This window comes from Micromys minutus (assembly GCF_963924665.1).
Source record: "Micromys minutus genome assembly, chromosome: 2".
Taxonomy (NCBI): domain Eukaryota; kingdom Metazoa; phylum Chordata; class Mammalia; order Rodentia; family Muridae; genus Micromys; species Micromys minutus.
In genome coordinates, this window is record NC_137971.1 from 34,150,374 (window position 1) to 34,222,462 (window position 72,089).

Below are 72,089 nucleotides of genomic sequence, written 5' to 3' on the forward strand. Positions count from 1 at the left end.
ACCCTAAGCTTAATTTTGTCATGAAGATGTGATAGAAAAACCTAGTTTCACACTCTGTGTTCTTCACCCCAAGACACCGTCTGAACAACTCCTAAGACAATGATCACATGCTTCTCTCAGTTTGTGTTACCATGTGTTTTTTTTTTAATTGGGTATTTTATTTATTTACATTTCAAATGTTATTCCCTTTCCCGGTTCCCCTCCACAAACTCCCTATCTCATCCCTCCTCCCACTAGTTCTATGAGGGTGCTCCTCCACTCACCCTCCCACTCCCACCTCACTGCCCTGGTATTCCCCAGCACTGGGGTATCAAGCCTTCACAGGACCAAGGGCCTCTCCTCCCGTTGATGCCAGATAAGGCTACTTATGCAGCGGAAGCCATGCAAACCTCTTCAGCTTCTTGAGTCCTTTCCCTAACTCCTCCTTTGGGATCCCTGTGCTCCGTCCAATGGTTGGCTGCCAGTATCTGCATCTGTATTTGTCGGGCTCTGGCAGAGCCTCTTGGGAGACAGCTACATCAGGCTCCTGTCAGCAAGCACTTCTAGGCAGCAGCAATATTGTCTGGGTTTGGTGACTATAGGACGGATCCCCAGGTGGGACAGTTTCTGGATGGCCTCAGTCTCTGCTCTACCCTTTGTCCCTATATTTCCTTTAGACAGGAGCAATTCTGGGTTAAAGATTTGGAGATGAGTGGGTGGCTCTGTCCTCCAACTGGGGCCTTGTCTAACCTCTGAATATGGTCTCTACAGGTTCTCCCTTCCTTTTGCTGGGCATTTCAGTTAACCTCATCCCCATTGGGTCCTGGGAACCTCTTGCTTTCCTGGCAGCTGGGACTTTCTGGTGGCTACTCCCAGATTGCCATCCCCCACTGCTACACACCTCTGTTCAATTTTCTGACCCTCTGTATATTATCCCATATCCTTCCATACCTGATCCCAACCCCTCTTCCTCTTCCCTCCTCTCTTCCTCCCAAGTCCCTCCTGTGAATATGTTTCCCCTTCTAAAAAGGACTGATGCATTTACACTTTGATCTTCCTACTTTTTGAGCCTCATATGGTCTGTGAGCTGTATCATGGGTATTCCAAGGTTTTTGCCTAAAACCCATGTATCAGTGAGTGCATATACCATGTGCGATATTTTGTGACTAGGTTACCACACTCAGGATATTTTCTAGTTCCATCCATACCACAATGGTTTCCAAGTGGCTACCTTTCCAATCTTCCATTTACATTCAGGCACGGCTCACCCAGGCTGGGTTTCCCTGATGACAATAGGCATGTGTGGCCGACTCTTGTATCAGACCTCCACGAGGAAAGCTCTGCCAGAGCCAGGTGGTCTCATGGGTGGACCAGATGTGCTGTCTCCACCCTTCGCCACCAGTATCTAAATAGGTCAAGAGAAGTCTGTCTGTCTTGTCTGACTGACTGACTCTCTTCAAGACAGGGTTTCTCTGTGTAGCCTTGGGTGTCCTGGAACTCACTCTATAGACCAGGTTGGCCTTGAACTCAGAGATTTACCTGTCTCTGCCTCCTGAGTGCTGGGATTGAAGATGTGCACCACCTCTGCCTGGCCAGAAGTATGTCTCTTGAGCTACCTGGCCAGGTAACAGTAGAGGATGGTCTTCTTATGATAGGTTAGTTTCATTTTATGCCTATTGATTGTTTTTTTAATTCTTCTCTTTAGCTGTAAACACTCTGGCGTATGACCGCCAGTTCCTCTCACTACAGGGTTTGTTTTTTATTCTCCAAGGATCTGGGCTGGTCCTCTGACTCACTTGGGCCAATACAATGTCACGGAAGTGATGAGGTGCCAGATCAAACCCAAGTCTCCAGAATTTTGTTCCCTTATTTCTTGCATGTTTGGATGGCCATGAAAACACGCATAGGCTGGACACCGGCTCAGGCCTGACCTGAGCGGCCAATGGTAATAAAAAGATGCGAGACTGGCTAAGGTCAGGAGTGCCCCATCACCGACCTCCCAGACACGTGAGCAGAGAATGCTTACTGTGATGTGCTCTCCAGGCTTAGGGACTGTTCACCGGGTATGTAGTACTAACACGGGCAAGGGTAATGGACCAGCTCATCAAAGAGTTATTAGGAACAACTTTCTCTGCTAAAGCAGGCTCCTGTACACTGCCCATCTCTTGCTCTGAGCTGAGTATCTTCCATGGGTCAACTCTACAGAGATGCCTGATATCTTTGTAGAAACAGAATCGGTGGGTGCACATGAGGAGAAAAGGAACCAAGCAGACGGGAGCTAAAGCCCACAAATGTGACTTCTTGTGTTTCCAAAGATTTGGATAACACTCTTGCTATGCAGATGGCTCGGTTCATTGCCTAGACCACCGTTCATCATGCTGGCGTGGGACGAAGTTCTCCAGGTGGTGGTGAATGCACAGTTAGTTGAAAGCGTTGCCAATGGGCAAGGACAGTGTTTTGATTTCCTAACATTAATAAGTGCTAGAAACAAAGATGAAACGGTGACAGAACACATCCTGGAATCCAAGACCCTGTGCTCTGACAACCGTGGGACAATTGTTCTCTTTAGTTGAAGTCCAGAAACTACTGATACATGAAGATAAAGCTATTTTCTACCTTTAAAACCATTTTTCAGACTGGACTCAGTCACTCCCACCTGTAGTCCTACCCTCTGACCCGCTGAAGCAGGCAGTATCCCGATTAACATGAGTCTGAAGCTAGCCTGCAATGCATGGGAAATACCAGCTGGTCATCCAGGCTACACAGTAAGCCTGTTTCTGAACAAACCCCACAGCCAGCCAACCAACCAAAACCCCAAACCAAGCCTAAACAGACAAAGCCAGCGAAATGGAAACAAACAAGCAAAACCCATAAGGACCAGGATCAAGAGTTTGTAAGACAGACCCTGAGCGTTTGGGTATTTGATTATGTGTCTGGCCTTATATCTTGACAGTGATTGAATGACACACACTTTATTGATGTTCCTTTGGTCATCAAGGCCGTCAATCAGTCTTGGTGATTGTCCTTCCTAGAGTTGAGGCTTAGAGATTAATTTATTGACAGGAAGGATATAACCACGTTGGCTCCAGTTTCCCAGCGGATCACTGATTTCTTCTGACTCTTTCTCCTCTTAACTCAGTCTTTGACTCTGGAGCTGTGACATGCACTTGTATACCTTCCGGACAATGGCTACCTTCAGTTGGCTCCTAGTCTCAAAGGCTCCTGTGACTGCCTCACAGATGTGTCTGTCTCAGCTGCTGGCATGCATGTCCAGAGTGGCCTCTCTCTTGGCTGTAGAAGGACTGTTGTGTGCTTCTGGCCATCGACAGAATGGGAACAGAGGAGGTTTTAGAGGCAGCTGCTGAGAGCAGCTGTGTGGTGCACTGGGTCCTCATCACTGTGACTCCAAGGCTCCAAAGGGGCTTCATCAGGAAGGGGGGCCAAAGCACAGACGGGCTCTGGGAAGAGCAGCTGGGCGGGGGTCTAAGTGTCTGAGTGAATGTAGTCATTGTCTTTCTTTGTACAATGGTTATGATTTAAGTCCTTTAAGAACTTGCACTGGCAAGTTCAGAGAGCCAATTCTAGAGGAATGAAGAGTTTATAAACACGGGCTATGTTGGCCGAGCCATAGACAAAGAAGGCTTCTCATAGATAAAGGCATCTTTTCAGAATTATCTTTCAATTGGGAAGCACAAATTCTACAAGGAACGTTGTGACTACTAAGACTCGGGCTTTGAGACATCCCCCAGGTGACAAAATATGGACCCCAATCCTTACAGACAGACCCTTTCAGCTGAGGGAAGGGAAAGGTGACTTATAAATGACGTTTATTCTCACCGTGTGGCCTCTGGACCAGCAGCGGCAGTTGCAAACTATGTGGAAATGCTGGTTCCTGGGCGTTTGCTAGACCTTGTAAATGGAAAACTCTGGGACTGGCTTATGAACACTCAGGGAATTCTCCGGCCACTAGAGCTGTGAAAGTCTAAAATGTGATCTGCCTTCCAGGCAGCACAGAAGTGGCCCAGGAATATGTTACATGGAGTAGGGACCTTCTTTCCATGCAGCTCAGATATACTGGTGTGTGTCTTTCCTGGCATTTAGAAAACAGCCATTTAAACTTTGGTGTTCTGTCTGGCAGGGAGTCCCCCACTGGTAGTTTCTTTGTTGCCCACACCAACTAAGTGTCTTGGTCACAACAGCATCTCATTCCAGGGACCAGCTTCAAGATGACTCTGGAAAATTTAAATTGTGCTATAGTTACCGAAGCTCTCCAGGGTTCAACCTAATAGATACTGCCTTTACTGCCTGCTTATTTACATACAGCCAGTATTTCCGAATAAGCCAGAAGTCTGCTGTTTAACACAGGAGGAGCAAGTGGCCCCCTCAGAAGGGACTTGGACTCCTGTGGTATTAAAAGCCTCTGACAACAGAGCAGGCTCCTGTCCATCCACCTCAGGCCTTTCCTCTGTTTAGCACCCAGCCTCACCCTTCCAAGCGACTCAAGGACCCACAAACTGGTTCCTTCTGGGATGCCGAGTGGAAAGCACCTGCTGGCTTGTTTTAACTTAGACATTGGCTGGGAATACCTCTTATGCAGGTCCCATGATTTGAAAATGAGGGGCAAACTTCACATCCTCTATCAAATCACCAAAGGATTTACAGGAGAGGCAGAGCGTATCTATTTCCCCAAACTCCCCAAATGCCCTCGACACCAGACATTCTATCCAAGTGTACAAAACCAACACGTGGCCTTCTAGTTTCTGCCAAATTCAGAATGGGTAGCTCAGGATACCATGGCTCCATCATTAACTCTCAGCCCCAAGGGTACAGCTAGGAACGGCAGTGAGAGTGAGCAGCAGCCTGGGTAGCTCTGGGGCACTGTGGTCCAGGGCTACCCACATCCTTTTGTGGTAACATCTGCAACAAAATGCACTTCGGGTATATTTTTATAACCCGCTGGCTTCTAAATTACAGCCATGCTGAATAAGAGTACAGTAAACATGCGATTAGTTATTTCCTTCTGTGTAAAAGTGTAAAAATGAACTTGTTTCCCGGGCCAGGGCTTTGGAACCCTGTGTTTCTGGTTAAAAAAAGAAAAATGGGAAAGCATCATTATTTCAAAGCCAAAGCAAAGGTTCATGGCCTTCCCAAGTAACCCCAATCTAGCTCCATGAGGGAGTGGGAAGGAAAGATTAACATACCAAGAACAGCCTGCTTGCCTGCTCAGCCTGTCACATGCCTCACGTCAACTACGTATGGAAAAATAGTATGGTGGTAGTCATGGCCTATCCCAGGAGGACCCGAAATGCCCTTGCACATGGACAAGCAACATAGAAACTAAGCACAGATGGGCTCCTGGCACAGCTGAGGTACACAGAGTTCTTGGTTACGCCCTAGCTCCACCCACCTTCCCTGCCCTCCTTGCAGAAACATCTGTGTAGAGCGGTAATTGGTAAGGAATGCTCAGGGTGGACCTAACTTGCACTGACAAAGTACCTGGGATGCTTGCAGACCTAAGGCATCAGATTCCCAGGGGAGAGCCAGAATGTTTATTTTCTATAGGCTCCCCCAGGAAATCCTCCCCTGCTCTGTGAATGGGAAGCTTTAACACAAAAATCTTTCTACATGTAGCAAGCAGGTCCCCTAGAAAAGAGCCACCAGGACTTAAGGGTTGTGGATAGCTGCTCAGTCTTTCCTTTAAGGGAAAAGCAGCAGCTTTCTCCCCATCTCCCACACCCACAATGGTAGTTTCAGTATCATGAAGCCAGGGATAAAACTTCTCTCAGAGCACTGACATCTGACAGGAAAGGGCTCAACACACTTTTTTTTTTCTTTTTTTGTAGCCGTTGTGTTCCAGATAGATTTCTCCAGAAGCAAACCACCTCGCTATGGTGAGAGGTTTACCATGTGTCCTGACAGGGGTTGGACATGTCAGTGACACCTGCTTGATATCAGAGTCTCAAAGTTCCCACTTTGCTTGCTCTGTTATCTTAGGGTCAATTCCAGCCTTCAGCCATTCCTGTTCCATTTCTAGGGCATAGGTTTCTAGGAAATTAACATCCCCTAAAGGTTTGGCTTCCTCTCACTAGATCAGAAGACAGAGCCAGTTGTCTCCTTCCTTGGGTTGCCCTTGCTTAAGGGACCTTTAGGAGTTCCTTTGCAAAGTTCTGCCTCCGTAAATGGCACAAAGCTTTTCCAATGGGACTAATCAGTCTTAAGTATACAACGTGTGGAGATTCCAAGAAAAAAACATTCGAGGTGCCTGGAATTATGAGAGCAAACATGGCCTGGACCAGCGCGCGCTACTCAGAGGTTAGATACAGTGTGTAACTTTACTCAAAGATAAAACAAGCACTTGTTTTTATCAGAGCCCAAGGGCTCGTTTTGTTTTTCCCATTCATTTACAATATTTTTTTAAGCTTTTTTTTTTTTTGGTTAGTGTTGGGGATTTAACTCAGGGCTGTGTGTGTTCGGTAAACATTAGAAGACCCCATCTAGGCCCACATTCACAGTATTAATGTTTTTTTTCTTCTTAGTAAAACAAAATCCCCAGGATCATAAAGCTCTCGAGAAACAGCTCTTTGCTGAAAAGGCATTTGGGGCCATTAAGGGAGAAACAAAGCCCAAAACCACTTCCCTTCACAGACGTCCTCTCCCACCCCTCAATTAATTTATTGTACCCATTTCTGTTCCATGGGACTTTGGTTTTAATAACTTACTGAGCTGAAATTTAGTCTGAACCCCAGAGCTTACAGATCTGTTTGGGGAGAGAGAGCAGTTTGGTGTCCCAGTTCCTGGAACCTCATTTTTATAGTTCACAGATGAGGACAGATTTCTGTCTAAGAAGCCTCAGGTCTACTACAGAGAGTGTTCAGCTGGCCCAGGCCCACCCGAGTCCATCCCCATTTCTCTTACGACTCCTCCCACAGTTTCTCTAGAAGGCACAAAACTTCCAAAAGTCTGTCTGGCTTCCTTCCCCCTTTTAGCCAACCACAGGTAGTTGCACCCCCAAATTAGTTCAGGACTAGCTAACATTTCATGCATCTGGGAAGAATCAACTCCGGGAGGCTTCCTGGAGGTGACCTGCCTGGCAGTGGTATGTAAGGTTTTAAATTTCAGTGTTGTGACATGCAGCCTGGGGGTGTGGAACCTGTGTCCCAGTATCAAGCACCCTCAGAAGACGGCGCCCCATCGGAGCCTGAGACCAACAGACCATACTCTTATCTTCAAAGCCCATCCATCAGAGTTTGTGGCTCTAAGTCATCTGAGCCGGGCAGGCAGCTGTCAGTGATGAAGCAGGGCCAAGCAACAGAGTTTAATGAAATTTTATTTTGAAAATATGGCAAGAGTCTAAGGCACTTCAAACATTTAAATACATAGACAGGACCAAAGTAAACGCAGCATGACAGAAATACACAGAGAGCTACACTCTGCCTCCGTAGACGCAAATCTGGAGCCCAGTCCTTTATCCCAAATCAAACTTGATCACCAGCTATAGACACGGTTGGGCAGTTTCTTAAAAACCTTACATTACATGAATCTCTTTATGACTGTACTGTGGAATATAAAAGTTGAAAATACTGCTGTCAATTTCATATAGAAGTATTTTATATAAAATGCCACCTAGACAAACCAACTGAAAACATTTCTTGTAAGTTTTATATGGTTTGAGAGTCCCGCCTTCTATATTTAAGTGGGAAATTATCAGCCTGGAAATTATCAACCAAAGCTGCTGCTGCTCAAAGTCCTTTTCCTCAAGGTTCTCATTTTAAAAGACAGAAGAGAAGGGAACAGAAGCACCTGGAAGGAAATACTGGAAGGGCTTCCCCAATGGCTCCACAAAGTATTAAGTCTTTGTGGAAAATTTCAAAACTACAACATCAGAGAGAATCTGACATATGCTTACATGGTAGAAACAGCCTGGTCAGGCCAGACTACCGTTTCCCACCGCTGCAAATAACGGAGCCAGTTGAGCAGCCACGGAGCTGGGTCCAAGCCCTACCAGAGCAGAGGGCTAGAGAGATGGCCTGCACCTAGACTGGCCATTTCCCAACAAAAGTATCAGCCTTCGGCTTGTTCCTTTACTCTTCTGCTTGCCGGTCAGCCTGGCATGGTCCATATACATTCAGTATCTGTCACCCCAACAGGAATAACTAGCAGCTTCATGGTGGTACACACAAGGACGATGTTTACATAATCAGTCAAAGGAACCTCGGTGGGTGGGACCAGGAGACATCTTTCTTCCAAGCCTCGGGGTGCCCTAGAGACCAGGAAAGGGGGAAAAGTGGAGGTTAATGGGTAACTTCGGGCAGATGTGTTCCCCCACACATTGGTTCATCACAGCTGACAACCATCTGTGTGTCGGAGCTAGGCGACCTCTTCCTGAGAATGTGGGGCAGATGTCTACCCTCTGCGGGCATGGCTCTAAAGCCAGCCAGGCTAAGCAGGGATTGTCCAGCTGCCCTAGGAAGTCAGCCTCCCACTCGGAGTCAGTTCTGAGACAACAAGCCATCTGCAGACAGCTTTAGAAACAGTGTCAGGAACATGGGGACATGTAGCCATGAGCTCAACTTGTGCTGTTTGAATCATTATGCTTAGAATAAGCTCCTTGTGAGAGCTTCTGTCCCCCAAGGATGACTGAGACCCGGCCTTTCCTGGAATGAGGTAGAAATGATGAAGACTTAAGCTCTGGACTTAAAAATCCCATATTCAGAATCAACACCCCTGTGGCCCGTTTGTTCCCCTGAGAAGGGGCCTGCCAGCCTGTGGATTCCATCCTATTTATAAATGCCAAATGCCTGCTACTCACCGGAGACTGGGCTTTCGAGAAGTTGAGGTGGGCATACAGAAGAACAGCAATGTCCTTGTGTCCCGCTTCCAGGGCTATGGAGAGAGCGGTGCTGCCGTCCTAACGTGGAAATGAAAGCAGCAGGCCAGGATGAGCCTCTCAAATCTCAGTCAGCCAGAAGGCAACAAGCTGATAAAGTCCCTCAAATCTAGCCATCTGTTCCGTATTTCAGACAGCCTTTCTGGATCTTACCCGTTGGGTCGTGAGTGTGGAGGTGAGCGAGACTAGTCTCTGTTCATAAGAAGCCAAGGAGAATCAGGCATTCTCTTTGGCTGCCTATCAGCACTGGCACGGGGATGGGCACACCAAGGTCCTTAAAAGCTGAAGGCTGTCCACACAGAACCCCTATCTAATTGTCCCACCCGCCAGAGGGGGGCAGTAAGAACAAGAGGGGCAGAAACTGTAGCCTTTTTTCTTGTAATCACAAACAGCCAGGCAAGAACTAGGCGGTGTGTGGACTGGTCAAGCCAGTTTGCAAACACCTCTGGACGAGGGAGCTGTGGTCTTGCAGCCTGCAGCACTCTGCTGAACGCTGGAGGTCACATGGAGGTCACATCCACACGTAAGCACTGTAAACACTGTAAACCTGGAGGTTTGCCTGTAGACACGAAGCTTCGGGAAATACTAGGGGGACACATTGCATATGGGAAAGAAGCATGTTTTGGGAGAGCAACTGTTTGACTTTTATTAAGTTTTGGAGTCTGAAACAGAGATGAAGCAATTAAGGCAAAGGACAGCTTATTTCCTGTCTGGTTTTGAAGTAAAGACTCCTTTGGTCACAGCAACAGGAAAACGATTCCCATGTGGGTTGGATATTAGCATCCTGCCCTCCCACACTGTGACTCCATGGAGCAGCTTTTCTTCCGGAGGTCAGGTCCTACTTGTGTATGAGAAAGTGGGCAATTAGCTGGGTAGCCAGGATTTCTGCACGTCCCTGTCACATTGACTTAAACCTTAAAACACACAAATAGAGACTGCAGTGGGGGGGGGGGGGAGAATAAGCCATGAACCCACGCTCTCTGAATTACGTTGTCCCTGAAGGTGGGAAGGTGTTGCTCTTCTAGCCCGTGGTGACCTCCCTTGCTTTGCTGGTTGGTGTGAGCCCAGTGGGATCTGAAATTTATGGTGAAGGAGGATATTTCCCCTAGCTTTATGGTGTTTTGAAATGAAGGATGCTTGAACCAGTGTGGCCTGACCCAGCATCGCTTCCTCAGCTCAAGCACCAGTCCCGTGCCTTCAGCTTGCAAGCACAGTCTCCGGCCTGTGTACTCATGCCCCAGAAGGCTCTCACACAAGGTTTATCTTGGGATGGGACAGACTGGGAGGGAACTCAGTGAGGTTAGTTTGGTGACGATGGAAACAGACCAAGCGGAAGTAGGAAACTGCTCAGAATGGCCAAAGAACTCGTGAACTTTCCTGGCTTACGTGTCACAGATGATTCACACCGATGAACCATTCATTGAGGATCACATGTAACACTGCATTCGAATGGTTATGTGTTCCTTTCCAGGGGAAAAGCGGAGCTCCTATAGAGAGACTGTTCATACGCTGCCTCCGTGAGTTTGATTTTTTAGGGCCAATCTGTTCGCTCCCATTAGGAGCGCTGGGTCTCACCTTCCTCTCACGAACTCGAGGGTGAGGCCCATTTATATATTTTTGCTTTTGGCGAATGCAGTATCAGACTACGTACGGTAAGTGGTGCTGAGCCAGGCTACGAAGGGAAGAGGCCTGGATGCCAATACCAGTCCACAAGGAACAGGAAAGAGGCCCAACGGTACTCACATTGTCCTCCAAGTGGCCATTGCAGCCTGGCTGGGCCAGCAGCAGCTTCACAATCTCCACATGCCCATGCTCACTGGCACACATCAGGGCAGTGGAGCCCTCGTCATCCTGGATATTGACGTCAGCCCCACAGGCCAGTAGGCCCTTCACCATGTCTATCCGCCCATGACTGACGGCCAGCATGAGGGCTGTCTGTCCTGCCTATGGGAGAAATGATGGTTAGAGTCAGAAATGCAGACTGGGCAGGAGAAGGCTGCGAGGGGGGTAGGTGATGCACAGAGGCACTAGAGCTTAGCTGAGCACACAGGGAAGGAATCAGGTTTTCATCTGAACTCTTTGAACATCTCAGCAAAGCAAGGTAGACAGTTCCAACTGGGTCTAAGGTAAGATTGTGAACACATTTGGGCTTAGAGCTCTGGCATGAAGCCATGACAGCGAGATCGCTGAGTGTATGGTGAGGATCCTGTATAGGTAGGGACCCTTGTATGCGACCGTGTTGTAGTTTCCTTGCAAACTTCCCAAGAGGCCAGGCACAGTAGGGAAAGATCTGCAACACGGGAGTAAGCCCATGTGTCACCCATATGCTGTTCAAGGCACGGACTACAGCTGCCAGTGTGCCACCAGCAAAATGTCCCGTCCACCTGGTCAGATGAAACATTGGCCAGGGTAGTGGTGGTGAGCGCAGTAAGCAAGCCACTGACCTGACTGGCCTTGGCGTTCACGTCTCCACAGCTGAAGAGTTCTTCTACAACCTGCATGTCCTTCTCTGCCTCCACGGCCGCAAGGGCCGCCAGCATGATTGGCGTGTACCCTGCCTTATTCTGGTGGTCTACATTGCACACGTCTACGAGAAAGAAATCTCTTTAGGGAGAGAGCCATCCGGAGCCCATCACTGGAGGTGTGATGCTTATAAGAGCCCCATGGGGGGAGTGGAAGTGCTCTGAGAATAACTAAAAAAGAAATAAGTGTTTTAATGCCCTGTTCTCAGCGGGCTGGCAAGCAGTAGAAATGACAGTTACCACAGGGCACCCTGCTTGTGATACGGTGATTATGGTGGGACAGCCTGGCGGTGCGTAGGATGGTCTCAGTGTACTTGATCTGAAGCATAAGTGCTAACGAAGGCTCTGGACAGGCACATGTTCAAAAGCTCAGTCACATGACTTCTAACCCTAGGGCTTGTGGTGCAAGATCAGTATTAGTGCTACAAGTCCTCCACGAAACTGCCAAGGACCACCAGAACCCACGGGCTAGCTCTCTTCTGTTCTTTACTTCTCAAGACGCTTTCCAGGGCCTTAATGACAGGCCGGGTGAAGAGTAAAGGAGAGTAGCTTTTAGACAAGCAAGTACCAAGTCAAACACTTCAGACGAGACAAGACAGAAGCCTGGCTTGAAAGCCCACTTTGTTACATAATATAATGGGCTGTAGGGAAGGACCTATGTGTAAAAAGCCAAGGCTGTGTGGTGGCTTGGATACACACCGATACCCAAGGTCCTCAGGATCTGAGCTCCTCAGTCCTTCAGTGCTGAAGCCCAGAGTTACGTTTTATGGAGTCAAAAATACTCAGAATAGTAAGCAATGAAATGAAGTAAATGAAGTGATTAACTGAGACCATCTAACGGTGGAATCAAGTCAGCTCGCCAAGACAGTCATTCTAGCGTTCTGAGGGCAGAGAAGACACCGTTTCAAGAGCAATTCTGAAATCTTGTTCTGAGCTTCCCTGGGTTTAATCCATCTTTCTATCTGAACAGTATCCCAAGCTGTTTATAGACTGGAGGGAAGGATGTCTTGTAACAGCTTCCTGCCATCAGATGGAAGTAGCTATCCCGTAACATGGGCATCGAAAGACTACTCTGTCCTGGGAGGCCGCTCAGAGGCAGAGAGCTTGTCCAGCACACAGAAGGCTATAGCTCCAACACCTACACCCACATCCTCAAGGAAAGGGGATTCAGCAACTGAGGATAGTTACAAATGATATGTATGCTTGGTTCATTTTCTAATACTAACATCTCCAAGATGGAGTGATGCATATCAGGTCACTAGAGTAAAGGAAACTGGACAATTCCTTCATCTTGTTCTCACAAGACTGAATTACTATAGATTCTGTGTTACTTGCATGTCAAAAACACTGTTTTGATGATGAGAGTGATTTGGGGGCTGCTCCACTTGAGCACATTGCCGAAGACCCCCTTCTTTCAAGGGGTCTTTTCTGACCTGCTCTCTCACCTCATGGATGATGTGACCCACCACTGCATTCTGGGATGGCATGCTCCAACAACTGTCGTTAACAAGGCCGCCTCTCATTTCTGTGACTCTTCAGTAGGCAGTTGGACATGGACGGCCATGACTATTGTGGCTTTACTAGTCTCTGTCCTAACTCCTCACTTCTGTACGGCCACATAGTGGCTGGCATAGAAGGACAAACAGAGTGGCCACAGACACAAGAGCTGTGACTCTGGGCCTGTGAGCCGCACTCTGCCTCCAAAACAACCCAGCCAAGCCTGTGTGATTCACTGAGGAACGGGTATGAGTCACAGCTATTAGCAGGGATACACCTCATTGGAACACAGCTGACCTGCAGCGAGAATTATCTTCTCAACCTCTCTTTAAAATAGATCTGGATTCTGTTTCTTTATTGCCCAGACTTGGGGAACCTCAAGCCTCCCATCCATGACTCAAGAACAACAGTCTTGCCATGTCTTGAGGAGAAGCAATGAAAAGACTTCAGGATGGCCAAACTGGCTTTGTGAAGACAAGTCCCAACTGAGTTCTTTTAGGGGAACAGCAGGGTAGCCTCTGTACCTGCATCCAGAAGCAGCTTGACGATCTGGAAGTTAGAGTGGGACACACTATAGTGGAGGGCGGTGTTCCCATTGCCATCCGCCATGTTGATGATGTACCGGAGCACATCCGGGGAGACAGCCTCGAACGCGGCGATGTAGTCACCCACCATGGCTGGCACAGCGGACTTCTGACTGGACACTCGGAACCACTCATGCTGGAGGGTGTTCAGACAGATCCTCTGCCAAAACACCAAGTTGCTGTTAGTTCTATTTATAGCTCTCTCTCTCTCTCTCTCTCTCTCTCTCTCTCTCTCTCTCTCTCTCTCTCTCTCTCTCTCTCTCTCTCGAGTGCAACCGAAAGTCTAAGCAACCAGGCCTTTTATAGTCAAAGCGTGTGCTCTCCTATCTGCTCGCTGGTGCGACCCAGCTCCTCAAGATTCAAACAACAAACTTGAACTCCTGGTGTGAAACCATCCTGTGCACACCGTGGTCACTAAGAAAGAAGTCGCAACAAAGAAAGCGGGTGTGGAGCCAGATCCTGGAAGTTTAATTCTGGACGCTACTACTTATAAATGAATGATCCCGAGGATCTTTCTTACTCTGTATGTTACTTTTCAGGTTTTCAAAACAAGACAAAACAAAACAGCAACAGCAAACCCCCTCATTTTATAGTATAATGAGGTTAGCACTTAAGCCTGCCTCTGCTTTGGAGCTGTTTGTGATTATGGATCTAGCAGGTCTTCACGGTGATGTTTGTTTACTGGAATCAGGGAGAAATCAGCACACCTGCAACTGTGTTGCTTCCTGACCCAGATGGACTAACTCCAACTCTTCTATTCCACCAGGCTGAGAGTTGAGACTGGCCTAGCCTAGGCTACTACAGAGCAAGCTCCAGGCCAATGTGAGCTACAGTGTGAGGTGCTTCCTCACAGAGTGAATTGGGACAATCCAAGTCTAGCACTAGTAGTCTGACACGCTAGCTGCTACTCTAGAGATACTTGGGATATTTTTATATATTATTTATTGTGTGTGGGCAAGTGAACGAATGTTATAAGGATGTGTGGAGGTCAGAGGACGACTTGAAGATGTTGGTTGTTTTCTGCCACAATATGGGTCCTGGGGATCTAACTCAGGTTGTCAGGTTGACAGCAAACATCTTTACCCACTCCACTGAGCCATCTCGTAGGCCCTGGAGACACATTTCTCAGGGTCTCAGATACCAGGGCTGGGTTTGGCTAGTGAGGTCTCATGGGCACACGTTCCTGTGAACTTGTTTGTGTCCAAGCCTGTGCTCTTAACAGCCTGTGGCAGGCCCACAGTGTCCCGGCCATGTTTCTAGGGTTAGATAACTCCTGAGGTCTCACTCTGATCTCAGAGTTCCGTGGTCTCGAGAGCCTTGCAGGTCACCTGAGCTGCAGCAACCGACTCAGATGATTCAGTCTCAAGTGAACTAAACCTGCTGATACACCAGGACTCAGGTCCAGGTTAGTATCAAATTAAGTGCAAGGAGCCACATTTTCATAGTGCCCTGAGGGTGGAGCTGCCAGTCAGAGGCCTGGTCAAGTCAAGCAGCTGCAGATCCGATCGTCAGCACAGGAGTGAATCACACGGCAACACAGCAGATTAGCCACTGCCCCAGCAGTACCTAAATGTCCTGGGCTGTGCCATTCCTGACCAGTCAGACAATCACAACCCCCAACTACCTGCTACTGAGTTTACCCAGCTATGAAATGACAGTGCAGGGTTTTCGTTCTTGTTTTTGTTTTTTTTCCATTTAAAAATAGTGGCCTTGGCATCCCACAGCAGAACCTAATGTATACTTTCCTAACAGAGAGGAACGCTGACCTCAGTCCAGTTTCTTCTAAGAACTACACTTACTTTTAAGAAAGTTCAGGGATGCTGCGCTTTGGGTCAGAAGGCTCCGCGGAAATAAGCAGAACATGGAGAGAGAAGATTGCCTGCGATTAGCCTTCTCTTTCTTTCAGCCAAATGTGGGCCTCAGGGAAACGGTATGGGCTCATCCTGCCAGCTATGCTAGAGATGAGTGGCTGGGGAGAAGCATGCCCAACAGTGCAGGGGCAGTCCACCATGTTCCCGACGATGCTGCGCCCGGGTGGCGCTGCAAAGCCTGGGGACGTTCCTATCACGTACACTTACCATATCTTTGCTGGCCAAAGCTTTGGGATCACTGATGTTATATTTCAGTAAGTTGCAAGCGGACAACATCTTTTCACTTAATTCATACCTGAAGGGGAAGAGAAAAAACCCCCACAAAACTCAGAATATGCCATAAAATAAAAGTGATTTGTATCTCAGAACCAAGCCAGCCTAGGCAGTCATGACTGGAGCTGTCTCCGGGCACTGGTGGTTGACATCACCACATAAAACCAGTACCCCAGCAATGAAGGGCTTTGCGTAAGTGTAACTTCCAGATATATTGGTTTGGCCTTTAGGACATTACAAAGTAACATTTGGAAAAATTTATTCCTTTTATTGTAAGTGCTTAAAAATACTGTCTTGGTCAGGTGTGATGATGCACACCTTTGTGGTTCTCTGTGAGTTTAAGGCCAGCGTGGTGTCCACAGTGAGTTTCAGTCTACCCAAAACTACACACAGTAAGACTTTGTTTCCAACATATATGCGTGTGTACACACACACACACACACACACACATATATGTACACACACATACATATAATATATCACTCTTAAGGAGTTAAAGAGGTCTACATTACTAAATTCCTATTATGGTGAACTCATATCTAATGACTCAAGTGTTTGTTCAATACATATGAAAAGCCAAAAATCAAATGACTTAACGATCTCAGTAAAACTATTTGGAACTCAGAGGTCATCTCAAACCCTCTGGAAACACTTACCTTGTGTTGACAGTGAGCTTCCATTTGACAAATGTAATGGGATAAATGCCTGCTGAAATGTTCCAATGTACACTTCACAGAATGAAAAACCACGCCGACATTTCCACCTTTCCTCATTTTATACCTGCCAAGTCTATACTCACTAATGACGTCACAAACGCACCCCATTTCCAAGATTCATGTTTCAGCCAACCAAGGCATGTGAGATTACATATAACGGTCCCACACCTGCTGTTGTGTTTCTTTTCACTCAACAAACAACAAAGCTGAGAGAGTGACTGGCTGACGTCACTTTCCAGTTAATCATTTGTGGCCGAGGCTAAACTCCTTTCCTCACACGCACAACGGTCCTGTGATAACAAGTCTGACACTTTCGACAAGATAAAATCTAAAATCTTAAACAGAGCGCTGGTCATCAGAAAGGTCAACTATATCTTTGTAGACAAGGAAAGGCATTCGGACAATGGATGCTGTGGTGGACAGCAGTTCCAGATGCCAAACTAGACAGAGTTACCAACGGTCCTCGAACAGACTAGCGACTGAGCCATTCTTATCCCTGTGCCAAGAGATCTGAAAGACACGGTACCCTGTACTTATAGTCACTAGTACCTTGACCAGAAGTGCCCGCTTCCGAGACACAGATGAGACTAAACACATACATATAGTTGCAAACTACCTGAACCAGTTAATTCTGTTGCCCAAGCATTCCACGCATGGGAGGAAACAGGGAGGGGAGGGGAGTGTACCACACCTCTCTCTGATTTCCTCCTTCTCAGGTTCACATTCTGGAACCTGAACTTCATCTTCCACCCTGGCAGACTTGAAACCTTCAATATTAACTGCATGGTGCCCTTCTGCCATTTCCCGAGTGTCGTGGTCCTTCTCCTCTTCCTCCTCCTCTTCTTCCTCGGGAGGATACCCAATGGTGTCACACTCGTCATCTGACTCGGAAGAAGAGCTTCCATCCGAGCTGGAATCATCACTTGAAGTTGTCTCATACCTAGGTGGCAATTGGGATTTCAGGAGATGCATGGTGTCCCCATAAAGACCCAGTGACAGACGCTCCTGGGAAGGGAATGCTGAGGCCTGACCCCAGACACCTCGCCTGTGGTTTAGAGCTTGTACTTAAAATCTCAAGGTAAGGTCTACTTGAAGGCCTGGTGAGTTTACAATGGGCTGAGTTTACAATGGGTAGAGGACTAGTATCATATCCCATTTGTTAAAAAAAAAAAAAAAAAAAAAAAAAGCCCCGACACCACCAGGTCAGAATATAGAGGAAAGTGACTTCACAGAAACCAGATCTGCAGTTGCTCTCTCTGCATTCTTCCATTTATTCCACCTACTCGCCCACTGCCAAGGCCAACAGACTCTATACATAACCAATAGATCCTTTGAAATCTTCTGGACCACGTCGTTCAGTAAGACTGAAGATTTGTAAAACATGCACCATCATGTTAAACCTCTTTTGGTAGCCTCTTTGCTATAAATACCCAACGCTGCACTGTTCCTTTCTCATTGAGTAATCAACTAATTGCTTTGCTCCAACTGGAGGAGGGCAAACAGGCCCAACAACCGCCTGGGCCAATAACTACTGAGCATTCTATGTTGAAAGCAAGGAACCAGAGCTATGGCCAGGTTACTCTTCAGTTGAAGCATCCCACAGTTTTGCTCCTGAACACGGAGAGCTAAGTCAAAAGCAAGCTATTCCGGAGAACAGGATGACCAGCACTGGGCCCTAGACCAATGCTGACAGTCTCTTCCTGCTCCCTTCTGTGTTCTAACATGTATAAACACAACTATCCAAGCGAGAGCAGCAACCCCGATGGATTTTTGCTGGTGTCCCTCAACCCCAGGTCAGAAGTAAGGGGATTTCACTTTCCCAGCTTCTGTGGGGATCCTTGAAAGAGGGACATATCCTTAAGGACAGCAAAAGAGGGAAGAGAAGCCCAGATGCACCTTTCTGAGGAGAGATTCTTCTATCATCAAGAAGTGGCAGCATCCCAGATTAGGCACCCTGACAGCGACTTAAGTTGGTAGGAGGCAAAGGAGACAGGCGTCTTTGCACCCCAGCTCCACCAGCTTGCCTTACCCGCCATTAATGCCAATGAACTGAAGATTCTTTTTGGCTCCATTCGAATCTTTATTCCCATCGCTTTTCTTCATGATGGACTTTAGCGTGTTTTCATTATTTGAGCATACTGTTAAAAAAAAAAAAAAGTAACAGCGAGAAAATGATTCAGGTAAATCATGAGTTAAATCAGTGGGCTCTTTCCTCATGTTTGTGAATGTAGATCTTAGTGTGAGAAACTTCCATGAAACCCACTGGGAGAGGGAGTGCAAACAGAAGACAACTCATCCTTCTATGATGGGGGAAAATCCATCAGTGTACCCAGACATTACGAACCTGGTGATAAGGAGTATTGGTACCAGGCTGTAATGTTTATAAAGTGATGTCATGTCTCATTTCAGCCCTCTTAGGCACTGAGGTAGGGATCCTGGGATACTTTCTCTTCAGCTAAGATAACCTAGGGGGCAAGGTATTCGTGCTAGCATGTGAGGGAGAGGGAAGCTGTTTGCATAACTCATAATCTGTAGCCAAGACATTACAGCCTGCTTTCTGTTAAGGATACTTTAGAAAGGCCAAGCTGCCAAAATAAAAACAAACACCCCCCCAAAACAAAACAAAACAAAACACAAAAAAAGAAAAACACCCTATAAAACCTTTCTTCCAGGCCAACACGTAAATCATCAGCTGGAACGTGGTAGTGCTGCCTAGAATCCCAACACCAAGTTGCAGGCTGACTTACCATAAAGGCTGGTGGCTATCTGGTCATCTGTCAGGTTCACCGGGGGCAGAGTATTTCCCTGTGTGAGCAACTGCTCATGGCCCCAGCTGGACTCTTCTGCTATCCCTTCTTCCACTTCAGGCTGGGATGTTTGTACATTTAACAGTCCTCCCGACCGAAGGCCTCCACACTTACAGGTATATTCCAAGTGGTTTCCTGTTGAGAAGGGGAAGAGTGTAGGCATGCAGGGTTAGGTCTGCACAGCTTAGACGTAAGAGTTATGTTGTTAAAAACAGCTTCCATTAGGCTGGAGAGATGGTTTGGCTAAGAGCACTGGCTGCTCTTCCAGATGACCCGAGTTCAATTCTCAGCACCCAAATGGCAGCTTGCAACTGTCTGTAGCTTCAGTTTCAGGGGAACCGTCACCCTCACACAAACATACATGTAGCCAAAACACCAATGCACATAAAGTTTTTTTAAAAGTAAATTCTTTTAAATTATTAAAAAAAAAAAAAACTCAAGCCAATTCTCTCAACCCATCCTCTTCTCTAGTGACCTCTTGTGCTTTTTTTTTTTTTTTTTAAATAAATCACTACTTATTTATAGACTCCAACCCCCTAGGCCTTCAATGATTGTTAAGTGTTGCCCTTGCCGGCACAATGTTGACCGGACAAGATTTGTTATCTGAGCCACGTGACATCTCCCTCTTACACCGTGGGTCCCTTCTGGCACCCTGGTGCAGAGCCATGTTCTCACCCATCTCCAATACCATCAAGACTTTAGCTGAAACAAATCCTGGTACAATCTACAGAGCATCCCCTTTACCAGGGAGGCTTGGGAAACAGGGTACCCATAGCCTATAGAACACATGGAACCACAATGGCCCTGTACCAGATTGCTTTCCAATCGAATTCCCTTACTCCTGTGGTCTTTGTGGGGAAGGAACTTCATTCCCACGGTCCTAAGGCTGGGAACTCTCATTTCCCGGACAGCTCTTTCACCGTTCTGTGTGTGGCCATGCCCTCTTCAACAGAAAGCAAGTTTCCTTCCTACTGCAGCTGTCTGTCACACTTCTGGGGTCTTTGATCCAAGGACAGGATGAGTCAGCTTTCTTCTTGTCACGTTTACTAAATTACTTCCCCTACATGTAAAACATTTTGTATTTGTTCACTGACCAAAGCAGACAAGTTCGCTTAAATTATATCTGTAATTTAACGTGTTACAGAATTCTCAATTCGACCGACACTGAAATGATGTAAACTGCAAATCATATGTGTGTCTTTGTTTGAGACAAGGTCTTACTGTAGAGCCTTGGATGGCCTGGAGCTTGCTACATTGGTCAAACTCACAGAGATCCTGCCTGCCTCTGCATGCCATTATGCACAGCTAAATATAACTATATATATATATATATATATATATGCATGACTTTATAGTAGATTAATCTGTAAAATTCCACTACAATGAACAAGTTCTGGTGATTAAAAATTCTCATATATTTACTACTTTTTCTATTCTAAGTATGGATTAGCTGTATTCATAATCACATTGACTTAGTACTTTGATTTCTGAAGATGTTATTCTAAGGATGCACATTTCATTATGTCCATGTTTAAAATAGAAAGGAGAAGTTGACATCACAGTCTGCTGTAAGAGACTAGTGGTTGAGCTGAGCTACGATGTACTCATTCGAGAGAATTCTATGCAGCCTTTATGGGTTCTGTGTGATGCTGTGACCACAGTCTTTCTCAGTAGGCTGTCCACCAGCCTGGCACTTCGCCACTTTTCACAGTTAATTCTATCCACGGTCTTTCAGAGACATAGACTAAACTCAATTTCTTTTGATACCATTCCAGGAAGCCCACTTTTCTCTGTTATTACCCTGTTGCATTATTCCTAGCTCCTGTGCATTTCCTTCCTGGGAAGAGCAGGCTCCTTGAAGTCCTTCTTGTTGTGTCTCTGTTTGAGGTCCTTTGCCTGGCTTACAACAGTGCAGGACATTAGAGTAGCTGTCTGAGGTCAGCAGGTAAGGCAAGGTCACCAGGCACTAAACTAGTTCTTATTAGTCACGTCAGGGAGAACTGCTACCTGTATTGCTGGAAAGTCTGTCCTAGGCGGTGTTCAAACTGGCTCGTCTTGAGTGGCCTGGGCATGATTCCCCTGAGCTTAACAAGGCCCTTTCTGCAAGCACAGGCGTCATACAGAATAATAGCAATCCCAGCATGAAGCTCTGAAAAGGACTGCCATGCGTAGGAAGAACAGAGGAGAAGTAGAGCCCAACATGCAAAAACCAGAGAGACCAACAAAGTCCAATGAGATGACCTTAACCCTGGTCAAGAGGTGGGATAAAGATTAGGAACTTTTAAAAATACAGGTAAGAGCTCCTATGAGCTGGTGGGCCCAGGAATAATCATTATCGTCACCATCACCATCATCATGGTCATCACCGTCACTGTCACCACTACCACCACCATCTTCAGACAGAGTCTCTCTATGTAGCCCTTGCTGAACTGGAACTTGCTATGAAGACCCAGCTGGGCCTCAGAAAACAGCCCGCCTCTGCCTCTTACGTGCTTGTTTTAAAGTCGTGTGCCACCGTGCCTAGTGTATCCTTTAGCCTTTCGCCATGATTTTGCTCTGCAGCCAGAACTAAGAACCATGAAACTAAAATTAAACGGAACTCCAACCGGACTGCTGAAAAAAAATAAGGGTTCCTACTTCCTCAGTCTCAACTTATCAACTCAGATGTGTCTGGATTCTTAGAAATAACTGGCAGTTTGATAACAGGCCTGGACCACCAACAGTAGAAGTCCATTACATATTACCTGGATAATATTAAAACACAACAGTGGTGATGATTAGCCCTGCCCCCTCCACTGAGTTCTGACCTTGTAGCCCAGATGTTCCATGTACCCAGTGGCCTGCATGACAAGGAAAATGACTGAAGGCGGAACAGGCAACTGAGAGATGGCTTTTTCCATTAACTCATTTAAAATGGTCATTGATACCAACAAAATGTGAATGACAGAAATCTTAAGTGTTCTGGAAAATAAAGCCCATCCATCCAATGCATTAATCCTAAAGTGCACTGAACTTGGGTTTAAAATGTAGACAATCTTAGTATCTAAGGCAAACTATATTATAAACTAAGTAACGTAAAATGAAAACTTTATTTTACAGTATTCTCAACTTCAGGAACATTGAAAACAAAGTAATAAATTAAAAAGAAAGCCCATGAAAACTAGGGCCAGGACAGTTTTACAGGGCTCCTTCCCTCTAATCCTCTGTGATGGTTCTTCCTAGATTTTGAAAATTTATTAAAATGATATTTGAAGGTTTTTTTTCACAGATACTATTCTGGCAAGCAACCCCCCCCCCTTTGGTTATTCAAAACAGGGCTTCTGGCTGTTCTAAAACTCACTTTGTATACCAGGCTAGCCTCAAATTCACATAGATCCACCTGCCTCTGCCTTCTGAGTGCTGGGACTAAAGGTGTGTACCACCATGCCTGGATGCAAATTCATATTTCTATTTATTTTTTTATAGCTGATTTTAGAAAACTCAGCTTTGAACAGTACAGCATGCTAAGTAGCAGAGCCGCAATGCCTATGTCTTAGCATCCTGACTGGACTTTAAAGACCATTTAGCATCCCTGTCAAGGAGGAGTACAATCATGATTCCTGATTCACAGTGGAGGCCAACCAAGTCTTCAAGTGTATCCCAAAGTCTAACTCTTTACTTCCTGTCGAGCTGATGGGCACAAACAGAGACCTGCCACTTTGGGTCCACACTGGCTTGAGGGAGAGACAGTGGAGATTCTGTTTTTGTCAGATTTCCTTTTTGGGAGAAACCGTGTGGCCTGGAAAGAGGAGCAGGACCTATCATCTTGGAATTCTGCTCCCGACGGAGGCTTGTGGTCAGAAACATAGTTACTGCCAACCAAGGAACCCTGGGACCCTGTGACGGGTCAGAGCGGCAGTCCGACCGTTCCTGGCACCATTGTGATGTTTCCCTGAGAACAGTTTACAAGGCTGCTAAGAATGTATCTAAAGTGAGCATTCACTCAGAAATGACAATGCTAAAAGAGTAGATAAAGGATCAAACTCTCTTTCATCACAAATCCCACCCACATTTAATTATATACCCTCCCATGACTTGACCCAGAAACCCCAGGCTGACAGGCTGTATTAAGTAAGGCTGAGTTAAAATGTGTCTTGTACACGTTCCTCCCAGAGAAGCTAAGGTCCTCTGCCCCTCCCCAGACCTTGGAAACCTCGACTGCAGCTGAACCCTGACCACTTTCTGCTTGCCTAACATTATCTCCGTGGGTGATCATTTACATTTTTGCCAGGCATATCTTGGCTTCCCGAACAGAGGGAAAGTGTATTCCTGGCACATCTATGTTTTGGTGGCAGAGCCACACTTTGTATACAGTTGACATCTAATGTCCAGCTATTGGTCAGCATGAATGCATGGGGGTATCCGTATAGACTATACCATTTCTACGGAAGCATGGATGACTCTCCAGTTCAGGAAAGACAGTGATAACTTCCCGAATTGTCTGTAGCTGCACTTGCCGTTCCTGTGGACATCATGAGTTCAAGCCATTTGTGCTTCTTGAAGATTAGCGACTGCCAGCCCTTAGCCTGACACCAATTATATGCTTCAGGCTTCGGTCAGAGAATAAGTGTCAAATTAAGCCAGCATCTTTTCCCAGAACACTTGCAATTCACTAATAACCATTTAGGAAGATCAGTTCAAGAGAGCAGAAATTTCAACTGTCAACTAAAGGGCTGCCAAAGAGAAGGCAGAGTTAAATCTTTAAAGATCTTTCCTTTTTAGCTCAAGGTCTTTCCTGTAACAAATCATTAACAAATGATCATTAACAAATGATCAAATGACCTGGGGCTACAATTTCAATCTTGCAAGGTGGCAGTTATCACTTTAAAAAACAAAACAAAACAACAACAACAACAAAAAAAAAACCCCCAAAAACCAAATCCAAAAACCCTGAAAACAAAAGACCTATTTTTATTTCATGTGCATGAGTTTTGCTTACATGTATGCACGTGCACCGTGCACAAACAGGTGTAGAAGCAGAACAGGATGTTGGATCCCCTGGACTTGGAGTCTCAAGTAGTTATGAGCCATCATGTGAGTGCTTGGAACTGAACTTGGGTCCTCTGCAAGAACAGAGCACCACTGGGCTATCTCTCCCTAGTCCTGTTTTGGATGTGAGCTGAAGCCTTTTACTGTAGAACCATCTTTCCAGCTCAACTAGTTAAAAAAAAAAAGCTTCACTTTTTACTTCTGGCTAGCCTGGACCTCACTATATAAATCAGGGTGTCTCAAACTCAGAGACCACTTGCCTTAGCTCCCTGAGTACTGGGATTAAAGATGTGGGCCAAGTAGAGCAATATACCCAACAGAAATAATTTCTTTCTTTTCTAAGACAGGGTCTTACATACACTAGGCTAGCCCACTATTCTTTATGTAGCCAAACTTCTGATTCTCTTGGACATCTGGCCAAAAGTTGAGCCTTTACTCCTTGGAGTACTGAAAATTATAGGCATGAAGGGCTCATCACACCTGGTTTAGCTATTACTTTTGAGAATAAGATAAAAATTATGCATTGCTTAAAAAAAAGCCATTGCATAAAAATATTCACAAAGTCATGGACGGACTCCAGATTAAGCTCTGATCACGGGACTGGGGATGCAGCCCTAGCAAGGACGTGGCTTCATCTTAAGCACAGTCCTTACTTTACAAACAACACTCTCACTTTAAGCCCATTTATCCCAATGGGCCCCTAAATCAGGAGTGTTTATTTAGTGATGGGAGCAGGTAACCGGTGGTAGCAGAACATACATGTTTAAATATATCCAGAGGAGGGTCCTCAGATGCAATGGATGGTCAGCCTTTTACACACAGCTGTTTCCAAAGAAAAAAATCTGCTGGGAGGGAAGCTGGGAGAAGTTTTCTCACTTGACACAGACACAGGACTCAGCAGAGACAAATACAAAATTTCAGGACAGTCAGAACCAGTCAAGTCTCCCAACTCCCAGGATAGCAGAGCTTCCCTACCTCCCCAGCCCCCAGGCCATTCAACTTCTGCAGGGTTCAAGGAACTATTTTGACGCTCTTGTAGCATTTTAAAAGGCTGTGTAAAAAGGAAAAGCAGATACTAAGTGGTTTAGTACAAGAAACAAAGAGACAGCTAACTAGAAACATAATTCTGTAACAGTTTTGTTTCCCACTCTTGTTTTGGCTAGACTTCCTCCTACAAACTTTCACAGCAAAGAGAGAAGGTCTTCAAGTTCATAAACTTATAAAACCCAGGAGAAACCAAGAATGCAAGCACAGAGGCTCCTTTGAGTGTAAAGATGCAGTTAAATTTTGTTTGTATTTGTGCAGCGATAGTTAGATTTTTTTAAGGGTATTTATAATTCTGAGTCATAAATTTTGTCTAGAATTTTCTTCCCCTTTCAAGAAGGAAAAAAGGAAAGGAAAAAAAATTCACTCTTTGAATCAATATAATCCCACTGTTATAAAGTAAAAACTTACTTAAGTTTTTTTTAAAATTTTTTAAATTTTTTATTTTTTAACAACAGGGGTTTCCTTCCTCTTAGTCAGGCCCAGTGTACACTTGGAACCCTAGATGTGGGAAGGCTGAGCCAGGAGGATCATTAAAAGGCAGGCCCAATCCACACAGTGAGGGTTCGTCAGAGGAGCAGGGAGTGAACTTATGTCCTCTGACCATTTTAACTGTACTAGGGAAGCAATACTTCTAGTCAGTACCAACTTCTGCTGTGTCAAAAGCCACTGTCCCTTAAATCCTGGGAGAATGATTATGGCCACTTAGGTGAGAAAATACATAGGGGAACAGCATGATTCAGAACTCACATTTTGTTAGAAAAAGCATGTTTCTAAAACACAAACCCTATACCCCCATACCCGCATGCTTGTACATAGCCGGTACACACGGGAGTACAACAGGAGGACATAATGTTTCATGGTTTTCTAAAGGGCTAATTTACAATCATCACCCCCCCCCCATGCAATTTTAAATAGGACGAGAGTATTCTGTGTGATGATGTGGTTAAACGAAACAGTTTGCAGCCAGGCAGTGGTGGCACACACCTTTATTCAAAGCACTTGGGAGACAGAGGCAAGTGGATCTCCGTGAATTCTAGGCCAGAAACCCTGTCTTAGGTGGGTGGGGGAGGGGAGCAGCAGTAGTTTGCAAGTGGACAAGTTATTCCATCATTGAACCCTTAACTCAAGGAAGAATGAATTTACAGGTAGGGTATAAGACATTTTGTGTTGAGCCTTATTACTAATTTTGGATGACCATGTCCTGACAGTTTATTATATCCCCCATTTACCTATAATATCTCTATATTTTGATAAAAATGTTAGTTGGACAGACAAAATAATTACTGTGCATGTGAGTGTATTATTAATTCACAAGGTAGAATTGTGAAGATAAAAGTTTGAGATTAACTCGGGTGGTTGTGGTCCATGCCTTTAATCCCAGCTCCCTGGAGGCAGAGGCAGGCAGATCTCTGAATTCCTGGACAACCAGGACTACATAGAGAAATCCTGTCTCAAAAAACAGAGACAGAGAGGGTCAGGGAGATAGATTAAAAGGGTCGGGCTGATGAGTTGGCTCAATGAGTTTTTTTTTTTCCCCTTGAGACAGGGTTCTCTGTATAGCCCTGGCTGTCCTGAAAATCACTTTGAAGATCAGGCTGTACTCAAACTCAAACAGAGGTCTGCCTACCTTTGTTCCCTGAGTGCCTGGATTAAAGGCCTGTGCCATTATCACCGTGGTCTGAAGTCCAGCAAGATGCTAAAGGCACTTTTGCTCAGAGGCCCTAGTTCATTTCCTAGCACATGAACATCTTATAATTCTCGGTCCAGGCTCCCTTCTGACCTTTGCAGGAACCAGTCGTTCTGAATGGCATACATGCAGGCAAAAACACTAACACATACGAAACTTAAAAACAACACTCAACACTTACTCAAACAAGCTTTGATTGGCAACTTTTCTGAACAAGCCCTCTTCTGGAGGGATGGAGACAGCGGTGGTGGCAACAGCTCTCACTCAGCACGTGTGTGTGCACCACGCAGCAGCAGATTGCACCATGGTTCCCTCTTTCACCCCCTGACTCTTCATCACAACCACTCGGAGGCGCAAAGACAACTGTCTGCAGACAGAATCTGACCCAGACTCCCTGGTGAACACTGATACTCTGAGACCTGTCAGACCCTATTGGTGTTACTTTATTTTGCTTTGTTTTAAGGATAAGCTTGTATAAATGAGTGCTTTTTAGCAATGATATGCATTCTTCCCTGTGTGAGCAATCCTCTGGATTACAAGGCAGGTATAGTAATCCAGTGTCCTGTGATACTCCCTTATACACAGCTTAAAGATATTAACAATGCCACTACTTTCCTGTATTAGGCTGCCTAAATTTCCATATATGCCAACATCCAAAGTGGAGTAAATTCTTGTTCTAATTCCTTTCTTATTAAATCTTGGTTACAATACATATGTGGCATGAGTTATACAAACGGCCTTTAGGCTTGCTCTGACAGGGGTCAGAGACTACCTGCTACTGAGAGGGTTTTTTTCCTTCCTTCTCAGCTGCCACAGATCTCGTGTGTATTAGCGGATTAATTAGGTGCCCTGAGGGTCAGAGCTACTCACTAGTATGTGCAGTGTCAGCATGACTGGACATAGCCCTAAAACACTCTGTGGCATCAAATAAAACTCCCCGGTCTCCGTGCTCAGGAGGCCACAAAGATTATGCCATAACGTGGAACAGTGATGGAGGTTTTGGAAGGAGGAAGGCTGGGAAGAGTCAGAGGCACAGAAGTTTACTGTGACATCAACATCTGACATCATGATTTTTTTTAAAAAAAGGATGAAAAGACAAACATGCAAGCCCACGAATCAACTTAATCCTGTTTATTCTACAATGATTCCTCTGTATACTTGAGTATCTAAATTCTAAAATGCAAAATCACAGAAACATCCGTGTCATGTGTATGTTATTTTCTTTCACAATATTCTATCCTATAGCACAGATACTGAAAACCAATGATCATTCAGGTTTGAAAGCATAAACCCAGGAAGACATAGAAAGGGTATATGTTAGTCTTCTCTCATGACTGTTCCTTTCAGGATCAGAGGGGCACACTGGGACTTCTGGGGGTGTCTTATTACTAATATCTATACCCATGCCCCTCAGATTGATTTGATGAGCATCTTTCTCCCTAGGTAATGCTGGACCATGAGAACTACGGTGTCAGGAAATAGAAGCCCAGGACTGTGTCCAGGCCTAGTAGGGCTCAGTGTACTGTCAAGAGACTTAAAGCACCAGGTTCTAAGAACAGTCATTTTACTGAACTTCTTGGGGGAGATGCTACATCCCAAAATATTCCAGAGTGATGGTTCAAGGATTAGTTTCAACTTAAAGAAAAACAGATGAGCAGGATTCCCAATGAATACGAAAAGACGAAAGCATATGTGCCTAGCAACACAAACAAAGGGAAAAAAACCCAACCCATTGTCAGTTTTTGCTTATGGGTCGCTTTTCTCAAAAACATACCTTCCACTCCCACACTTCACTTGTGGGGAGTAGGGTGGGGGTGGGAGGGCCTGGGCATTCTATCTGATTGAAGTCCCTGAACTATCCTGGAGCTTGTGCTGAAATGAAGGTTATTTGGCATCTTAATAAGTCGATGAAGTGCCTACCTTCTCAGAAAGTGTTAAACGGGAACATTTCCCTCTGGAAGTTTTTAATTAGTTATATACTGATGATTGTGTGTATAAACAATGCAGGGGTTCTAAAAGCAGTTCTGTTTAAAGTGAACAAAATGCACAACTAGAAGACAGACATGAAGCATCATATAGTACTTCTGAGGACATGTCCAGGGCAGCCAGGTCTCATGGACTTGCTTTCCTGTGTTAGCCTGAAGCAAGAGGCCATAGGATCAAGGAGGACAGTGGGGACCGGCATGGCTGCTTCTGTATCTTGGTTTGCATTCAACTCATTACCCCAAAGTTTTCCCTGTGACTCCGAAAACTGGTTCCAGCCACTTAACAAGAGCAACAACAACAAAAACCTTTCATCCTAGAAAGATATTCTCCCCGACTTTCCTCTTAGGCTTTGAATGTGTTCACAACATTTCATGGTGGAAAATACACCCATCTGCCCTCATGAAATAGACTGATGTCACTATCCTGGGAATGGGTACACTCTTGCTCCACCTCATCACATTCTTTGCTACGACAGAGGAAAAAACAGACCTTGCTGGAAGTTGGTTCCATTCTTTGGTCTCCCTAGTCTTCAGAGCCTTGAGCTCCATAAATCCCTCTTCCTCCTATGCCTCCCCACATCCTGTTATCAGGTCCCGGGGTGGGGTACCACCTACCTGTAATTTTACCCAGACTGGTTTTCTGGAAGTCAGGGTTCCTGAGCTCTTCAGTGCTTGCAGACTTCATGACGGAATTGATGGATGACAGGGTGCTGATGAGCTGAGAGTTGAGGGAGCCAATCTGTGAATGAGGCTCCCCAAAAGCCTCCGCCAGCTCACTGTAGTTCGCAGCCAGCAACCTCTGTTGCTCTGCCAGCAGCTTCTGCACACGCTCAATGTAGTGATCCAAGCCAGTCACCATTCCAGATGCAACCTGAGGCTGAGGAGGCTCCTCCAGGAGATCCCCTACAGGTTCGTTCCCCACACCCACGCTCCTCCTGCTGCCCATTAGTCCCGCAGTCAACTGTGGAGGCCCACATGCTATGGTCCTCATTTTAAGACCAACTAGATAGTTGTCGTGAATATTTATCTGTCCCACACCCGACTCTTTGGTCTTCACAGCACATGGCTTGTCAGACTCAGAATAGCTAGACAGCAGTGTCCCGACACCAACGGACCGAGTCTTGGTGGAGGGGTTGATGTCTCTGACACGGCCTTCTCCTATGGCCACTGTCCGCATCTCCACGGTCTGGGTGCTGGTCTGCTTGTCCAGAGTGCTCAGGAGAGTGTTGGTGCAAGACTCCACCAGGGTGGCTGCTTCTGTATTAGTGCACTGGTCCACCAGCTCCAGATTGGTGCTGGTGTGCTGGTCTGTGGTATGGGGCACCGCCATGACAGCGGCTTCCTCTTGGCCGACAGCCTCTGTGTTCATGCTTCGGGAGGTGCACTCCTTGGGAAAGCAGACAATCACATCAACACAACAATCTCCACAGCCGATGGAGCGCACGTCTTTGAGGTCCAAGTTTGTCTTAAGGAGTGTCAGGTCGCTCCCAGAAGCCTCTGTGTTGCTGCCTGTTTCGCAGACGCTGACTTCCACACCCACACTCCGGTCACAAGTCTCAACAGACCTCCCTACGCATTGGTCATGCATTCCCACCCTCTCCTTCACGACCCACCAGTTCATAGGCAGCTCGGGCCCCACGACTTGGTTCTTGCGGTTGGGGTGGCAGGAGGTGCCTACGCTGCTAGTTTGCACAGAGGTCCCAACACACGAGTCCGTTGTGTCCACGTGACCGCCAACCATTTGTTCCTTAGTTGGCACCAGTGCCTCCACCGACTTGCTGAAGACAAGTGGCTGGGCCATTGTGGCCTTGTCAACCCGTTTCCTGGACCCAGCAGCCTGTAGTTCTTGCTTGAGCTTAGTCATCTCTCGGTCATGGGTGGTTTCTTTAAGCTGTACTTCCAGGCGGTAAATCTTCTCTTTTAAGGCCTCTATGGTGTGCTGCTGCAGCTCAATCTCCTTGTCGGCTTCAGTAATAACCCCAAGCATGGCTTCTGTCACACCGATGCCAAAATTCCTTGTCTCGGTGACTGTCCCCACAGCCGTGTCCTTGCAGGGCCTGAAGCCTCTGTGGTATACAACGATGTCGTTCATGTTCTCATCACCACCCACCGCCACAGACCTGCACTCCCGAGACGGGCACTGCCCATTCTCCCTGAGTTCTGACGAGGCTTCGCAGCTGCTATCCTGAATCTTCTGCTCCAGCGCCTGCATGTCAGCCGTGAGCTGCCGGAACTCCTTGATCCTCTGTGTGCTCTGCTCCACGATCTCCATCTCCTCCTCCTCGTAGTCGATGTATAATTCCCCACCGCCTCTTCGGGCTCGGGCAAGCAATTCCAGCTGGGAGGCGTTGCCTGCGCTGTAGGAGCGCTTCCTCACGCCACACTCTTCGTTCTGGGATGTAGCCCTCTGGTTTTTCAGCTGCGAGGCCAACTGCCTTTTCTCTTCTTGCAAGACAGAGATCTTAACCTGGAGCACAGGGATGGTTCTCACCTGTTCCTCAAGCTCCTTCAGGCGTTTTAAGGCAATGGCCATCTGCTCTCGGATGTGCTGCAGGTGCATGGGGCTCACGTTGGTCACTGGGGTGGAGATCCCTGAACTCAGTGGGCTGTGCCGGACGGAGCTTCCCATGGAAGAAGTAGTAGGCGCTGCCGGGGCATAGCTGTTATAATCCCCATTGCCTTGGTATCCGTTCTGAAGCTGGTGCATTGTGGAATTGTGGTTACCAGAACCCATAAAGGATGGGAGGGAGCTTGTAGAGCCCAGGCCTCCGAAACTGGCCAGCCTGGGCCTTCTGAACTCACCTGGTGCCATCTGCATGGTGACCCTCTCCTGTTCCAACCTTCTCCGGGTCTCCATCAACGTCTTGGTGACATGGAGGTTGTGCCTGGGGAGTAGTGGTGACGGAGGGGGCAGCAGCTGTCGATTTTCTGATATAGCAAACGTGGGTGAGGTCTCTAGTGGGGCAGGTGGCCGTTGGATTGGGGTTGATGTGACGTGGCTTCTGGTTAGGAGGAAGCTGGGACACTGCTTGCTGTCATCACTGTTGGAGGATGACAGGGACTCGGTGGAAGTCCACACACCTTGGTGACTGGGTATGGCCCTGACTTCTGGGCATGGCACAGATGGCTTTCGTCTCTTCTGGATGTTCAGTTTCTTGATAGTATTTCCCTTTTGTATGTCATCCACATATTTGACAAAATCTAAGTCTAGCTGAAAGCCATAAGGGGTTTCCACAAAATACGGGTCTTTCTTTTCCTTGTTAGGGTCGCCATTCAGAACTCCATCTGCTTTTTCTAAGAGAGAGAAGAAAACATGACAACACACATTTTAGTAAGAACAATTATTTGTGAGGGTCGCACAAGCCAACCTCACCCCTCTGAATGACAATGGAGACACCACCCACCACAATGGCACAAGTCTGTAAGCCTAGCTACTGGGGAGGCGGAGGCAGGGCGATGTATGTTCAAGGCCAATCTGGGCAATTGAGAGAGATTTAATTTCAATGTAAACACAAAGTAAACATGGCTGGATGTAGCTCAGCAGTAATGTACAGTACTAACCACCCCCTATAGGTAAAAGGACAATTTAGGTATCCAATCCATAACATTATGAAGCAGAAGTCTTGAGAGCCAAACACAAATTATATTGGTACTAAAAGCCTGACAATATGGCCTTGTAGATTCACTTGTCTCTACAGTTCTTTGAAGGAAAAGAGGGGAGTTATACCCTATCTTATGCAGCGTTCATTAGGTCACAAAATGCACTAAGTCTGCAGACCAAGAGAGTGCTCAGAGCAGAAGCACAGACCCAGGGTTGCCAGCACATGTGTTTATTTTTCTGCAGGTTTGGTAGTCTTTCTTGCCAATGGCCAAGAGCCACCAGTGTCTAACTGTACAGGGTCCCCTCTTGCTCTGACTCCTTCTTGCTTCCAAGCTGGGGGATGGGGCACAGGACAGGAAGTGAATTTTCACAGGACAGACTTTCACCTACTGCTTGGTTTCTCTCCCTACTCAAAACCCTCCCCCAACTGGGGGAAAGTTTTCTCCATTCTGCTCTATTTTGCTTCTTGATACAACATTTACCAACTCACAACTGCCTGGTTTTGAAATCATTAGCCACCCAGACAAGTCTAAATGGGAGGAAGAGCAAACCAAATTCCAACTCCAGGACCACGTGGTATTCAGTAAACGCTAGCTCGGGTTAAACCAAACATTTTAAAAAAGGAAACACAGGAACCTTTCAAAGCACAGAACTTGTTGCTGATCTGAGCCATGCCTTTCAATTTGAAAAGTAAATTTGTTTAAACGGTGGGATTAGATGATGTTCCCCTACTGCCCACACTGAGAAAGCTTGCATTTTTAAGACCATGGAAAGGACCAAAAGCTAGGAGTGAAAAAGAGAGCCATTTGTCCCTTGCCCAGACTTGGTCATCCCTCTGTGCCCATGCTATTGCCCAGCCCAAGGATGTGAAGCAAACTTAGGGGCTGCTTCCTGCTTTTCCAACACCCAGTATTGCTCCAGCACGCAGCTGATGTCAAAAGCTTGGAATGACCTGCTTCTGCCTCCCCAATTTTCTCTTTTAAAAATTTTGGAAAGCTGAAAAAGACCGTCACAGAGGAATAAAAAACCGGGCACCCATTCTTTGAGTCCCAAGGCTTCAACCATTCCAAACCCAAATAACCCCAAACCCAAACCACCAAGGCAGCCATCACCACAACAAAGCAGTATTAAAGTTGCTTGGAGTAAATGTTAAGGAATTCTGTTTGAAATAAGTGCCCCAGCATGAGCTGACCCAGAGTGTCAGTGCCTGGAAATTTGAGCTCATGCTAACAGTAAGTATCTTCCCCTCTCTCTCCAACTCCACAGGACAGTGAGCTAGCTTAAAATATGCAGCCAGACCTGTTTCCAGAACTGTCTGAAATTCCAAAGGAAGTAAGGAGAAAAGGACCAGAGTCCCCCATCTCAGGGTAGAGGGCGGGGGGGGGGGGGGGGGGGGGGGGGGGCTGAATACTCACGGTCCGAGGTTGGGGGGCGGGGGAAGAGCCTCAGGGTCGAGCCAGGAGGGAGCTGAAGCCATCAGCCACTAAGCACTCCGCCCAGCTCTCCTCAACTCCCCACTAGCCCGAAGGCCAGTCCCTCCCCAGCTCACCTACCGCAGGCCCAGGACAGGCCAGCCTCTAGCCGCCGCACCCGGGGCCGGGCCGGGTTCCGCTCCTCTCCACTTAAGGGAACGCCTGTCAACTGGCGCGCACACCTCCCAGGCCCGCAGGGACACCATAGGCACAGCCTGCACCAATGAGGACTCCCGGGTCCTGCCGCCGTCACCCCAGAGCACACTCAGCGGTCCGGCATCCCCCTCCCCTCCCACCCCGCCTGGAGTCTTAATGAAAACAGGAAGCCGCCTTCTTCGGAAAACCTGTGCTCTCCAGTGCGACTTTGCCAGAAGCCCAAATAAAGCCGGCAATGTGAGCCTCTCCACCAGAGCGCTCCGTCTGCCCCTGGGGCCAGACACTTCATCAAAGAGTCTGTGTTCTGGAGGCAGGCCCAGCAAACTCAGCCCGGGTCACCTGAGGAAGGGCAGGGCCACAATTGGCCACAGTTCCCGAGCACTGAAGGGCACTTCTCAGCCTAGCTCCTGACAGGTGACCGGTAACCAATAGTTTCCCTCCAATGGCTGAGCCCTTGCCATGGATCTTAAAGAAAATTAATGAATCAGGCCCTCTATCTAATGAAAACGAAGCAGAGCTTGTTTGCAACAACAGCACAGAGACTTTACAAAGAAAAAGGCCATCGCGTCTCAGCTGGTGGCAGCTGGCATGTCTGCATCATTTTCGGTAAGAAAAGTGAGTGGATTTGCCCGCCCCGACGCACAGAGAATACTTTTCAACAAAAGCTAACTGTCCTATATTTAGCTACTTCCCAGGCTCAGCATGTAGATGACCAAAGGTCCGGGTCATTCTGATCTATCCCCGTGTGACACTTTGGACTTCTCTCCCTGGAAATCAGGGAAAGTTAGAATTTAACCATGGCAGACTTCTTTTCAAGCACCTGAATCCCGAGGCTTGAAGGGACCCTGGAATCCATATTTCTTTCTCTAGCAACAAAACAAAACAAAAACCCAGATAGACAAATATTCTCAAAATATCACCTGTACACTGAAATATACGGTTCCACTTAAATATTTTTTATTTAATTTAACTAAGACCCCTCCCCCTTTTAAGACAGACTCTCATTAGTTAATCCTGGCTGCCTTGTAACTAGCTCTGTAGCCCAGGCTAGTCTCTAGCTCAGATATTCCCCTAACTCTGCTTCCTAAGTGTTTGGAAAAGAGGGCTGGTCACAACATCCAGGACACAATCTGACTTTTGTTTTTAATCTCCTGATTTCCTTGTATCCTTACGTGAGCACCTGTCAACATACCTTTGGCACATATGGGGCCCATACTTATTTTTCAAGTTTTTGTACAAGTACATCTTACCCTTTATTTTATTCATACCATGAACATCCTCAGAGCACTAGATTAAAATTTCAAAAAAATTTCTTCACTGACTCACAGGTCAGTTAACAAGATATTAGAAACAAAGTAGATGTTTAAAAGTCCTTTAACAGTTATTTTTAGGTTGTGGGACTAAGGGTGATACATATTTTGTACTGTATAAGTGTTTATGCCAGCCACACGGATTAAAAAAAAAAAAAAGACAGAAGCCACTGTCCCTACAGGAATGTACTGCAGTAAAAATCTAAGCACCCTCAAGCAAGCCCACCTTAAGGTGGCCAGGGAAGGTAGTTAATATCCTTCTTCCACCCAGAATCAGCTTATTTTTATAGTTTATTTTTTGCTTTTATATTTATTTTATTAATTATAAAATTATATTTATACTTTAAATTTATATTATAAAATTATATTTATGTTTTATTTCATATTTATACATATTTTATTTTTATAAAAAATATATTAAAACAAAAAGCCGGTATTTTCACCAATCTCCTCTTACTGTTAGTGTGACCACAGCAGACAGTTCATGAGACAGCCCCTACTTGTACCCAAACCCAACCTCTCACAAGAGAACTGGAAATAATCTTTTGGATTCTTCTTTTCCTCCAGTGCAGATGTGATGCTAAGGTCGACAGCTGTCAACTCGGACTTGAATTTACACGAGAGGATAGAGGAACTTTGTGCTAGATGGAATCTGGGCCTCGAGCAGTTTTGTGGATGAAAGCTAGTGATAAAACTCTTGATGCGCCTACGTCTGGACTTACTTTGTAAGTGACCTTAAGCTCTGAAAGATGCAGTAGCATCTGTCCCATGCCGTCTTCTCACCCCAACCCCACATTGGGGGCTGTATCATAAATGGAAAACATGCTAAGTAACCAAACTGAGGAGGTATTACAACAACCAACTTTTATTAAAATTGGTAAATTCAAGCGTAAAGAAGCATAAAACAATGGAGTTTTAGGGAAAAAAAAAAACCCTTCTGAGTTTTAAGAAGATTTGTTAGCTGTCTCAAAACCTTTTTAGAATAATAGAAAAATGTCTGCTTTCAAACAGCCAAACCTCTCCTGGCTGAGCAGAATTCAGAGAGCAACGGCTTCTAACAGTTCTGGAACTTGAGAGCTGCCCAGGTGTTTACGAGAATTTTCTGAATGCTTGGGAATTCAGTGCTGGAGTCTGACTAACCCTAGCACCCCTCTGTCTTCGTTGTATAACTTTTAATAAAAGTTTATTGGGTGCAGAAAAGTGATCCTATTCTGTTGAAAGAGTAGGAGGAAAAATTCATAAGAAGTGAAATGAGGTATAGGCTAGCTGGGGGAAAAATGAATGGGTTGAAGTTAGTCACAAAGTTATGTGATCAACAAACTAAAAGATAATTCATGAACACAAGTGACCAAAACAGAATTCGATGCTCAAACACTGAGTTCTGAAGACCAAAAAGACAGTGATGGTAAGAATACCAAGGAAAACAGGGCAGGGCTGTCTCTGAGAGCAGGGGATGTGAAAGGCAGGGAGGGCTGTGTCAGTGAAAGCAGGGCAGGTGAGACAGGGGATGGGTTCAGAAGAAGCCCTAGTCGTGGCATCAAGATCTGGGCAATCTACCCCCTGCAGTATTTAGCCACCAACTAGGGGATTAAGACTAGTTAAGGATATAGCAAATAGCCATAAGGACTGGACTGAGCTTGGCAAAGATTGAATTCAGAGCATCAATTACAGTGGTTTGGGGGCTTTCTTTTCTTTTTAAAACTACAGTCTTGGGCTGGGGAGATGGCTCAGTGGTTGAGAGCATTGACTGCTCTTCCAGAGGTCCTGAGTTCAAGCCCCAGCAACCACATGGTGGCTCACAACCATCTTTAATAAGATCTGATGCCCTCTTCTGGTATGTTTTAAGACAGCTACAGTGTACTTACATAGAATAAATGGATGGGTCTTAGAAAAAAAAAGATACAGTTTTATCATGCATCTTTCTGGCCAACCTGGAATTGATTGTGTAAGCCAGGTTGCCCTTGAACTCAGAGATCTGCTTTCCTCCTAAGTGCTGGGTTTAAAGGTTAGCCACAGGGAAGCGCAGAACCAAGAGGATAGGTATTCGTGTGTTCAACTTACACATTAATATCTATTCTTCACTTGTCTTCAATGCTTAGCACTCTGTTGTAGGACACAATGTAAAGGAAAGGAACAAGATCTCCACACTCATGTGGCTCACAGGTAGTGCAGATGGCACACACAGGAAAAAGAAGCCTAGCAGGAAGGGAAGGGTCCTCCGCAGCCTGTCTGGGTGACTGGGCTGCTTTGCCGAAAGTGGGCTGCAGCAGTGTCTTGGGTCAGCATCCTTTCTGAGCTGGCCTCACACCTGGAAATCAAAGATCATAGAGTTCCTTTTCCTCCTCTCTCTACCCTGTCATTCTGGTCCAAAATTAGGGATAACCACAAAATAACATGACAGCTTCAATTAGAGAAGGCTCCCCAAGTCCAGGACAGATTCCCATGAGTTCAGAGGAAAATTGGAATCATCACCCAGACAAAGCTAGCCTTTATGTGTAAAGTTACCTTCTGTAAAACTCCAAGCCCCATGAAAAAAAAGGCCCAACTGGGCCCTGAAGAGCAGTATAGCACTTTCTTGCAGCTCTTTCCCATTCACCAGTGAGATACAGATTCGTTAGAAATCATTTCATCCAAGGTCATCATGCTAAGTTACTTGCTCAACTTTAACTTTATAAACAATTGGCTTTTTCTGTCAAAATGATACTCGATTTTGGAAGGCCTAACCCCGACTCTGCGCACCCAGTGAGTGTTCAAGCTCAGCCAGCAGTGGCTCCCAATTCAGTTGTGTTCTACATGGTGACATCTGGCAACGTCACAAGGCAGTGAAAAATGTTACAGCAGGAAGTAGCTTAAGTGGTGGCCAGAGGTGGTACTTAACATCTGGTCTGTCCCTTCTCCTGAGACAGCCATCAGGCCCCAAATGCCAGTAGTACCAAAGCCAAGAAACCCTTGCTGAAAATGCCCAGCAGAGCAAAACATCTACATACAGTAATAGCTGGGCTGTTGCCTTTTATTCCTCCATCTCTCTTACGTTTTGGGCTGTGAGCCTTTAACGGCTGAGCCATCTCTCCAGCCCATACCCCTCCATTTCTCAATGGGCTACAACACTGTGTGCCAGGGACAGGGGATCTTTTTAAAGACGGAGTCTGCGATGTGGCCCTAGGGCGTGAAGCTTGCTCTGTAGACCTCAGACTTAGTGATTCTCCTGCCTCTGCCCTGTGAATGGTGGTATGATAGACCTGCACCAGCATGCCCGACTGTCCACATTTTCAGTGTGTGTTCATTGTGTAAAACAATGGGCTTTGTGATCACATTCTCACACATGGGTACCACGTACTTCTGTCACGCTCCCACACCCCACTCCCTGACTCACTCCTCCTGTCTCCTACTCCCTCCCTTGTTCTCCCTTTTCTAAAGAGTTCCTGTTTTACTTGATTCCGTATATGACAGAAAACACGCAGTATTTATCTTTCTGAGAAAATGCCACTTTCAAGTAAGAACCGCTCATTGTTTCTCCAGACGTCTACCATAATGAGCTATTCTTTATTACGAGCAAAAAAGCACGAGGCACTTCCAAACTAATGTGTCTTGGACTTTTAAGTGGACAAGGTTCTGATATTATAACTCTATTAGTCAGGGCACAATGACTTTTTTGTTCTGCTGCACGCTCTAAGCCCAATTACCGAGCGAACCATGAAGGGTAATTATACCCGTGTGCCACAGCCTCACACATGGGTAACATGTTTACACTCAAAGACACTGACTGATGAAGCTGGAGGGTTAATTCCCACGAACACACTGCTCCCTCTCACTGGAAGCACAGGGACCTGGCTTAAGAGCTGAATCAGTCCCATAGAAGTGTGGCATTGCCACAGATTTCCACGATGACAAGCAGCCGCCCAAGGATGACAAGCTGCTATTGGAAGCATCACGGAGGATGCTATGGGTGGGGAAAGCAAGAAAGGGAGCCACGAGGATAAACTGGAGGGTGCAGCTCATGAAGTGAATTCTTCAGTGTTTGGAGGATCCGAGTTAGCAAGAGAGCTCCTCCTTCCTGGACAGTGGTATAAGAGAAAAAGCAGGAACTGGAACGGACCGTGCCCTTCAGAACAGGTCTAGCAGGAAGCACTCTTGCCAACAACTGAGCATTGAGTTTCCATATCCAAGCACCACCCCCTCCCCTTACCAATCTACAGCATTTATTATATGAAAAACCACAAGAGAGATGCCAGTAACATTAGTGTTCTGTATTCTGCTGTAAAAGAATGTGCAGTGGCAGGTAAGGCACATTTTCTTGTATTTATTGAACAATTATTTTGTGTTCCTGACTTATTTTTGCATCTTGAGATAGTTTTGATATGTTGCATTCCAGGTCGGCCTCAAACTCCAGATCTGCCTCAGCTGCCAAAGTTCTGGACAGAGTTAGTTGCTTTCAGACCTGCTCTTTTCCGCCCCGCTTAAACCCATTTGTTTATTCAGCCATGCAGGGCTCTGTCTGAAGAAAGCTGGACTTCTTTGCCCACGGAGTATTATATATGTATACTGTCTGCCTTGATCTTGCCCATACCTCCCTACATCTATTCTAAATACTTCATGCAAATAAAAAAAGTGAAAGGTCTTTCAAGAGCTTTAAGTACCAGACTCACTGACACCAACCAGTGTAACAGCGCTTCACAGTTTGCTTTGTTTATGTGGCTGCCAGACAGCCTGGTGCTTCCTCCTTTAAATCTTTACATTTCATCGTCATGTTTGCAAGCTGTGTCACGGTTGTTAACCTGCACATGATCCCTACACATGCCTTCCTTCCTAGACTAGCTCCACATTGCACTCCATAAAGGGGGGTGGGGGGGTCCTCACTTTAGGAGGAAGACAGATATAGTTTTTCACTTAGTAACCAATTATGAAGGCACCAACATGTGCCAAGCTGCTTGGTGCTGAGCAGAACAGCCATGGAGTGAGCCTGCACAGATGGGACTTACAAACAACGGGAGACAGACAAGCGCTAGTACAGATTTTTGACTTAGTCGCTGATGTGGAGGTGGCCTCACATGGTGGGGTAGGGAGTGAACTCTGGGATCTGCACTGGGCAGCCTATAGGGTATGTGCGTGGGGGAGGGGATGAGAAACAGTCTAGCAGAAGAGAGATAGATATATGGCAAGACCAGTTTTGTATCCTAAAATGCATCTTGAAGCTACTGGATGTTTTAAACAAGGGAGTGAAATGGTCCATTTACATTTTAATAAGATTTCTCTGGCTAGTCGAAGGATTATGTATTAAAATTCCCCTCTATAATTTCTGGTAGGCTTCCAAGGATTGCTATAACAAATTTTCTCTTTGGACTCACAAGTGAGTATTGTCTATTTAACAAGAGAATCAGTGTGCCGTGACATTAAATTACCCAAACCTACATGTTCTATATTTGGGCAATCTGACTGACTTGCGTTTTGGTGCCTATCTCTCCACAGCCACACTCTGTATTTAGAAGGAAACTGTTAAGTCCTGACATATGTCAGCCTCTGTGAGCTGAGCTGGAGACCAGACCAAGGCTGTGTGGCAAGCTCTACCCGTTGTCCCATTCTGCCGATAAAAAGAAAAATATTTTTCTTTAAGCCAGTGACTCACTGTGGAGAAAAATGGTGGGGGAGGGGCTTCCTCTTCTGGAGGTCATTAAACAACAGTCAATCTAATCTGTGAAGGACAGAGGTGGCGTGAGGAATGGCAGGAAGCAGACAGAAGACATCCACGGAATCCGTACCCCGATGTAGCACCCAGAGAGGAGGAGTGCGGACTTGCTCCATACGCAGAATCTGGGAGAGGAACCCGCAGGGATTTAAAGAGTCAACCATAAGGCTGACCTGGCAGCCATCCCGAGTTTCTGTACTTTTAATTCTTCCTTAATATCTAATTTCTCCACCCACATCTGACTAGTTGCCTCAATGGGGGTGGGGGTTGAGGAGTCACCAACATCTAGAGGGTCCAAGGTAGACTTAAGCAACACCCCTCGCCCCCTCAAAAAAAACCCAAAAATCAAAAACATTTACCCACCAGACAGTCTTGCAAGCTGGGTTTGAAGTTGGCCCGCCTTTTGTCCTGAATGCTCCTGTGTGCCTAGCTCTTCCTGTGCATGATGACACTCACTGTATGAAGACTCACAGCTAACCCATTACCTGTCAGTCACTTTTCTCAACTTCCAACTCATTAGCTATTTCAAACCAGTGTCAGTGGTCTACTTGGCTCAGAAACTCTTCTGGAATCCCACTGGACACTTTGAGTTCAAAATAATATAATTAGTGGTAATAACCAACCGATAAGTATCTCTGAGTCTGTAATGCTAGTGTAGAGTGCCAGCTAATGACTGTGGTGAGGATTATGGAAACAGAAAATTACCATAGAGCGACCATCAGAGCAGTGGTTGACAGAGACAGGAGTGGACTCGAAGGCTGGTGGGTGGAATATTTCCCACCAAAGATGAGGATGGGGCTGTGGTCTCAGAAAGTCTCATGACAGAATAAATTGTTAGTCATGAAGTGGAAAGTGAGAAGCCAGCTGGAATCAAAGCTGGCATCATGACCCTGTGAGATGCCCTAAGAATCATGTTTGCCAAGTGAGGCGTGGCCCCAGTCTAGAAACATCTGTGGATCCTACCTGATGGTCAGTCTGCAGTGCAAAAGAGCTTTCTTTAAAAAATGCTCTATAGACACAAAGAAAGGAAATAGAACTGTTTCTCACTGACAGAGACTAACTTACTTAAGTTTCAAATTCCTTCCTCCTCTTCCTTTCCATTTTTAAGGTGCACACGTGCAACCAGCCAGTCATCACGGGGCCGGGCCAAACCCCTGATGATGCTTGCTTTGAAAATCTAGCAGTCAAGGAAGTCTGTTCTCGGGTGCACATTTGAGAACTTTTCCCTTTCTCTGAGATTTTTTTTTTTTTTTGGCAACATATAGCATCTCCCTCAATTCTGAATACTGACATGTCTGGCAACCCATTACAAAAATACCACGTGAAGTTCCTTTCTGTGGCGTTAACTCTCCCACAGTGTAGCCTGAACTCCGCACTTCCCACATTTCTACCCACTCACCATAGCATATCAAATACCACACCCACCTATCTGTGGTTTCTCTATGTCTACCACATTTCTCCAGATTCTACCAATTGTCATCACCAGCTGTGCTGTCCTATGCCAAATGTCTAATCTTCCTTTGGCATTCCGTTCTAGACACGATCACCTTGTTCCCACCATGTTCCTAAAGCTTTTGTGGTATTTGGAGACCCAGGTCATGGTCAGCAGGCACATGCTTCAACCGAAAATCTCTTAGGGAGGTGGAAACTGAGCAGATATTTTTTTAAAAAAATCCTTCAGTGTCTAGCCTGTTACTCACCATACCACATGCTTAGTATATGTTGGCATCACAACCTCACATCTGGGCATCTAGTGATGAATAAGTGTGGTAGGGAACTACATCATATATTAAAAGCAGGTAAGCCAGGGCAGACTGCCCATGCAACTTGCTAGTTATTGGCAAGTTAGATTATCCTCTGACTGTATAATTAGGAAAATAGGTGTCTACATCACTGCTGTAAGAATCAGAGGGATGTTGGGGGGTCTGTGCTACTATTACTAGATCAGTAACAGCCCTGATAACCTCTAAAGATTCTAAATCTGTCAGGACCCCATGAAGTTGAGGTCTGAGATATATGTGATGCTTGTTTAAAAATCAAGGGAATCTGTTAACTTTTATCTTGAGTCCTAAGTCGATGAGCCCCGAAGCAAGGTATGCATGAGCATATGTTTATACGGGAGTCGGGGCTGGGTAGATATTGGGGTAATTGTGTCCAATTATGCACAGGAAAGAAGTAAAACAAAAGCAGGCAGACACATTCTCTTTTAAAAGCATACTAGGCCAAGGTAAACTATATTCTTCCCCCAGGGACGTGTGGTAACTGGAATGGTGCTTGCTCTGCTGTCTCTGGGGACATCCTCAGAACAGAGGGCACCTGAACACTGCACAAAGGGTGCCGAGAACTAGCCAGTACATTTCCATGGTGGCCATTCTAGTAGGACCTTCCTGAGCTGGGGGAAGACAGTTTGCATTTTGTTGAACCAGAAACTAACTATAAACAGGCTATAAATGGGTTTTCATTCATGGTCCAGCAGTGGACAACAGGAACACTGCCGTCATAATTTACATGTACAATGAGTCCACCATTACTCCACAATTCCTACGGCCACAGCTTGACTGAATAGCTTGACTGAATTTTTGGTACAAAAATTCCCTATCAGGGCATGATGCCAGTGTTCGAGTGAACGTAGAAATTGGCTGCTGTGGCTTTCAGACCAAGAGGAGCTCCAGCAGGGCCTGTGGCTCGCTCTGCAGGGCCTGTTCACCAGCACCGCTCCAGTTAGTGCCTGGCCAGCAAGACTTGACCCATGATGCAAATACAGCCCATTGGCAGTGTCCTCGGCTCTACCCTAGACATGACTTAAGAGGCCAGAGGCCAGGCAATAGCAGTGAGGAGGAAGAAAGTGAAAAGGACCAGCCACTGCTCCTGGAAACAAAGTAGCCCATGTCTTACTAGGGGTATGCTGGACCAGGGAGTAGGTGCATGAAGGAGGCAGGTACTATGTGGCTGGCACAACCGTCCTTTCATCTAGTATCCAGAGCCTACAGACTTCTCACCAGCGCCACAAGTTTCTTGCTCTCCAGTGTCCACCGTCTAGTTAGAGAACTGGAGAACTATTGCTGACTGCAGCCCAGCCTCAGCTCCCCACACAGAGGAGAGCCCCTTCCCAATCTTTTATCGAAGGAATTCCATGCCAGGGCCAGAGAGGGGGCTCAGTGGTTAAAAGCACTGGCTGCTCTTGTAGAGGATCCAGGTTCGATCCCCAGCACCCATTTTACAGCTTGCAGCCAATGGTAACTCCAGTTCTAGGAGATCCTATGCTTTCTTCTGACTTCATCAGGTAGCGGATACATGTGGTACACAGACGCATAAGCGTGCAAAATACCAATACTCATACAATAAAAAGAAAGAAAGAAAGAGAAACAAAACAAAATAGAACAAAACATCCAAGCAAGCCATAAAGAAACAGTGAAACTGGTAATGGTGGGACACACCTTTAATTCCAGCACTCAGAGGCAAGGGCAGACAAATTTCTGAGTTTGAGACCATTCTGGTCTAGATATCAAATTCTAGGTCAGCAAGGGCTATATAGTGAAACCCTGTACCCCAACATACACACACACACACACACACACACACACACACACACACAAATTCTGAGCAACTCTAAGCATAAATAGAAAACAGGCCAGTCGACAAGGACAATTGTGTGAAAAGTAGACAAGTATCCAAGCTCTGACTGATAGAGGGGCACCAACTACACCTTTGGGAATGTTTAGGAAAACCCCTTGCAGAGACTCCAGCTTCTACAGAACTGGTACAGGACCCCAGACCCTATAGAGTGAGGTCAGGACCCCAGCCCCTACAGATCTGATATAGGAAACCAGAATCAGATATAATATATCAGATTAACTTCTGATGTTATCTTCTCAGGCAAACAGAAGAGCAAGAGCTAAAGAGGCAGCTCATTGGTTAAGAGCACAGTTGTCTTGCAGAGGCCCTGGGCTCATTTCTCAGCATGGACAGGGAAGCTCACTATACCTCTAGTTTCAGGGGATCTGATACCCTCTTTTGGCCTCTGTGGGCACCAGGTATGCACATGGTGCACAAAGACACACAGTTAAAACACTCATACACATAAAACAAATCTTAAAAAAAAACAAAACAAAACAAAAAAACAACATTGATTAACAACATAAGTAAACTCCTGGAATTTAAGTAAACCACAAACTCAGAAGCTCAAGTTTTAACATCAATGTGGAATAGTCACCAGACATACAATGACATCTTTGTGCCAAAGCCACGGGCTAAAGGGAACATTTTCATTGAACCCAGAGGCAAGTGCAGAGTTATTTTTTCCAGCCTGTAATAAAGGCAAATATTTTTCATAACACACAGAGGTCCATTTTGTACCTCAGGAACCCCCACCTACATGTCACGTTCCCCTGTCTTTTTTTGGGCATTCCTTCTTACCCGCCCAGGGACACAAAAGCTGTCATTTTCAGCGAGGCAGGAAGCTAAGTCTCAGCAAACTTCCCTCAGCATTAAAGGGAGTCCACACACTCACAGGCACAGAGCCCAGGAGCTGCTGCGGAGAATTTATTTATACCCATTTGGAATTTCCTGACCAACGAACAGCCATGGCATCTAATTCCATGACACCGAGCACTGTGAGACAGCAAAATCACCAGTGAATGAAGCTGCGTGTCTCGGATCTTAACAGGCCAAGATGGACCTTCCCCCTCTCCCCCCTAACTCCTCAAATCACCCTCCCTCTCTGGGACACTGTCCTAGAAATGGAGCTTGCTAACTCTAGGAGGAGAGAAAGGCAGCCAAGGTTCATCTCTCCCCTCTTCCCAACTCCCTAGTCAGAGAGAGAAAGGCTCTATGTCATAATCCACACTATCACTCAGATTATAAGCAAGTGATTTGGTCGGATGCTGCCTCGGCCTAGGCTGGAGACTCCCTGAGGGTATTTAATGCAACAAGGGCTCTGAAGGCTGAAAACATCACATGTAAACCACAGTCTACTACCCACCCCACTTACAGCATATGTGACTTTCAAAGGCTGAGAAATCATTCCAGGACATGTAGGTTTTGTTTGGTGTGGTGGCATCAATGGGCACACTTTTGCTTCTGTTTTTAAAAATGAGTAAGCTTGTGTTTCTTTAATGATGAAGTTTATCATCATTGGGGGGGAGGAGGAAGAAAAGGTAAGCGAGCAAGCAAGCAAGCGAGCGAGCAAGCAAGCGAGCAGCAGTCTCCACCAAAGCATATAGGGTAGATGCGGCCCTATGGAAGATTTGCTGAATTATATCAGAGCACAAACAAGAGACAACAGTTCCAGATAACACCAGATATAGCCGGTGACTGGGGCTCTCAATAGACTGGCCTTGTAAGACCCCAACTAGGGACAGCTGCAAGGAAAGAGGTGAAGGCTTAGAATTCACAGGCCCTGTTTGGTTTGGTTTCTCTCCTCATCTCAGACACCATGCCTGCCGGTACCCCACCCCACCCCACCCCACCCCACCCCACCCCAGTCATTTGCCTTTGGGTCCATCTTCTAGCTGCAACCGCACAGGGAGGCTTGTGTTTGCTCTTCTTTCCAAGCAGACAGTTTTCTGTGAGAAGCTAAACTTATTTCAACCAAAGCCATGGAATTTGTCTCCCTCCCCACCTCCTTTTTAAAATACCAAATTAACCAATTGGTTCAAAGAGAAATTGAGGGAAAAACCTCAGTGCCACGGATTTTGACATATCAAGCCCCAACAATTCTAAGTTACTTTGGTCAACAACACCTCCAGTAGGTAAGAGTTGAATGTGGTTTCTTTACCTCCACCCCTGGTTTTGGAGTAAAAATAAAAACTGACCTATAATTTACACTTGCAAAGTGACTCGTGTTAACTGTGAACTTTGAGTTTTAGTAGGTACAGTTAGGGGATCTATCATCATAAACCCAGTTATAAAGGTCCCAAATGCTTTAGCATTTGCTTTCTGTAGAGAAACTGGCTTCTAGGTTTTGAATAAAGTTCTATATTATAGTCATATTATTTTAGTCAAGGCTGAGTCTTAATATTACAAAGCTATTATTAAGAATAAAACTAAGGAACTGAAGAGGTGGGTCAGTGATTAAAACCATTGTCTGAACTCTTAAGCTTTAAATCCTGGCACCAACATTGTGACTCACATCTGTCTGTAACTCTAGGTCCCAGGAGATCCGATACCCTCTCTGGCCTCTTTGGGTATTTCACACCACACACATGGTGCACATGCATGCAGGCAAACTACCCATATACACAAAATAAAATAATTAAACTAAACATTGCAATGTAGTATTTCCCAATCCAATAAAAGCATTCTGCTAGATTTTTACAAACATTATGTTCCAGTGAGAATACATTTTCCGTACACAAAGCAGTGGGTGCTAATTATTTGGCTTTTGTGTCCCGTATCTGGTGCTGTGCAGAGTCATCTATGAAGGTGAGTTCTGGCAGGTCAACAGTTATTGTATGCAAATAAATGTCTAGCCGTCTTTTGTCAGAGGAAGACAGAAGTTAGGGAGGGAAACACCGGAGAAGATGGCTTCCACTTGCCTGGAAACCACCAGTCAGAAGGGCTCTCGCCCAGATGGAAGGAAAGGCCCATTTTCCTTCATTCTCATCAGACAGAGGTAGCAAGAAGGCAAAGAGCTGGGGGAGGCGAGGATTCTCTGAGGCTGCTTCTCGGACAGATGGGGAGTAGACGGAAAGAGTGACTTTCAAGAAGGAGGCTCTGTGCAGTCACCAGGCTGCTGTGGCGGTTCTACCATGGCTTGACACCAGGCCAGGGGCCTCAGAGCTCTGGGAGTACGAGTAAAAATACCTGTGGCCCTCAGCTCTGCCATTCCATGGTGTTAGCATAGCAAGACTGCCTCCCTCACCCCCACAGTCTACCCTTCACCAAGAGGGAAGAGCAAAGCTGAGTGCTAATGCAGACCCCACGGTGGATACCTTAGGGTGCCCGTATCTCTCCCTTTCTTGCTTCCCTGTTTCACAGAGCCCTCCCAGCCTTACCCGAGAGCAGGAACACACCTACGAGGTGTCATTCTTGCTCCAGCCTGCCCACATGCGTCCCCACCTCTCCCCGCTGCCTACTGTCTGTCCTTCTGCCATTAGCCACCAGCACCTTTCCAAGCGCTTTCACCGTGAATGATCTCATCCACCCTCACGGCAACCCTGCAAAGCAGGTGTGACCACCTCTGCATTTCACAGGCCAGCTCACACCATGCACACGCACAGATTCCTGCTGCTGCTGCCCTGATGGCGGATTGCACTGTACAACCAGGTGCATTCACTCCGTTCTACACCTTTCCTGGAGGCAAAGAGGGTCTGGGTAAGAGAGCTGGCGTTTCCAAAGCATGGGGAAGGTTAAGCTAATACAGTCACATTATTATACTAAACCTAAATAAAAAAAAAAACTGAGAAAATCCCTCTATAAGATCAGGCTGTAGGTAAGCTTGTAGGACATTTTCCTCACTAGTGATTAATGGGGAGGGCTTAGTCCATTGTGGGCTCCCTCTTCTCCCAGGCTGTGGTCCTGGGTTCTATAAGAGAGCAGGCTGAGCAAGCCTTGGGGAGCAAGCCAGTAAGCAGCACCTCTTCATGGCCTCAGTATCAGGTCCTGCCTCTGGGTTCCGGTCCTACTTGAGTTCCTGTCCTGAATTCCCTCAGCGATGGAATATTACCTGGCAGTGTAGGTAAAATAAACCCTTTCTCTACAAGTTGCTTTTGGTCATGGTGTTTCGTTACGGCAACAGAAACCTAAACAAGACCCTCTCTCCATGTCCCCCAGTGCCCTCCGAGGTTGCTCTCATCCCCTTACCTAACGGCCCACCACAATCCTTGGAAGAGCTTGCACCTGCTCCCATCTGAGCATACCCCTTATATCCCCTCTCTGTTCTCTCTGAGACAGGGCTGTCCGTGTCTGAGGGCCTCAGGTATACAGGCCAAGTTCAATTCCAGTCCCCCCTCAGGGAGCAAAACTCTTCTATTTGTTTCCTATTAAGGTGTCTGTGAACATGGGCTCTGCCCATGCCCTCATTTCACAGCCAGGAAGGACTCTGGGCACAGAGAAGCGCCAGTAACCCACTTTAGCTCTGTCATTTAAGGAGCTGGCATGCATCTTGGAACCTCCCAGAAGTTCTTAACCTGAGCTCTGCACACCCCCCCACAAACAGGCTCTCTTTGGCTCTGGTTCGAAGCTGATCTCCACATCCACCATGAATCAGACCTCCTGGGGCCTGGCTTGACATGGACATCAGCATTGTCAAGAGCTCCTGGAATGATTTTGTCCTCCAGTCAGGAGGAAGAACCAGGCAACGTTCTTTTTTGGCATCTGCATTAGAGCGGAGTTAAGACATCATAAACAACTCAAGCACCCTTGGGGCTTAAGTCAGTTCAAGTACCTTCAGGGTCAAATACCTGGACTAAAAGGAGAAGTATGTTAAGAAAATTCGGGGACCTAGGGAGCCCTTGTTCTTTCTCTGGTGACTGTGTTCAATGTTCAACGATGCCTATCTCTTGATTTTTATTTTTATTTTTTTTGTCCCTAAAGTAGCTAAAGCAATTGCTATTTATATACAAAATGAAGCAATTTAAAACATTCTGTCAGAGAATTCAAATTAAAATAATGGGTTGGCGAGTCAGAATATCACCCCTCTCCCTATGTGTTCCAGTCAAGGACACCTAATACCCCTCTTTCCAATGTCATTCCTTTTTTTATTTTTTTAAAGATTTATTTATTTATTTTATGTATGTGAATACACTGTCACTATATTCAGACACACCAGAAGAGGGCACTGGATCCCATTACAGATGATTGTGAGGTTGCTGGGAATTGAACTCAGGACCTCTGGAAGAGCAGTTCTTAACTGCTGAGCCATCTTTCCAACCCCCAGTGCCATTCCTGTTTTGATCATTTTCCTTTTCTTGACCCCTCAGATTTCACAAGCCCAGGCTGTCCTTGAATTATGTAGCTAAAGATGACCTTGAACTTCAAACCTTGCTTATGGGCATGGCACCGTGCCCTGGCCTGCTGTGCAAGCGCTCTACCATCTCACCTACATCCCCAGGTCTCCATTTTATTTCACAGTGATTTTCATCTTGAAAACCCATTGAAGGAAAACTTCATTGCATATTAATTTGGTCATCTTTCACATGTAAATTTAGCTATTTAGCTAAGGAGATCAGGACAATAACACCAGAGCCAGAGGCAGGGGCATCTCTGAGTTTGAGACCAGCCTGGTTTATAGAACAAGTTCCAGGGCAGCCAGGACTACACAGAGAAAGCCTGTCTGGAAAAACCAAAACAATAATAACAAAACCAATGAGTTAAACAAAAGACAGACCAACAGCAATAAGTATAGCAGCCAAAGCAACACCCAACATCTTCACTGCATGGGTATCTTGCAGAACCTTTCTACTGACCTAGAAAGTTCGTCCTTAAAGGGGCAGGTGGAGAGAGCTCTTCTAGGACCTAGGCTGTTTCTAGTGACTTGGAGACTTCCTCCTAACCGCTTCAGGCTGGTGATGGGGTGTGAGTGTGGATCTCTGGGTGTCTCTGGATAACTGTGGGTACAGGAGACAGTGGGGGACAGTTCCTTCTCATAGCACTAATGCTCCTTTATCCACCTTCATCACCAACCAAGGGGGCCACAGGACTTGCAGAGGATAAGGGGGCAAATTGCCAAAGCTCTGCATCCCTGCTCCTTCTGTGGCGTGTATACCTGGCTCCACCCTGGGTGTTGGAAGAGGGCTCTTTTACATGCCTGGATTAGCAAGACCTGTTCATGAGACTTAATGGAAGGGAAGGCTTTCCAGGGAGAGGCTACCCAGCATGCAATGGGAAAAGGGTGTGTCCTGGAAGCAAAGGGGTGTGGTTCTTCTCAGGAGAGAGTCAGAGGAAGGGGACACTATCTCACTGTCCCATCTTTAAGAGTGAGAAGCCTGTTTTTTGTTGCCACCTTTAGCAGGAATCACACTGGGTTTCCTTCCACAGCCTGCTGCCCCTCCCCCATCATTCTCATCAGTTTAAAGGAAGCGATTTGGGTCTGTCTAGCCAAGATTTAAAACCAACATTTCAGTCGTAGCTTTTCTTTTAACTTTGGCAGCACTGAGGGTTGAATGTAGCGCCTTACAAGCAAACACTATCTCAGAGCCATATCCCCCCCGCCCTCCGTTCACATTTTATTTTAACACAAGATCTCCAAATTGTCCAGGATGGCCTTAAACTCCATTGGTAGCCTAGACAGGCCTTCAATGTGCAATCTTCCATCCCGGTCTCCTTAGAGAGTTAGTGCCACCAGGTCTGGCTGAAACCAACATTTAAAAAAGTCAGATGGCAAAAGTCATTAAAACCTTAAATGCTTACAAGGACTACCTTAAAGTGAGAAAGGGGAAAGACAATTTATTTCCTCAACTCTTAAAAAAGACGTACAGAGGTTATGCCAAGAGAGTAGTGGGGCAGAAGGAGAGCCGACCATACTCCCAGAATCCCCAGCGTAGGTCCCACAGTTCCAAGGAATTCACCAAAAGTGACTGAATAAGCTCTTTCCAAATAGCCCCCCCCCCCAGTGCCCTTCTGAGGACAGTTAGGCTCATTAACCCTTTAGAGAACAACATTCTGCCATGCTGCATCCAGAGTCTCATTGATGAGGTCACTGGCTGCCTTTGAACAAAGGATAGAGAGAAAGCAGATGCTGCCTCGTGCAGTTAGCACAGTGAAACCACCTGCCTATTCCACCCAGGTGGATAGACCACGTGTGAACCAGAGGAGCAAGTGACTCAGGACAACAGGCTGGTCGAGGACATGCTAGGGCTGGACTGATATAAGACAGACAAGCTGCAAGACACACTGCAGGCCCCCAATTCCGCCTTTGGCTCTGAAGCGTGCGCTCAGTGTTAGAGCCAGCATACCACAGGGGCTCTAAGATGTGACTGAACAGGAAACATGCTAGTCCACAAAGCAAGGTAGAACAGGTCCACAGAGGCTATATGTAGCCTGATCCCTACCTCTTGTCATGGGTGCGTGAGGCAAGGGACCCCAACACCTCATTGAAAGTTGGTGATGACAATCATTTGATAGAAAAGCCAAACACTCTTAGAGCCGAGAAGAGGAAAGAGGGAAAGGCTACAGATGGCTTAGTGGCCAGGAGCCTTTGCAGCTCTTCCAGAGGACAGTAGTTTTGGTTACCAGCATTCCTAACAGGCATTTCCCAAACTCTTGTAACTCCAGCTGCAGGCATCCAACACCCTCTTCTGGATTCTACCTGTCTGCATTCCGTTCCACATGCCCATAGACGTACATAAGCAGGACAAACAGACAGACAAACAACAAACAAACCAAGAAAAGTGATGAGAAATGCAATTCCACCGGATCCATCAGTGAACACTGATTGATGCAGAGCCAAGAGTCAGAGGATTTGAAGGCTGGAAGAGCCTGGATTCATGGGCACAGGAAAGCCTTTCAGGTCCAGAGAACAGTGCTTCAAGCAAAGCCTTGGGCTGGGACACAGCACTGGGACGGAACAGGCACGCCTCCCTCTACCACACTTGTCTGGCCTCTCACTCCCTCAAGCCCTGGGAAAACCCATGTGGTTTCCTCAGGCGTCAGGTCTGATGGAAACAGGAGCAGATGATAGTTAATGTCATTTTTGGCTCCAAAGAAAAATTCAGAGTTTAAAAGAAAAATAGTTCTAAAGTTAATGGGGGAAAAGTATTTGAGGAGACAGAAAAAAAAAAAAAAAAAAGAAAGACAGAAAGAAAGAAAAAAAGAAAGAAAATCTTGCCAACCATCCCTAACAGTACAAAACTATAACCTAGTGAGAAAAGGAAGTGAGTGGGGGGAGGTTTTTCCAGGGCCCCAGGCTGGCTCATCACACAAAACAGGGAACCAGCTGTGCCCCAGGCTGGCTCATCACACAAAACAGGGAACCAGCTGTGCCCCTGCCAAACAATTCTGAGCAGGTATCTTGAAGTGAGTCACAGAATGAATGAACCCTTTGAATTCCAGTGTTTCTGTCTATACTCTGCCTACAAGTCCCTAAGTGACACCCCAACTTAAATTCACCACCACTGACAAGGTTTTCTTTCTCAGTGTCACAGAGGAAAAGCCCTGGCTGGGGCCTGAAATCCCTTTGATTATCTGGGATTCTTTATTTCTCATCGTTACTCTGAGGTGTTGCAGGTTTCAGCTGCTCTTTCCTGGAGCCCAGATAAAGTCCTAGCAGCATCTACACAGGACAGATGCTACCTACAGATGCTTGAATGACTGCTGAGGGTGTCAGGGGAGATGTGTGGGTTCACTGTGGCCCCTCTGGAACCAACAGAGCTGACCAGCTTAAAAATTTATGACACACTGGTGGCATCCCCCTTTATACTGTCTCTGTGGCAGATTTGGAAGCCACATAGAGCCTGGTGTTAGTGGAAAAATCTGGTGGCACGGGGCTTCGTGTTTTGCAACTTTTTCCTGTTAAGCTACATTGTTGGAATGGTTTCACAGGCAAACCATCCCACCTCCCCCACTGGCCTAGACTTCCAGGTCTCCACCCTGCAATGTTGTAAACACCAGTGTATCAGGCTGATTCACCTCTGGCAGGCAGAATATCAGCGAGGGTACAAGTCACACAGACCCAGCAGGTACTTTGGTATCTTCTGCCAGGGCATGGGATGACAAACCAGACTTTATCTTCACAGTTGGCAGGGAGCAGGCAAACAGGCCACGCCCCCAATGTTTTCCCCAGTTGGAATACAGCCCCCAGACCATCAAAATACTGAAGGACAGAGAATCAGCTGTACTTTGGTAGGTCTCTGAACTTAGGGGAAGGTTGACTGAAGGAAATTTAAGAGCCTGACAAACAATCATAGCATTACAAAGTCATTAAGCACCAGGTTTGTGAACCACTGGAAATGTCCAGTTTCCATCTCCCCACCCCACCCCCGTTTCTAGCTTGAAGTGTTCGTCCCCTGTAGGAGACTCTCACCCACATCTGTGGCAGAGAAACAACATGCCTTGAGCTAATGGGCAGCAGATATGAGAAAGGACTCGGAAGAGGGCAGGGATGGGAAATCGAAAGGGATGTACTTCAATGGATGTTTTCATAAAATTATTTACGAAGCTGATGGGGTTTATCATCTCGGCCAAATGTTATGTGAATAAATCCAGAAGCCATGGGATTCACCTTTAGTTCTAAATAACAAGAACATTTGAATTTTTAAAATCACCCCCCCCCCCCTTTTTGGTATGTGTATGCATGTGAGTGTATGTGTACAACTCCACTTGACACAGATCAAGCAGGTATGCTCCTCTCTCATTCTCTGCTGTGTGTGTGTGTGTGTGTGTGTGTGTACTCACTATGTAGTCATGGATGTTCTGGAATGCACTATATAGACCAAGCTGGCCTTGAACTCATACATATCCGCCTGCCTCTCCTCCTAAGTGCCAGGATTAAGGGATTAAGGGATGTGCCACCCTGGCTGGTTCTACTATATCTTTTGAGACAAGGTCTCTCCCTGAACTCACTGGTGGGCTACACTGCCTGGCCAGCACTCTTCAGAATCCACCTGCCTCTGCTCCACCAATGTGACTCTACCTGGCTTTTATGTGGGCGCTGGGGATCTGAACTTAGGTTTCTGCAGCAGGCAGTTTACCCACTGAGACATTTCTCCAGCCTCAGAAGGTATATTCAAAATGCAAGAGATTACTTGGAGCAAGAAACCTTCTTCAACGACATGAAGTCACAGAAAAAGAATGCAAGTAAACACAGTTCTTGTGACTTTTAATAGCAAATCACTTCTCTGAATGCTTATTTCCAGCCTTGCTCCTTAAATAAAGGTTTACGTGGTGAAGATGTAATGAAGTCTACAACCTCCAATCCAGGAGAAGGGGCTGTCACGGGATTATGCAAATCTGGCTTCCCATAAAATAAAGAAGGGCTGGGCCTTGAGAAGTTTAAATTTCCAGCTAAGCTGAATCTCGCAGACTTCACTCCTAGTCTCCTGGAGAAGCTTTCCTGTCTTCAGGTCTATTTCCTATCTGTGGACGAGAGAGGACTGAAGAACACTGCTTAGTTTGAATTCCAGCTGACGCTGGTTCTAAGAACTGCTGGGATAAATCTGGTCACCATATTTTTAAAAATCCTCAAAATAGAAACATAATTTTCAAGTGGGGCGACCACTTGTCTGTAAAAATCTTCCTGCTGAGATCACTAGTGCTTAGACAAATGGGCAGCATACATTTTTAAAATTTCCAGGTTTAGACTTTCTAATGAACCATACAGCCTCAAGGCTGAACCCAATTTTGTCTTCTAAACACGAGCATATTTTGCATAAAGAATATGAAAATGAATGAATGGGATAATGAACAGCTCACTCAGAATACATTTCACAGAGATGCCAAGAACGAGAAAAAAAGAGAAAAATTTACATTGTTTGGCCCGAGAATATCTTCAGTAGTTTGAACTGATCCTCTAATATCTGATTTTCAGATGCCCAATCAAGTTTTTATTAGCAAAGTCTACTCAAGGCAATTTCAACAAAAACTTCCAGAAAAGAGAAAGAACTTTTTGCTTCCATGGATCCAAGACCTATGTTAATATACTTCATGCCAGATCAACTCAAACAGTTTGTGACAAGAAAGAACCCCAAAGCAGAGTCTAGGAGCTTTGGTCAGTTCTTTTATTCCCAGAACCTCTCAGAGACTGCCCAAAGGAGAAGAACCAACTTCTCTAGAACACAGGAAGAAGGCAAACCCTGGAAAAGGTGAGCTGTCCGTGGGTGAATGCCTCTAGCCCACTGGAGCGAGAGCAGAGATGCAAACCATAAGTAAGTGCCAATACTCACCATGGGAAGTCTAGAGCACCAAATTTCCAAACCCTGGTGGCAAGGGCTGTCTGGCTTTGTGCCGGCGCTTAGAGTCACCTCAGCAGAAATCTGCAGCCCAGGGTTTCTTTCCTTGCTCCTGAACAGCCCTCCTACTTTCCTTCCTACGCCCAAAGAGGCTGGTACTCACTGGAAGAAATCACCAGTCCTAGCTTAGCTTCAGCCCTAATCGCCTACTTGAAATCTGATGCTTACTTAACCCATTATGACTGGGCGAGCCTGGGAGAAAGAATGCCTGCAAGGTGATGCTGGCTACAGGTTAAGACCAAGCCTGCAAAGTTAATGCAGCAGGCAAACCCTGAGCAGGATCTTTCCAAGCCTCTCCAGGGGTGGGGAGCAACTCCCGGGTTCTGCTTAGCAACACTGGCAAGACTCCAAAATCCAGGGTCTTCTATTTGTAACTGGTGTTGGCATTTTAACAGTTATAAAACCCAGAACTACTTTCCTTACAAAGACAAAACAGACAAGCAAACAACAGCCTTGTCAAAGACCAATGCTATAAGAAAAATTATTATATTTATGACCTTCAGTGTAGAATTAACCTTCAGTATGTTAACAGCTAAGTTTTATTAAAAGGTGAATGCGCAATCTAGTTAAATCCAATACATAAATAAACAGAGCTAATGCTTGGAAGGAACTGCATGGGACCATAAAGAAACATAAGGTATTAAAGAGGTTAATTTAACTCAATGAAACAATACACATTAATGTGCATTAAAAATCCATAAACACAACCTTCATTATGCACATTAAGAAACTAACACACGGTAATGAAAAAAACTATTACCATAATTCCTATCTGAAAGGGCATCTTGTTCACACACACACACACACACACACACACACACACACACATTCACACATCTCTCTGTCACGCCATCTTATCAAATATCACATGCACGGTCAGTATCAACCCAAGGCAATCTTGCCTTAGCTAGTGACTGCCAGAGTTGTATTTTATCATCTGAGAGGAGGGAGGAGAGTCCGGACAATTGAAATAAAGAGGCTACTCTACCTCCTACCTGTACTTTCCCATCAAGAAATTTGGTTTTACCCTCAGCTTGACAGTCTGATGACAATTCTTATGAGAAAATACAAGGCCCCATAAGAATACATGGTTAATACCCCATTACAAACAGAACCAAGAGACCCTGGGAAGTCTCAGAGCGTTGGAGAGTTTTCTAAGCAGTCTGAGCTCTGCTGGTGGGGCCAGGGTAACCAATGGCAAGTTGGGACTCACCACCATAAACACACTGCAGCCCAGCTGTGTCCTTTCTGAAGATGGTATGGGAAATGCCATGTAAAGATGACAGCGCTTCTGGGCAGGTTAGTCGATGTGCGTAGTGCTTAAACTTGAAATTCCAGCTGCTAGGCTCGCAGTGGTCTCAGAGTACTGTTTGAGAAACGCGCCTGCCCAGAAAAAATATTTACACAACCCAGAGTGGGCTGTGGGTGCTGCAACTAGCTTTGTCTGCTCTGCGGGAGTCTTGGGCTCTGTCTGCTTGATTCCTTACCACTGTCCTTTGTACCTCATTTAGATCAGCACAGAGACAAAATCCACAGCCAAATCACCGAAGCCCTTGGACAGTTGCTGAAGTCTTTGCAGAAGCCGCGCACTTCAGCTCCCGTTTCTGGGAAGTTGCTCTCAGGAAACCACCGGAGAGAAGAAAAATGACAAGGCAGAAAGGAAGTTCTCTGCATCACTATCTTCAGGGAGGGAAGGTGTGGCTACTTTCATTCCAAACACCTCAACAAAAAAGGAAGGGAAGCCAAGCTGCTAGAAATACGGCAAGGGCATCAGGGAGCTGCCGCAAAAGATAAATTTGGAAGCTATTTTCTATGAAGGCTGGGCCGAATGCGGAAAGCATTAAAGCCAAAGGTTGGGTACCAAAATGTACAAAAACTCAAGGAAACCCTAGGTTTGTCTGACAAGGAAGGGAAGATGCTAAAAATAAGACCTATTATGGGGGAGCCAGGAGGTAATGGTACCTGTCTTTATTCCCATAAAGGACACCAGAGCTATAGAGAAACTCCGTCTTGAAAAACTAAACATAAGAAAAAAAAAGACTAACCCCCCCAAACCAAACAAACAAAAAAACCCCCAAAACCTGTAAGTACTCCCTCTTGTCACTTCTATTTTCCCACCAAATTTATGAATATTATCAAGTTAATTTTTCAATGGAATTAAGAGCTATTTTTATTTGGTGTGTATTTGCTGGCACAGACACACGTGCACCACTTGTGTGCCTGGTGCGCACAAGGACCAGAGGAGGGCATCGATCAGATCCCCTGGAGCTGCAGTAGTGAGCTATCATCTGAGAGCTGGGGACCGAACCCAGGTCCTCTGCGGGAGCGGCAGATATTCTTCAATGCTCAGCATCCCTCCAGCCACAGTCATTTTTAGTCTTTAATGCGGTCAGTAAATAGGTGAGCAGACATCGTCGGTAAGTAGACATCTGAAGAAAGGCACACTCATCTGCAAGAGGGAGAAGCCATGGAGGAGGGAAGGCAACTCTTAGCAAACACGAAGATGGTAACTGGCCAGAAAAGTCTCTTAACCATCCTCATCCACTCGCTCCATTGAACTGTTAGGAGAGTAGGTTTGCTCCAACATCATGGCACCTGTCAGGGTTCAATAGGGCACCAGAGCAGGGACTCATGGCAGGGACAACAATTGGCCTGTCCTCTGACATCTGACTTGCACTTCGAGTCAATAAATGTTTGTCTGAACCACGGGCAAGGGCACATGTCTATAATCCCAGCACTAGGGAGGAGGAAACAGGACCCAATTCAAGGCCAGCCTGGGAGACCTTGTCTCAAAAGACCCAGAAAACAATGCATGACAAAGGTCACAGCTTTCCTTATTTTTCCCTACACCTGTCTTGTGAAGAGAGAGGACACGTGTTATTATCTTCATCTGACAAATCGGCCACTTGTTATTCGACTTCTGAAGGAGTCCTAAGCTCTAATTAAAGTTTCACAATGTTAATTAGTGTTTAGAGAGGTATCAATCAGTGCGGCCAGTTTGCAACATGACTTGGGAACTTGGGTGAAGAGCAGGCTGTCCCCATTCTGAGACCCTGAAGACATCCAGTTACTGTTCTCACTGGCGATCCTTGCTTATTGCCTAGTCAGTTACAGGAGAGTCAAGAGCAACCAATCTCTGATGAAGCAAGCTCACGAGAGCAGATTCCAGTCCTCAGTAGCATTTTGAATGAATGCACACAAACTGGTAAAGCCGAAACTGTGAAGAAGAGACGGACCTGTGGCAATGATGGAATCAGAAAGGGACAAGTGACCAGGAGGATGCTGTACGTGGAAGGCATATGGGTGGGCCAGGCTTGCCCAGCTTAGCAGCAGAAGATCACCAATTCACTGTGAACCTCAGACACCAAATACTTCTGTGGTGTACACATATGCTCTAGTTTTAGCATTCCTGAACAGCAGATCCTGGCTTCCACTGTATACAATCCCAGAGGGCAGAGATTCATGTCTGTCTTACTCACCGCTATATCGATAGAACAAAAATAGTGCCCAGCACATAGTAGGGACTCAGAAATTGCTGTGTTCTGGCACACTACTTAAGCTGGGTACTGCAGATAAATTTGCATACTCTTTACCCCTATGTCAGGACAGTACTAAGAACTTACAAATCACAGCACCAACGTTCTCATTTTAGAATCAGTGCCTTCTGTCCATTCTATCTCAAGAACTCCGTGGAGAAGATGGGAAGCAGAAGGGCTCAGGGCCACCCCTTACCAAACTCGAACCCTCAGTAGTAGTAGTGTGTGGTCAACCTTTCTGTTGTTTGGTCTTGTAATGCTTCTTTTATTGGCCATTTCCCCCGGTTCATAAGAACATGAGAGGTGTTGCGTATTGGTGCTCTATGAGCCCCAAACAGTTATAACCTTTCTCTATGGCCATCCTGTAGCCTATGCATCATATGGTATGTGTAAAGTGGGTACTAATACCTATGATGGGAGCAAAAGAACCTTAGCCTGCTTACTGACATCCCATCTAGTAGAAACAAGAGCACTCAGTGATGGGGGCTGGAGAGATGGCTCAGTGGTTAAGTGCTCTTCCAGAGGACCTGAGCTCAATTCCCAGCACCCACATGGTACAGCTCTCAACTGTCTGTAACTTCAGATCTGACACCATTACAAAGACAAACATGCAGGCAATATACAGCAATGCATATAAAATAAAAAGTATAAGATCACTCAGTGAATTAAGTTACTAAAAAAACACTGACATTGGAGAAATAGAAGAATGTGCCTGGGCTCTGTTCACTACATTCCCCTTTTCTATGGCTTAGTCCCATCCAACGAAGCTCAAAGGAACTGATCTTCAGCTTCTGGACCGGTTGCCCATCGCTCAGACAGAGGCCTAAATCGAGTTGACTATGCCTTATACTTATATCAACATTCAAGACTTTTACATTTCTGTCTCAACATATCAACAGAACTTTGAGGTAAGAACTGTCATTATTAAAGAGAAAAGCAAAGTCTGACCAGATAGCTTGGTGGGTTAAAGGCACTTATTGTCAAGTCTGGCCATCAAAGTTCAATTTTTGGAACTACATCATGGATGGTGAATACTAACATCCTCTGATACCCCCTCCCACTAAACATGTGTGTGTGTGTGTGTGTGTGTGTGTGTGTGTGTGTACGCGCGCACACGCGTGTGTATTTTAAGGTGAGTTTTCTAATAGATTAAAGAAGAAACAACTTCAGATAGAAAATTACCGTGACATTCTACTTCTCTAGGCTACTTAATATGAGTTCTCCATTATTAAAAGAGAAACAGAAACGTAATTTGAACTAAGACATACTCTGCCTCCTCCTTCCTCCCGAACTCGGAGCACACTTACCCGCAGCACAGCCATTAGCTTTTGTGGTATAAGCCATGCTGGTTCAAATCCAAGGATGGACACAGCAGACAGTGAGGACTTGTGCGAATGTCATACAGCGCGTTCCCAAAGGCTCTCGACCTGAAACGGGAAAGACAGCCCCATCAGATCCCTAGAACAAACCTTGGTGTCTGTAGACAGAGATGCCTGCTCATGGGAAAACAAAGTAGAACGGAGACAGACTGGGTGGCTGCATGAGGTCTGGTCCTAAAGCACCCAGAGGAACGACAGATGCACCCACCTATGTCCAGGCCCTGAGAGCTCTCCAAACAATCCACTCGGGAGGGAAAAGTGGCTGCCACACACCAACTGTTTAGGAAGTGGGATACCTGACGCATGCCCCTTTAGCACTCTTTACATTTTTTAAATTATATATAATAGTACATTATACATACACACGTGCATGCGCACACACACACACACACACACATTTTGAAGCTCATCTGCTTTTCTAAAAGTTGGTTCAATAATTTCATGTATCCAACAGCAATTTCAAAGCAGTCCTTGCACCAGATGCCCCATCCCTTAAAAAAAAACTTTGTATAAATTCTTCTTAAGTATCAAATCTTTTTCCCAATCCTATTTTTTTTCTATGCAGTCATTTTGCTAAAATATTAACTTGGTATGATCAGTCCTCTCTTACAGCAAAAATGACCCAAACCATCAGCATCACCGTTGGGCAAACTACAAATGACAATTGTGACAATAGTTGGAGACACTGGGTTCCCTATGGCACAACACATAACTGATTTTACAAGTTACCTTGGGTTACTGCACAAAGACATAGAACAGTTACAAACTTTCAAACAAGCATGCAATAAGCTAGGTCCAAAAAAGAAATACTGTTCTTCAAACCGTTGCATTTGAAAGATGCTTCTAAAAAACATTGGCAAAGTAAGTAAGTAATTACACCCAGAAGCACTGCCTACCCACAGTTAACTCCAGACCTACACAGCCAGAAGAAACACACCTCACAGGGAACTGGTATGGCTAAGAAGCCAAATGACTTCCCAGAAACAAGCGTGCTAAAATGACAGCAGAAACATACGTCACCCCAGAGCGGCCACTGCAATCATGTAGGCTTATTGAGAATATGGTAAAATACTCAGCGTAAGTCGATTTTTAAGTCAGGGCTGGCGAGAAGATTTGGAAAGTAAAACACTCACTGCTAACAAGCTTGAGGACCTGAGTTCAGTTCCAGGAGCCCACATCAAAAGCCAGACGTGTGGCTCAAATTATAACAGAGCCAGTAACTCCTTCTGTGAGGCAGGAGGTGGAGACAGAAGAATGGGTAGAAGGTCATGGGCCAGGTAGCCTGGAGCACACGGGCCAGCAGCAGACACAAGAGGCCCTGCCTCTAGACAGTGGAAGGAGAGAACTGACCCCTGAGCGTGGTTTTCTGACCCTCCACACATGTGTGATCACACATGCAACATACAAGATAAATTTTAAAAAAACTTAAAACTATCAATACGTTTTCTGTGTCTGTGTACACACCTAGTCACACAAATCAATGTGATACTAACACATCATGCTGAGAACAGCCAACATTCATTTTTCACCAACTGCTTCACAAGCTTATTCGGTACAGAATGATTTTAAGTATCACTCATTTTTAAAGAGATGCTACCAATCAAATCCTAAACCTGAGTTTTGTTTTCTTTTTTAAAGTGTGTTTGAGCATTTAATTGAAAAACAGAAGTAAAAGAACCAGGATGTCCACAACCACCATTGGTTGCCCCTGGCTGATGATGTGATGGTGATTCTGGCTCATCTGTTATTTTCACCACCACTACCACCACCACCACCACCACCACCACCATTGATCTCTAGGTTATTTCTGCTGGTGAAATAAGCCAACTCAAGCCAGATTAGAATATATTAAAGGCAAGTCTATTGGGAAACTGCTATCAGGACAGCAAGTTTTCTTGCCCCAAGGAAGACAGCCAGGAAAGTCGCCATGGGGGAAGAGGGGAGAAAGAGAGAAAGGGTGCATGCGCAGAGACAAGGGAAGGAAAGGGCAGGAGACCAAAATGTCTAGATTATATAGGGAGGAGCCTTTAGGGGAAGGGCAGCTCAGACCCTGAGCTGGAAAGTTCAGGGATGGGGGCAAGGATGCCAGATAAGGGATGAGGGATACTGGGAGAACCTGGAGGTCTGCTTTGATATGTAAAATATACACCCCAGTCCCTTGTTCCCCAGGGTCTGAAACCAAACAATCACCATCTTCCTCCTCTTCCTCCTCATCAATAATAATAATAATAATAATAATAATAATAATAATAATAATAATAATAATAATAAACCAGTGTCTGGAATCACCTTGCCATTTGGGCTTTGAAAGGGGACATGCAAGAATAGGAATCCCATGTACCAGGCAACTCTAGCTACCTTCTGAAGACCCAGGATGTCCCCAATACTTGTAAGAATGAATGAAGAAAAAGGTGGCTGTTGACTTCGATCACACAGGGCGAGAGAGAACCTTGCTCCTTAGCTAGCGACATTTTCCTCACTGTTCATAGCTGTAAAACTCATGAGGACATTTTGTTGTTGAAGGCTGTTCCTGTGGAACATGTCCTCCTGCACAATCCTGCTTACAACAGAGTGCTGTGATCCTGTGCCTTCCTGCTCTCTGCTGGTTCCCTGCTTCTGCATCCCCAGGAGGGTGGCTGCAGTCTCTCCGGTGAAGAAGCAATCACGTGACGCATCACGGGGCTCAGGGGCACTGAGCTTGCAAGGCAGAAGTGTGCACAGTGAGCTGGCTGGGTTAGAAAGCAGGCTTTAGGGACAGAGTGGTATTAGCTTTCCAGAACAGAAGTGACTGGATGTCTGCCAGCTTGGGCTTTAGAAGAAAGAATGTAGGGCCTGGAAAGACCAGAGGCAGGAGAGGGGAAGGAGGGGTCAGGGAGGAAGCCAAGCTCCTGGACTCTGTCAGGGTGTCACACTTCTAAAGGCTTTTGCACAAAAAACAACCCAGCAAAGAAAGAACACCTCAGTCCAAACCCTGTTTTCTGGTCAGTCAGTGGCCTCAAAGGTTTGTACTCTTGTGTGAATGCAGAGTGGGTTGTAAATGCCACCATTCAACCTGTTGAGGGCAAACAGAAGGCAAGAAGAGACAGGCTGTGGGTGTTAGGAGTGAATGAAGTATGTGTCAAGGTATTTGGATGGAGAGGAGCCCAGAATCTTCCTAGTCAAGCTTCATAAACTTTGGCCCAACACTCACATTCTCTCTCTCTCTCTCTCTCTCTCTCTCTCTCTCTCTCTCTCTCTCTCTCTCTCTCTCTCTCTCTCTCTCTCTTTCTCTCCCACTTTCCCTTTCTCTTCCCCCTCCTTCCCTCCCTTCCCCTTTCTTTCACCTGAAAGATCTTTATCTCAGATCCAGATTGATCTGTCCCACCCTCTTCTAAAACCAAACAGTGAAATAAAAAGAAGGAAGCCTAAACTTAGATGCTATGAGTATGTCCCAGAAGAATAAGGCGCCCTGCCCAGGATATGGAAGCTGGCAGTGTCTCTGAGTTGAGAGAAGCTGTAAATTGAGGTGCTGTCTTTCCCAGGTATTACCCCACTTGACAGGTGGCCTTCTGATTGTAAGGATTTGCTCTTCCTAATGAAATGCTGAGTCTTAGATCAGTTCCATTGAAGAAAGCAGAGAAAACGGCCATGCCCACTCCTTCGTTACAGATCAATAAAGCATTTCTTTCCTCTCTCAGAAGGAAGTGCCAACCACCACTAACTCTTAGGAAGTGCAACTGTGGCTCTCAGTTCTGATCCACCAAACACACTCATATCACACACACACACACACACACACACACACACACACACACACACACCACACATATACATCACACACTCTCACATAAACAAAACACACGGGGGGGGGGTGTAGAAGGGAGGGAGAGAGAAAGAGAAGGGGAGATTAGCTCCGTAAACTATCAGTGTTACCATGTTGCTTAGTACCATGATAGCTGATTTCACCCCTTACTAGGATTTCTTAAAGCTGAAATCTGGCTTCACCCACTGTAAGACTTACCATTAAATGCTGTTGATCTGAAACCTTATTTACTAATTAAATGATGATAAAATAATAACCAGGGCTGGAGAGATGGCTCAGAGGTGAAGTTTACTGGATGTTCTTCCAGAGGGCACAGGTCTGATTCCCAGTTCCCACAAAATGGCTCTAAATCATCTATAATTATAGTCCTAGGGGTCTCAATGTCCCCTCCTGGCCTCTGTGGGTACTGCATGTACATGGCGCACAGACATACATGCAAGCAAAACATCCACACACATTAAAAAAAAAAAAAAGAGCTAAAAGATAAAATGCTTACTACATGGGGCTGAAGAGGGCAATGCTTGTGGTACAGCAGTGTTTAGAAAGTTAAGGTCCTAAGCTTGATTCTCAGTACCATAAGAAAAAGAGAGGGAGGAGGAAGGAGAAGAAGAAGAGGAGGAGGAGGGGAGGAGGAAGAGGAGGAAGAAGGAGAGGAGGAGGAAGAGGGATCACATTCAGTCTAAGACATATTCTTGCTCTGAGTGTTAGAATCTGAAAGAAACTGATGACATGCTACATTCTGGACAGTTTTTATTAAAATATACTTATCACCATGTTACTTCTTCTCCAAGAACCCGTGAGATGCTAAGATTCATTCCTTTACAAGTAGCAAAGGTTTGGGCCATGCCCAGGTCACGTAGTTACAGGACTGATCGGATACAGCTGCACTTGGCACTCCCTTATGTGATTAGCAGAAAGAGCATAAGGCATTCACACAAGGACAAGTACATGCATCAACACATGATGCTCCTTTCAAACCCTGCACAGGGAAGCACAGGCTCAGGGCACAGGTGCCTTGACTCAACCGGCTTTTGGACAGAAGAAAGCATAAATGAGGAAAGATATCAAGACCGCCTAATGAGACTCAGAGGAGGGAGCAGACTACCAAAAGCAACTGGACACACAGACATGCAAATGCCTCTGCTCTAATTTTACAAACTTCGCAGTTTCAATGATTTCTTTAAGTCAGTTTTTAACCAAGCCTGAAAACCTAAGATACGACCTGTATCACGTCACATACAATTGCCTACACATTCCTACAGACTGTGTGCAAAGGCTGTCGGCAATCTAGTGTGGCCATAGTTCAGGATCAGAATCTCTCCCAGTGATTTCCTGTACTTATTGGCTTCCCTGCATCTAGGAGAGAGGCAGATCTTAACCAGCCCTTCCTTGTTTTCAGTATAATCCAACCTCATGTGGCCCCTTAATCTATAGCAGATAATTTTCTTTGCATGGGAGAGAAGGAAAGAAGGTGAGGGGAGAGGGAGAGAGACAGGGAAAGAAGGAGGGGAGAGAGGGCGAGAGACAGAGACAGGGAGAGAAATCTTTACTATGGATCAAGAAGTAAATTAGAATCTTACTTAGATACTGGCTTTCATTTCTAATGTAGAAAGAAGGCTGATGTTTGATTGTTGGGGTATTTTATGCTATGTTTATTGACACAGCTATGTTTTTATCACAGAAACCAATTAAAATGCAGACTCTAAGAAGAAAACAAAATAAGCACCAATGAACAAGTTATCCATCCATCCATCCATCCATCCATCCATCCATCCATCCACCTATCCATCCATCCATCCATCCATCCACCCATACATACATACATCTATACATTCACCCACCCACCTACCCATTCACCCATTCACCCATTCACCCATCCATCCATCCATCCATCCATCCATCCATCCATCCATCCACCCACCCACCCACCCACCTACCCATTCATCCATTCACCCATACACACATATACATCTATACATCCACCCACCCACCCACCCATTCAGTCCATGTTTGAGCATCATAAGCCAGTCTGATTTTTGAACCTTGAAGTACAGAACTGAGCAAAGAAGACACACACCCATCTTCTTCTCTGTAGAAGGCTAACTGGAGACCTGTGCTTTAGGGACAGAGAGAACATAGGTTCCTAGTATACTTAGTGATCAGCTGCACCAAAAGCTTACATTTCTGCCTTACTTGAAAAGTTCCCATGATGGCATTTGCTTCCTTGTGTACTTGCTTTGTCCCAAAATGGCTGTGGGTGTGCCATGCTCTCTCATAGAACCCCACTGCTCACCCACATCCTCCCAAACAACACAAAAGGACACCAGTATCTTTCCCGGAGTGTGGGAGCAGTGGGTAGATTAACACCTGGAAGCCTCCAGATGTTTTCAGAGCCCCACCCCAGCTCCACTCCCGCTGGGTTGCTGGGCAGACATGGCTTCCTGGTATGTGTAATAAGAACTAATGTTTGTGAAATTTCTTTCCAGGAAACTTTGTTGTGAAAGTTGATAGTGATGACCAACTGCTCTCCTGCCCCCATACGTAACAGACCACGGAGAACAAGCAGGAAGAAGTCAGGAGCGCGCAGCTCCTCTCGCCTTCACAAACACCGCTCTACTTCTCGTTGACTTGGGAGGAAAGCATCCCAAGACTCAGGTAAAGCACAGCAAAGTGGCATGTTCTGGCCTGCTTTGGTCCCTCTGCAGTTGTCTTGGGGAAAACAATTCTAACGGAAACTAAACTTTGACTTCACAAGTATGGCCAGGTTACTGGTGTCTTATTCCTGCTGAGAAAGTATTCAGTCTGACAGTGGTTCATGAGTTAAAATATCAGCACTGTTTCCTATTCAGACGTTAAGAACATAACGACCAGCACAGAAGTGAGAGAACCCAGTCTGTGTATTCAGAAAGACTAGTGTGTGTGTGCCTGTGCGTGTGTGTGTGTGTGCATGTGTGTGTGTGTGTGTGTGTCCTGTTTAAATGATGTAAAATGTTCCCATTTACTGCTCTAAAAGAAAAGTTCACTTTTATTTCCTCTGAGACTATTATACTCCCACGTGACTCTAAGATCACCCTTCAGCTGACCCATATAATTATGTCACAAACTATAAGATGTTTTTATCTTAAAGTGGTGTTTTTTTTAGAGTGGAGTAGCAGCATAGCCCTGCCCCCCCTCCAGGATTTTGGAAAAGATGCTACAGTTTAGCGTTTTCATGGGATTCCCAAATATTCAAATGAGTGCACCTCTGATTCTTGTGCCTTCGGGTCTTTTCCTCCCGTTTGTTTGAGTAGTAGTCCAAGTCCAGTGTGATGGTTTCTGTTTTATCTTATTGTCTTTCATTTTGTTCTATTTTAATATTACTGCTAGATGCCTGCTCTTTTAAAATAAGAGACAGAGAGGAAGTGGATCTTGGAGGGAAGGGAGGTGAGGGGGACCTGGGAGGAGTAGAGGGAGGGGAGACCGTAATCAGAATATATTATGTGAGAAAGTATCTATTTTCAATAAAGGGTGTGTGTGTGTGTGTGTGTGTGTGTGTGTGTGTGTGTGTGTGAAACATCTCTGAGGGCCATGCCCAGCAGTCTGCACTTCAACAAGCTTCTAGGAGACCCGGAAGTACAGCAGAGGCTCCTAACATCACAGCTTGCCTGGAAGATTCATCCAGATGAAATTCGTTCCGAGACTCTAGGAGCCAGGGAGGGTCCAGGATTTGAATGCAAGGCTTCCCAGTGACTTAGGCTATCCCAAGAAAGCCTGGCTTTTAGTGGTTTCTTTCTTTCTTTCTTTCTTTCTTTCTTTCTTTCTTTCTTTCTTTCTTCTTTCTTTCTTTCATAAAAAAAGATTTATTTATGTATTTTACATATGTGAGTACACTATTGCCGTCTTCAGACACACTGAAAGAGGGCATTGGATCCCATTACAGATGGCTGTGAGCCACCATGTGTTTGCTGGGAATTGAACTCAGGACCTCTGGAAGAACAATTAGTGCTCTTAACTGCTGAGCCATCTCTCCAGCCCTTGGTGGTTTCTTTAAACCAATATCAAACCTCAGCATGTGATATCAGTGTCGAACACTACAGGCTAAATAAAGCATGCTTGTGTTTTTGAGGCTTACAGGCCTTAAAGAGCAATACACTAATTATTAGGGGAAGGACACAGGATCTTGCAAGTCACACAGAAGAATATACCCTGAGAATACACCACTGCCCTCTGTCCTGCCCAAGCTTGGTATGTACCAGTCAGGCCAACTAAAGCACACGGCAGAAAGACACTTTTAGTCAAAAACGTAGTTAGACTCAAGGAATGTAGGTTGATGTCAAGGTGATACATGATTGGATGGTAGAGAGTGGTGGGGAGGGAGTTTTTGTAAGGTGGGAGAGGAGGAAGGGAGGTAAATCAAGATGGAGCCAGAGGAAAAGGTTCGAGAACCAAGTGGTCTTAATTGGCGATAGGTTAATACGATTATTTCTAAAAGTTTCTATGGGTCAACTTGTTTACCTAGGTGGGCGGTTTACATTTTTGTCAACTGGTTGCAAGCTTATTGTGTGGATGGATTGTGGATTGAGAATCTAACATATAAATTTGATAAGTTGTTGATTGTTAAATCGTGATTTTACCGGCTGAGGAGGACAGTGTGTGAAAGCAATGGCTGAGAGGCAGCTGGAGCGTGCGGATCCGGCTCTGTTGCCTGAGAGGAGTGAGAACGCCTGGGGCCTGGAGAACAAGGTGTGTGTGTGTGTGTGTGTGTGTGTGCGCGCGCGAGCGCGCGCCAGGCGTGGTAACTACCCACCTAGGGGACGGCGTGGAGAGGGCGGCTGTAAGAGACAGTCAGGAGAGAGCAGCTTTCGAACCACGTGGCAGAGTAGTAGCCGGGTCTGCACAAGCCCCGTGGCCCTACTGGTGCCGGCACTAGTGCGGGATAAAGGGTTATCACAATTTTATTTACCAAAACATAGGAACCTTCTAGAACTGCCTCTTAACACCTCCAAACAAATGCTAGCAAACCACAAATGAAGTTCATATCAGTTCTGTGCTGTAATTTCAGAATCTCAAATTAGTGTAGGGGTACACAGAGGTTAAAACAGCCAAATGTGGTTACTTACAGAAAGGAAATAATTAAAAAAAAATTGAAACCATAAAATCAAAGATTCTTTTTTTTTTTCTAGTGAAAAAGAAAACGACAGGGAACATATTATATATTAACATAGAAACTTTTCTCAGTGGCCATACAAATACACAAACACATCCATGATGCACAGGCGTGTGCACCAGATGCAACGCTGAGTGAATAGAGACTTCTTGTGGGTCACTGAAGCCACTTGGAGAACAAGGAATATCCAAATTATTGTCTCTGCACTTCAGGACACTTGGTAGATTGGAAATAGTCTCACAAAAGCATCCCTGGTTTTGTTCACAAGAATAAGAAAATGGTTCATAATCCCATTTCACCCCTAGGGTGGGGACAGAGGGGAAGGGACCTTACTCATTTCCTTTTTGTCTTGTCCTCTGGCCCACATTCCTGTCCTCATGGGCCCTGAGGAGCCAGTGCTGGGAATTCCACTCCTAATGCTTTGCACGAGCAGGCACACTGAAGTCCTGGTTATCTCAGTTGCTTTCTCTTGCTTGCCAGTACCTCCAGCTAACCACAGCTCTCCTCAAAGCTGCAGCTGCCTATGGCGCTGTAACTCAGGTAAGGTGTTGTGGCTGGATGAAGCGCCCACTTCCTGATGACCTGGTCCTCATACTGAGTCGCACAGGCTTGGGGTCCGACAATACCTGTGTCCCTCAAAGCTGACTGGAAACCACGGTTTTGGGCTCCAGCCCCAGCTCTACTGAACCTCAGAACCTATGGTTCAGTAAGAGCCCTACATCAACAGTAAGAGGGCTGTTTAACAGTTCTTCACCGCACTTCTCCATGCTAGAGAATAAAGAGGGGGCAGCTCTTAAAAAAAAAAAAAAAAAAAGAAGTCCCAGTCCATTGATTTTTTTCCTTTATTCATATTTCTTTGGGGATTATAAGCAGAGAGAACAACCCCAAATTCCAACAGAGCTATCAAGAGAGAAAGGTAAAGTGTATTCGATCTTGACCAGGGTCAAGACTCGCATGGAACTCTTCCCAGACTGCCCTGCAATTAAAAACACTGGGAGTGCACATAATTGAACAGGGCAGCATCACTTCAGCCTTTTTATAGATTCCATATTAATGCCAGCAGCAAGGGACAACGTCACCCCTGATACTAGGGACCACAAGCAGTCACACAAAGCCACACCTGTCCCTTCACTACAAAAAGGACAGAAGTGTCAGAACTTTTCCTCTTCAGCCTTTTGCATCTTTTGGGGAAGGAGGGGCAGCCATCAAAGACACTGAAATCTAGCCTCCCCCGACACCTGCAACCCCATCCACGGCCTTGGCCATACTAGGAGCTATGCAGGTAAAGAATCATTAAAAAGAAATAGAAAAGTGGAAATATGGAAAAGCAAAGGAAAAGGAATATAGAAAACATTATTCTATATTAACATACATACTTATCTCAGAAGTGGCTTTAAGTGATACACAAAGGCATCCTCCAAGGTACAGACATGCGCACCAGATGCACTGCTGAGTGTGTGGACACCTCTCTCGGTCTGAAGCAGCTCAGAGCACGGAGAACAACCAAATTCTTGTCCCCTTGGGTAACTGATGCAGTGAATGTTGGTCCAAAATGGGATCAATACCATCTTTGTGCATGTTTTCACACCAAATGAAGCCCTCTGCAGGGTTTCAGAAGGAATGCCAGTCTAGCTAGCTGGAAACTGCAGTGAGCTGCGGTGTCAAAGCTCTGCTCCCGGTCAGCATGAACGCTCACGTGCTTTCACTTTTTAGCGGCTCATTAGAAAACCCACTGCAATGGCAGCTGTAGCCACATCTGTAAGATGTACCAGGGTGTTCCTGGACACAATCCACCCTCAGCAGGTCCATTCAGTGGTGTGGCTATTACTACACACCTTTACAATTTCACTAAGCTGCTGGTTCCTTACTTAATTTTCTCTTGGGTCGTGAGACAGAGTGACCAAAACACTTATGGTCTAAGGGAGAAACTCTGGAGATTATTAAGATAATACATACATAGGTTGTTAAGGATAACAGACATAGTCTAGACTCGGGTAAACTGAGACATGATTTCTCTCCCTTTAAAGAATAGGGGGCACCTTTGTGAAGGCAAATGAAGAGGGAGGGGGGATGGAAGCGGGGCGGGGTAAAGGGATAACATCTCAAATGTAAATACAAAGTATCTAATAAGTTCTCCCATCCCCTTGGATACTCATTAAATTCTTTCAGTAAAGTTTTACAAATGCAAAAAAAAAAAAAAAAAAAAAAAAAAAAAAAAAAAAAAAAGAACAGGGGG

General features: G+C 45.8%; 1 protein-coding gene across 1 annotated transcript; it reads right to left on the minus strand.

Moving 5' to 3' along the window:
• Positions 1-7,305: 7,305 nt before the first annotated feature.
• KANK1 (KN motif and ankyrin repeat domains 1) lies at positions 7,306-34,162 on the minus strand (the record flags this gene model as incomplete). The annotated part of the gene is given in 12 exon segments (XM_080912619.1): positions 7,306-8,239; positions 8,789-8,887; positions 10,610-10,810; positions 11,311-11,453; positions 13,410-13,629; positions 15,548-15,635; positions 17,021-17,269; positions 18,359-18,467; positions 19,077-19,271; positions 29,499-32,177; positions 34,038-34,089; positions 34,091-34,162. Coding segments are annotated over 12 exon segments (4,170 nt in total). The 3' UTR covers positions 7,306-8,176.
• Between the last annotated feature and the right edge of the window lie 37,927 nt (positions 34,163-72,089).